The sequence below is a fragment of the Oncorhynchus tshawytscha genome, linkage group LG06, assembly GCF_018296145.1.
Source record: "Oncorhynchus tshawytscha isolate Ot180627B linkage group LG06, Otsh_v2.0, whole genome shotgun sequence".
Lineage (NCBI taxonomy): Eukaryota > Metazoa > Chordata > Actinopteri > Salmoniformes > Salmonidae > Oncorhynchus > Oncorhynchus tshawytscha.
Genome location: NC_056434.1, coordinates 41,586,196 through 41,658,284, shown reverse-complemented (window position 1 = coordinate 41,658,284; position 72,089 = coordinate 41,586,196). Strand labels below are relative to the sequence as shown.

Sequence of the window (72,089 nt, the reverse complement as noted above, 5' to 3'; positions counted from 1 at the left end):
ACCTCTGGCGGTCTCTATGGGGGTGTCACAGGGTTCAATTCTCGGGCCGACTCTTTTCTCTGTATACATTAATGTCGCTCTTGCTGATGGTGATTCTCTGATCCACCTCTACGCAGACGACACCATTCTGTATACTTCTGGCCCTTCTTGGACACTGTGTTAACTAACCTCAAGACGAGTTTCAATGCCATACAACTCTCCTTCCATGGCCTCCAACTGCCCTTAAATGCAAGTAAAACTAAATACATGCTTTTCAACTGATCGCTGCCCAGACCTGCCCGCCCGTCCAGTATCACTACTCTGGATGGTTCTGACTTAGAATATGTGGACAACTGCAAATACCTAGGTGTCCGGATAGACTGTAAACTCTTCTTCCAGACTCACATTAAGCATCTCCAATCCAAAATTAAATCTACAATTGGCTTCCTATTTCACAACAAATCATCCTTCACTCATGCTGCCAAATATACCCTCGTAAAACTGACTATTCTGCCGATCCTTGACTTCGGCGATGTCATTTACAAAATAGCCTCCAACACTCTACTCAGCAAATTGGATGCAGTCTATCACAGTGCCATCCGTTTTGTCACCAAAGCCCCATATACTACCCACCACTGCAACCTGAATGCTCTCGTTGGCTGGCCCTCGCTTCATATTCGTCGCCAAACCCACTGGCTCCAGGTCATCTATAAGTCTCTGCTAGGTAAAGTCCTGCCTTATCTCAGCTCTCTGGTCACCATAGCAGCACCCACCCGTAGCACGCACTCCAGCAGGTATATTTTCACTGGTCACCCTCAAAGCCAATTCCCCCTTTGGCCACCTTTCCTTCAAGTTCTACGCTGCCAATGACTGGAACAAACTGCAAAAATCACTGAAGCTGAAGACCTGTATCTCCCTCACTAACTTTAAGCACCAGCTGTCAGAACAGCTCACAGATCACTGCACCTGTACATAGCCCATCTGTAAATAGCCCATCGAACTACCTCATCTCCATACTATTATTTAATTTTGCTCCTTTGCACCCCAGTATCTCTACTTGCACACTCATCTTCTGCACATCTATCACTCCAGTGTTTAATTGCTATATTGTAATTATTTCACCACTATGGCCTATTTATTGCCTTACCTCCCTTATCTTACCTCATTTGCACATACTGTATATAGACTTTCTATTGTATTATTAACTGTATGTTTGTTTATTCCATGTGTAACTCTGTTGTTTGTGTCACACCGCTTTGCTTTATCTTGGCCAGGTCGCAGTTGTAAATGAGAACTTGTTCTCAACTAGCCTACCTGGTTAAATAACGGTGAAATAAATAAAAAAAAATGTAAAAACCTGTGGATGTATTTCAATGCATACCTTGAAACTCAGTGCCTCTTTGCTTGACATCATGGGAAAATCTAAAGAAATAGCCAAGACCTCAGAAAAACAAATTGTAGACCTCCACAAGTCCGGTTCATCCTTGGGAGCAATTTCCAAACACCTGAAGGTACCACGTTCATCTGTACAAACAATAGTACGCAAGTATAAACACCATGGGACCACACAGCCGTCATGCCGCTCAGGAAGGAGACGCATTCTGTCTCCTAGAGATGAACGTACTTTGGTGTGAAAAGTGCAAATCAATCCCAGAACAACAGCAAAGGACCTTGTGAAGATGCTGGAGGAAACAGGTACAAAAGTATCTATATCCACAGTAAAACGAGTCCTATATCGACATAGCCTGAAAGGCCACTCAGCAAGGAAGAAGCCACTGCTCCAAAACCACCATAAAAAAAGCCAGACTAAGGTTTGCAACTGCACATGGGGACAAAGATCGTACTTTTTGGAGAAATGTCCTCTGGTCTGATGAAACAAAAATAGAACTGTTTGGCCATAATGACCATCGTTATGTTTGGAGGAAAAGGGGGACGCTTGCAAGCTGAAGAACACCATCCCAACCTCATGTTGTGGGGGTGCTTTTCTGCAGGAGGGACTTGTACACTTCACAAAATAGATGGCATCATGAGGCTGGAAAATTATGTGGATATATTGAAGCAATATCTCAAGACATCAGTCAGGAAGTTAAAGCTTGGTCGCAAATGGGTCTTCCAAATGAACAATGACCCCAAGCATACTGCCAAAGTTGTGGAAAAATGGCTTAAGGACAACAAAGTCAAGGTATTGGAGTGGCCATCACAAAGCCCTGACCTCAATCCTATAGAAATTTTGCAGGCAGAACTGAAAAAGCATGTGTGAGCAAGGAGGCCTACAAACCTGACTCAGTTACACCAGCTCTGTCAGGAGGAATGGGCCAAAATTATTGTGGGAGTTAAGGTGTATGTAAAGGTGTATGTAAACTTCCGACTTCAACCGTATGTGGATGAGCAATGGACGAGCGGCATTGGCAAGGTGCGATAGAGGGTACAAAATACAGTATATACATATGATATGAGTAATGTGAGATATGTAAACATTATTAAAGTGACATTGTTTAAAATGACTAGTGATCCATTTATTAAAGTGGCCAGTGATTGGGTCTCATTGTAGGCAGCAGCCACTCTGAGTTAGTGATTGCGGTTTAGCAGTCTGATGGCCTTGAGATAGCTGTTTTTCAGTATCTCGGTCCCAGCTTTGATGTACCTGTACTGACCTCGTCTCCTGGATGGTAGCGGGGTGAACAGGCAGTGGCTCAGGTGGTTGTTGTCCTAGATCATTTTTGTTGGCCTTCCTGTGACATCAGGTGCTGTAGGTGTCATGGAGGCCAGGTAGTTTGCGCCCGGTGATGCGTTTTGCAGACCGCACCACCCTCTGGAGAGCCTTGCGGTTGAGGGAAGTGCAGTTGCCATACCAGGCTGTGATACAGCCCGACAGGGTGCTCTCGATTTGTGCATCTGTAAAAGTTTGTCAGGGATTTTGGTGACAAGCAAAATTTCTTCAGCCTCCTGAGGTTGAAGAGGCGCTGTTGCGCCTTCTTCACCACACTGTGTGGGTGTACCATTTTCAGTTTGCCTGTGATGTGTATGCCGAGGAACTTAAATTTCCACCTTCTCCACTGCTGTCCCTTCGATGTGGATAGGGAGGTGCTCCCTCTGTTGTTTCCTGAAGTCCACGATCATCTCCTTTGTTTTGTTGATGATGAGTGAGAGGTTGTTTTCCTGACACCACACTCCAAGTGCCCTCACCTCCTTCCTGTAGGCTGTCTCATCATTGTTTGTAATCAAGCCCCCTACTGTTGTGTCGTCTGCAAACTTGATGATTAAGTTGGAGGCATGTATGGCCGTGCAGTCGTGGGTGAAAAGGGAGTACAGGAGGGGGCTGAGCACGCACCCTTGTGGGGCCCCAGTGTTGAGGGTCAGCGAAGTGGAGATGTTGTTTCCTACCTTCACCAGCTGGGGGCGGCCCGTCAGAAAGCCCAGGACCCCATTGCACAGGGCAGGGTTGAGACCTAGGGCCTCCAGCTTGATGATGAGCTTGGAGGGTACTATGGTGTTGAATGCTGAGCTGTAGTCAATGAACAGCATTCTTACAGGGGTATTCCTCTTGTCCAGATGGGATAGGGCAGTGTAATGGCGATTGCATCGTCTGTGGACCTGTTGGGGCAGTATGCAAACTGAAGTGGGTCTAGGGTGGCCAATAAGGTGGAGGTAATATGATTCCTTGACTAGTCTCTCAAAGCACTTCATGATGACAGAAGTGAGTGCTACAGGGCGGTAGTCATTTAGTTCAGTTATCTTTGCCTTCTTGGGTACAGGAACAATGGTGGCCATCTTGAAGCATGTGGGGAGAGAAGATTGGGATAGGGAGTGATTGAATATATCCGTAAACACACCAGCCAGCTGGTCTGCGTATGCTCTGAGGACACGGCTTGGGATGCCGTCTGGGCCAGCAGCCTTGCGAGGGTTAACATGTTTAAATGTTTTACTCACGTCGGCCACGGAGAAGGAGAGGGGGGCACAGTCCTTGTTAGCGGGCCGAGACGGTGGCACTGTATTATCCTCAAAGCGAGCAAAGAAGGTGCTTGGTTTGTCTGGAAGCATGACGTTGGTGTCCGTGACGTGACTTGTTTTCTTTTTGTAGTCCGTGATTTCCTGTAGACCCTGCCACATACGTCTTGTGTTTGAGCCATTGAATTGCGACTCCACTTTGTACCTGTACCGGCATTTCGCTTGTTTAATTGCCTGGCGGAGAGAATAACTACACTGTTTATATTCAGCCATATTCCCAGACCTTTTTCCATGGTTAAATGTGGTAGTTCACACTACTATATGAGAGGACAAGTTGTGTAAGTATTCTCATTTAGATGGAAGACAAACAACTCATGATTAATATAAAACTCACTCACCCACAGCGATGCCAAGGGGGCCTCCAACCAGTCCTCCTGCAAAGGCTAGTCCTCCTGCTGCCACCGCCCCTTTGGAAGATCCCTTCACTGTGGTCTTTATCTGTTGGTTTGCAGATAACTCGCAACACAGCCGCACAACATCGTTAATTCGTTGCGACATTCTGGGGAACAAAGGTTAAGGGTTTAGACCCACGTTTACAATAATTCAACAATGACACTGACAGCTACATAGTGAATGGGCTGAGGGGAAAAACATAATAGGCTATTGCTATTTAAAGCCACAATCTGCCAGTTCAACAGTCTAACCCACCAACTTTTGGGGTAAATTGAGGGATGGGGCTGGGGAAATGTAAACGCTCTAAAATTCATAGACAGCGCTATGGATGCAAGGATTGACAGTCTGAGATTGTCATGATAGTTTAAAACATATAAGTTATAAATTGTTTACAAACACTCAAATGACAACAAACATTGACTAATACAGCCATAGATCTTGGGCTATGACAAGACAGCTGTACTAAGGTCATAAAACATTTGAATTGCATTTTATAAGAATCAAATGGGTATATGATTACCTTAAACACCCTATGCATGACCTTTGAACAGCAGGAAATATGTGGCTAAAATAAATAGATATGTATTGTCATCAATGTCATGTTATTTCAGTATATAGTCTATAATCGAAATGTAAGTATTGTTCTTGTTTTGGTGAAGACATTTTTTATTTATTAACCGACAATACATTTAATGCTTATTCTATTTGCTAGAATGCATTTGCTACAATTCAAGGTACAATGTATCACTTCGGGACGTTAAAGATGATCACGTGACGATGATAAGTCAATTTACTCTCGGACGTTGCATGTGTTTTACATTGTTTCGCTAAACGAAGTTGCAGCGATAAGATACAAATATTGTAATATAAACTAATAGTCAACATACCTTGATGATGAACTAAATTCCTTGTATATTGTCTGCTTGCTATATTTATATGAAGGTTCAATGCCAGTCAAAACTAGAGGTTTTTTCAAGCGTCATTCTTGATTTCCCGAGCATTGAGGGAGTTCCATTAGAATGAACCGGGGAAAACCGGTCTATGGCCCGTCACATCATCAGGGAAAAGCGGTGAGGAAGGAGCACCTTTTCTCATCGAGCATCTTCTGGCGATAATGTCAACAAAACATGATGAATCGTTCAGAAACACAAAGCCTGTATTTTTTTATATAAAATATATTTTACAATTTCTTTACAAATAGTTTTCCTTGGGAAGTGTGGGTAAAGTGATATATGCGTTTTTATAAAGATATAACACTTTTGCATGTGAAAACACTGAATCCTAACTCATTAATCCACGTGCTTAATATACTTCACTTTTGTTTTCAGAGGACTTCACCGTGTGATTTGACCGTTTCACCCGGCTCACCACCAGGAGGCAGCCCAGTTTCAAAACGAATGCGATCAGCACTAACCCGGCGTACCCGGGGCATTAATCGAATTCCTTCCTTGTCACAGGAAATGAATCGACTGGTTTTATTTCCTGGAAAGCCACAACGTCAGAGAGCGATGTGCCAATAAGAAGAGGTCTGAAAATGACCTTATCGTGTTGGCTTGATAGTATTTAATTTTATGTGTTTTTTTCAATAATAGGCTATTCAAACATTCCCATTTTGGGAGTCAAACTACATCAAATTAGCATACATCTCTAATCAATTAGATTGATAAACATTGCTGGTAGAAGTTGTCTTTGAAACACAGATCTAGGATCACCCTACTTGTCCCAAATTACAAAGACATGGCCACAGTACTGTCTTTGATATGACTGGGAGTGGAGACGATGCAAAAATGTACCTCAGACTGATCAGGTGTTGTCACTAGTTACCACAGCCACAACGTAAAATTGTCTATATATTAGAAATTCATGAATACATATATATTTTTGTCTTAATTTAAGGTTGGGTATAAGGTTAGCAGTGTGGTTAAGGTTAGGTTTAAAATCAAATTTTAAGAAGAGAAATTGTAGAAATAGTCGGGGTTTAGCCATAATTCTTACTTTGTGGCTGTGGTAACTAGTGACGACCAAGATCAGGTCAACTTCGTTCGACTTCCGGAGCCGCTACAGAGCGCAGTGGACCACGTGGTCAACAGGCAGCGTGTTTACACATGTGACTTCTTTGACACATCTCCCGTGTTCAGAGTTCTGAGCCTGTGTGCCGCCCTCTTGCTAAGATTGTGCCATTTGAATTTACTGTATATAATTCTGCAAAGACAGACTATTAATCTTCCCAACTACACTGCTGTCCTCTATCATGAGAGCATCCGGTCAATTAATTATACCATGTGCATCTTGGAGCAACATTATAAATAGATTATTAGATTTTGCATTATGCCAAAGAATGTAAAAGACCATCATCACAGTAATTTTGCAACCTCAGTCATCATACTAATTGGATTGATGGGATAATATTATTGAGTGAGAATTGTTTCTTTATTCTGTAAATATGTCTCAGCTCTGTAACTAGTGAATTTACAACTGTAACTAGAGATATAATTTGCAATATAAGGTAAACACTCAATGTTTAAAATTAAGTTATTAAAGCATTTGATGGGGAATAAATATAAATATGTTTAATTTAATACCCTTGCAAGAGAGGGAAATCCTGTTCATATGTAGCCTATTGGATACAGTCTTACATAATGTGATCCTGTCCATGCATTGTTGTGAAAGTGAGCATTTTACCCAGAGTACACCGGGAAACAGACAGGGGAACATGGCGCAGGGTCGATGAGGAGGACGCTGAACATCGAGGATTATATTACGTGGATATTTTTGAGATCATGCTGAAATCCTAAAATGAGAGTGTGAAATGGTCTCACTTCCGAAGTCTTGGATATCTATCACTGCCCCTTTGATGAATAAGAGGAAAACGCGTCTCAGGAATACCTGCAATTGTATTCATAAACATTTCTTTAGGACTTACAACCCCTGAGCATTGTTTTGGATTCACAAACGTCACATTTCATTTGATTATTACATGGGAAGATGGCTGAGACAAATAAAAGGAACATAGAGGTCCTACAAGGAGTTGACAGACTTCGGGTGGAGCATAAGAAGGTAAAATAAACGAGCTAGATGGATTGTGCGTGCTCTGTCTGACAATGCACGCGGTCGAGTTATAATTATCAAATTGTTTTACATGTTCATTAAATGAGACCGCCTAGCGTGCATTCTCTGTCAGAATGTTGCAAGCTAGCTATTTAGTTGCATATTCATTTATGCGCTTGTGGCATCTTCGACAGGTAATTCATCGTGGAAACTTTCTAGCTAGTTCAACCTTTTTCTAGAAGCTTCCTTGAGCCAGCGGTCACATGTTGCTTCTTGTTTATTTCAGCTTAGATCCTGGCCAAACCATGTTTTTTAACTACAACCATCGAATATGCAAAGTCAAGTTTGCCAATTGCTCTGTTGAATTATATTTTTCAGCAAGCATAATGCATAAATAAACAAATGTACTTGCCCAATGCGTGAAGGATAGTTTAATGAACTCACCATACACTTATGCACACAAGCATTACCTTGTGTGGCCTAACGTTAGCTAATTTACTACTGGCCTTTCAACACTGACCTAGATTCAACATCCATAGCTAGCTAGAGCTAGTATAATCGTATCTAAATGTTCGAAGAATATCAATACACAGTGTTGGGCATTGATTGGATGTTTATTAACATGCATTCATGGCAATGCAATGCAGGACAAAAGTAAAGCTAGTCAGTTGGCAAAGTAATGTTCGTGTTGTGTTACAGTAGAATTTGACTCATGAAGGAGGGTGCAACTTTACTGTAGGCCTACTTTCAAATAGGAACAGGCCTAAGTGTTGACCAGGCATGCTTAGCTAAATTTCTGTCGTATTGAGTAAAGAATTGTATCTGCCGCATACATGGTACAACGTCATAATTCATACCCCTATCAAAAGTGTAGTATTATAGGCTACTTCCTAGTATGACATCCACTGTAAAGTGTACAGATGCCTCTTCCTGTCCCCAAGTAGGTGCTTCTGTGTAAGTATATCCTGTGAGTTCCAGAAAAGCTTTTGTCAATTAATCTTTGACAGCTATTAAATCAAAACACCCTAAACTTCCTGAGAATTTGTTCCCCAACATTGAGTAAGTGTAAAGAACTGTAAAATGGAGGGGGTTATTCAGAGTTTTTTTTTAAAATTGAGAATAAAAATGCTAAGTTTGACCTATAGAATTGTCACTCTGTCAACAACAGGTGGTGAAAGGCTGCGAAGTTCAGATCCAGCACTGGTGAGTTTTGTGTAGCAATTCCGCGTAGTGACTGGCGTAGGAGTCAAACAGAATCTCATAAATGATGATGCTACTGTGCTCCTAGATTACTAGTTACACCTAGTCCCTCACCACGTCCTTAATAGTACATAGATAGGCTAAACATTAGTTCTGGGATAGCCGATAGACCAGGAAGGGCATGTGGATCATTGTGTGCCGTTACTTTACTCAAATTAAAATCTTTGGACTTTCAGGGAGAAGGTAAAAGGTGACTATGAAGCCCTTGAGAATCAACTCAAAACTCTTCCAGATGAGGTGTCCTATGACATCATGGTACGTTCTCTCTTATTAAATGCAACGGGGAGAGTTTCCATAGCAGGGGCTTATTTAAAGTTTATTATATGAGATGTGTCAGAGTGAATTCCTAGGCCATGCATCCTTATTATAAATTGTCTTGTCTTGATCTGGAAAGAAACACGCATCAATTAATACAGCTCTTATGATGTGTGTATATATGTTGTGTGCAGGGAAGGCCTTATCTTTGACTACCAGTTTATGCTCTCCTTTTCTTTCAGCTATTTAATTTCACTTTCAGTTTGTGAAAAATATGCAGAACCATGTTTGAATTGCCGTAATATAAAAATGATTTTAGTCGAGGTGAAACTTGAACTTAACTTAAATAATGCAGTATTTATTTTAAAAACCTTTTTCCTCCCCTCTCTGCTGTAACAGGTGCCATTTGGCCCTTTGGCATTCATGCCTGGGAAGCTGGTCCATACCAATGAGATCACTGTGCTACTGGGAGACAACTGGTTTGCCAAGTGCTCTGCCAAGCAGGCCCAGAAGCTCTTGGAGCACAGGAAGAAACGTGAGTTTATTTTGGAAGCCATGTAGAATTTTCTCAGATACCATGATTCCTTGGAAAACTTTTGACACTCACTTCTCTAGTATTTTTATAATATTAGTTAACTTGTCAATTGTGTATGTATGGTAGTGGTTATGCTTATTGTGAAAGATTGAGGTCATATTATGAATGTCTTAACACTCCAACCATTTGCCCAGCAGAGGGGGCTGTTGTTATAGACTTGCTGTCAGAAACAAAGAGGCGATCACTCAGTGTTGTCAAGGAAAGTTGAATGGCTACTCATTTTGTGAATACTTGGATTATTATATTTGTTGTAGTCTTGCTGGTGGGCAATTAACTATTGAAAATGTAGAATTGTGACCAGAATGTTATACATTGATAAAGCCATTGTTTGGTTACTCAAGGCTTTTTGACCATGTTCTGCTATCATTTTGTCACAACAGTCCAGCCTTAAAAATCCTCCTGTCTATTCCACTGCTGGCCATTCTTTCTCTTACCCTTGTAAGTGAAAGCAGTTTCCCCTTGCTTTCTTTGGTATTCACCCTACGCCCGAAAAGCTATTTAATATTGTGTCAAATCGTCCTAAATAACAATGTGTGATAGTGATGGGAGCTTTATTAGACTGATGTCTACCGAAGCGTGAATGCGCCATAACCCTGCCCACCCCTCCCTGACCCTGCCCAGGCTGATTTTACACAGCTAAGTGCCATAATGCAAACATGGCTGGCTGAGACCTGTCAAACAGCCCCGCTGAGTTGTCAGGCTGTCCGTGTTTGACCTTTCCCCAACGTTTCGGAGACGTACGGCTTGAGGGCTCGGCGTCGCCATGACGACGGGGCCCTTTGCTGCCATTAGCAAACGGGGGTTTAATTGTTGTGAAGATTTAATGATCCGAAGTAGCACCGAGGGCATGAGATATTATGAACTGTTTGTGTCATCATTTTCCCTTTGTCAGTGTGTTCAGGATTTAACCCCTTACTGGTCCGAATACTGTGGTTTTTGTTTCTCTTTTCTACTGACTACGTTCACAAGCTGCATGTCTTGACCCTTTACACACACATTTGTCCAATTCCACACTAATCACACAATTTGTTTTTCAAATTATATCAAATCAAATTTTTGTCTTTTTTTTTTTTTTTTTTTTTTAGATGTAAGGAGTGCGCTGGATGACTTGCACAAGACGAAGAAGAACTTTGAAGCCAGAGTTGGGTTCACAGAGGATCTTGAAAAACTCTCAGGCGTAAGTGCCATCTAAAGCATATTCAAATGTTCTAAATCAACATGGCAGAGCTCTCTCTGTCCTCTGCCGTGCCCTGATTGTGTTATTGCTGATTATATCTGGAAATGTGCATGTACACCCTGGCCCATCTACTGTTGCTAGCCCCAATTCTGATTTGTGTTCCGATATTTGCTTCACTGACTTCTGCTCTTGTAAAAAGCCTGGGTTTTCTGCACATTAACACTAGAAGCTTATTACCTAAAAGTGTGTGTTCACAGCTCCAGACTAGACTTGTTGGTCATTACTTAGACATGGTTAAGAAACAGTGTTTTGAACACTGATGTTAACCTTTCTGGTTATAAACTTTTTTGGCAAGACAGATCTTCCAAAGGTGGTGGAGTGGCAGTCTTTACCAAGGAACACCTTCAGTGTTTGGTTGTCACCACCAATTCTGTCCCCAAACAATTTGATTTTCTGGTTTTACGCATTAAACTTTCAAATAACTCTTTGTTGACTGTTGCTGGGTGTTATCGGCCACCATCAGCACCGGCCTCTACCCTAAATGCCCAAGCTCTCACCTGGCACCTTACACTAAGTCTGAATTTGTCCTGCTAGGTGACCTAAACTGGGACATTCTTAAACCACATGACCAAGTCTTAAAGCAATGGGACTCTCTAAATCTTTCCCAGATTATTACCAATCCCAGAAGGTATGACTCCAAACCCTCAGAAAAGGCTACTCTCCTTGATGTTATCCTTACAAATAATCCTGATACGTATCGGTCTGGTGTTTCCTGTAATGACCCTAGTGATCACTGTTTTACAGCCTGTGTTCGCAATGGCTGCTCAGTGAAACGGGCCTGTCCTGATTTGTCATAGACGCTTGCTAAAAAAACTTTAATGAGCAAGCCTTCCTTCATGACTTGGCCTCTGTAAATTGGTATAGAATCAGCTTGATCACCTCTGTCGAAGACTCTTGGACCGTTCTTTGATATTTTCAGTGGTATTGTTAACAGGTACATGAAGAAAATGAGAATTAAAAACAAGTTCAGCCCCTGGTTCGACCTTGATCTGGCAGAGTTACTCCACCTCAATAATTCCATTTGGCAAATCGCTCGGCACACGCATACTCAGGCTGACTGGCTCTCGTTCAGGCAAATTAGAAATAGTGCACTGAGGCTATCCAGAAGGCCAAAGTTAGTTACTTTAAGGAGCAGTTCTCTCTCTGTGGGTCTAACCCCAAGAAGTTCTGGAAAAAGGTTAAAGACCTGGAGAATAAATCCTCCTCCTCACATCTGCCCATTTTTTATTTATTAATTTCACCTTTATTTAACCAGGTAAGCTAGTTGAAAATAAGTTCTCATTTGCAACTGCGACCTGGCCAAGATAAAGCATAGCAGTTCGACACATACAACAACACAGAGTTACACATGGAATGATCAAAACATACAGTCAATAATACAGTAGGAAAAAAGAAAACAAAGTATATATACAGTGAGTGCAAATAAGGGAGTTAAGGCAATAAATAGGCCATGGTGGCGAAGTAATTACAATATGGCAATTAAACACTGGAATGGTAGATGTGCAAGTAGAGATACTGTGGTACAAAAGGAGCAAAATAAATACAGTATGGGAATGAGGTAGATAGATGGGCTGTATACAGATGGGCTATGAACAGGTGCAGTGATCTGTGAGCTGCTATGACAGCTGGTTCTTAAAGCTAGTGAGGGAGATGGGAATCTCCAGCTTCAGTAATTTTTGCAGTTCGTTCCAGTCAGTGGCAGCAGAGAACTGGAAGGAAAGGCGACCAAAGGAGGAATTGGCTTTGGGGGTGACCAGTGAGATATACCTGCTGGAGCGTGTGCTACGAGTGGGTTTTGCTATGGTGACCAGCGAGCTGAGATAGGGCATGTCCCTTAATGTTCATGATGTGGTTGTTACTGGTAAGGAGCACATGGCTGAGCTCTTTAATCACCACTTCATTAAGGCAGGATTCCTATTTGACACAGTCATGCCTCCTTTTCCATCCAACATTTCCTCATCTCCCACCCATTCTAATGCGACTATCCCCGATGCTCCTCCCTCTTTTTCTCTTGCCCCGCTACAAAGTTTCTCCCTGCAGGTGGTCACTGGCTGCGGTCCAAACACTTAAAAGACACACCCTCGTCCACTTATGGCCTTGGGGGAATCCCTGTCGCCATCTTGGAGGGTGGTCCAAATGATTAGCCAAGCAAGGGAAGTTTGCAACGTAAGGCCCTCAGCCCTCGTTTTTAGTCGGCTTTGTGAATGTATAATTATGTTCACTCCGGGGCCTGAAACTCCCCATAACATAGTTTGCGCTGATTGTACATCCGCTAAGTCTGTGAAAACTTAAAAACAACATTAATGGAGAAGTCAACATACAAGTGTAAGTTAAAACGAATGCAAATAAGTTAAACATTTTGCTACCAAGAGAATTCTCTTCGATTATAATCACAGCCGTATATATTCCCCCCCAAGCAGACACATCGATGGCTCTGAACGAACTTTATTTAACTCTCTGCAAACTGGAAACGATTTATCCGGAGGCTGCATTCATTGTAGCTGGGGATTTTAACAAGGCTAATCTGAAAACAAGACTCCCTAAATTTTATCAGCATATCGATTGCGCAACCAGGGGTGGAAAGACCCTGGATCATTGTTACTCTAACTTCCGCGACGCATATAAGGCCCTGCCCCGCCCCCTTTCGGAAAAGCTGACCACGACTCCATTTTGTTGATCCCTGCCTACAGACAGAAACTAAAACAAGAAGCTCCCACGCTGAGGTCTGTCCAACGCTGGTCCGACCAAGCTGACTCCACACTCCAAGACTGCTTCCATCACGTGGACTGGGAGATGTTTCGTATTGCGTCAGACAACAACATTGACGAATACGCTGATACGGTGTGCGAGTTCATTAGAACGTGCGTTGAAGATGTCGTTCCCATAGCAACGATTAAAACATTCCCTAACCAGAAACCGTGGATTGATGGCAGCATTCGTGTGAAACTGAAGGCACGAACCACTGCTTTTAATCAGGGCAAGGTGTCTGGTAACATGACTGAATACAAACAGTGCAGCTATTCCCTCCGCAAGGCTATCAAACAAGCTAAGCGCCAGTACAGAGACAAAGTAGAATCTCAATTCAACGGCTCAGACACAAGAGGCATGTGGCAGGGTCTACAGTCAATCACGGACTACAGGAAGAAACCCAGCCCAGTCACGGACCAGGATGTCTTGCTCCCAGGCAGACTAAATAACTTTTTTGCCCGCTTTGAGGACAATACAGTGCCACTGACACGGCCTGCAACGGAAACATGCGGTCTCTCCTTCACTGCAGCCGAAGTGAGTAAGACATTTAAACGTGTTAACCCTCGCAAGGCTGCAGGCCCAGACGGCATCCCCAGCCGCGCCCTCAGAGCATGCACAGACCAGCTGGCCGGTGTGTTTACGGACATATTCAATCAATCCCTATACCAGTCTGCTGTTCCCACATGCTTCAAGAGGGCCACCATTGTTCCTGTTCCCAAGAAAGCTAAGGTAACTGAGCTAAACGACTACCGCCCCGTAGCACTCACATCCGTCATCATGAAGTGCTTTGAGAGACTAGTCAAGGACCATATCACCTCCACCCTACCTGACACCCTTGACCCACTCCAATTTGCTTACCGCCCAAATAGGTCCACAGACGATGCAATCTCAACCGCACTGCCCTAACCCATCTGGACAAGAGGAATACCTATGTGAGAATGCTGTTCATCGACTACAGCTCGGCATTCAACACCATAGTACCCTCCAAGCTCGTCATCAAGCTCGAGACCCTGGGTCTCGACTCCGCCCTGTGCAGCTGGGTACTGGACTTCCTGACGGGCCGCCCCCAGGTGGTGAGGGTAGGCAACAACATCTCCTCCCCGCTGATCCTCAACACTGGGGCCCCACAAGGGTGCGTTCTGAGCCCTCTCCTGTACTCCCTGTTCACCCACGACTGCGTGGCCATGCACGCCTCCAACTCAATCATCAGGTTTGCGGACGACACAACAGTGGTAGGCTTGATTACCAACAACGACGAGGCGGCCTACAGGGAGGAGGTGAGGGCCCTCGGAGTGTGGTGTCAGGAAAATAACCTCACACTCAACGTCAACAAAACTAAGGAGATGATTGTGGACTTCAGGAAACAGCAGAGGGAACACCCCCCCATCCACATCGATGGAACAGTAGTGGAGAGGGTAGCAAGTTTTAAGTTCCTCGGCATACACATCACAGACAAACTGAATTGGTCCACTCACACAGACAGCATCGTGAGGAAGGCGCAGCAGCGCCTCTTCAACCTCAGGAGGCTGAAGAAATTCGGCTTGTCACAAAAAGCACTCACAAACTTCTACAGATGCACAATCGAGAGCATCCTGTCAGGCTGTATCACCGCCTGGTACGGCAACTGCACCGCCCTCAACCGTAAGGCTCTCCAGAGGGTAGTGAGGTCTGCACAACGCATCACCGGGGGCAAACTACCTGCCCTCCAGGACACCTACACCACCCGATGCTACAGGAAGGCCATAAAGATCATCAAGGACATCAACCACCCGAGCCACTGCCTGTTCACCCCGCTGTCATCCAGAAGGCGAGGTCAGTACAGGTGCATCAAAGCTGGGACCGAGAGACTGAAAAACAGCTTCTATCTCAAGGCCATCAGACTGTTAAACAGCCACCACTAACATTGAGTGGCTACTGCCAACACACTGTCAATGACACTGACTCTACTCCAGCCACTTTAATCATGGGAATTGATGGGAAATGATGTAAATATATCACTAGCCACTTTAAACAATGCTACCTTATATAATGTTACTTACCCTACATTGTTCATCTCATATGCATACGTTGATACTGTACTCTATATCATCTACTGCATCCTTATGTAATACATGTATCACTAGCCACTTTAACTATGCCACTTGGTTTACATACTTATCTCATATGTATATACTGTACTCGATATCATCTACTGTATCTTGCCTATGCTGCTCTGTACCATCACTCATTCATATATCCTTATGTACATATTCTTTATCCCCTTACACTGTGTATAAGACAGTAGTTTTTTTGGAATTGTTAGTTAGATTACTTGCTCGTTATTACTGCATTGTCGGAACTAGAAGCACAAGCATTTCGCTACACTCGCATTAACATCTGCTAACCATGTTTATGTGACAAATAAAATTTGATTTGATTTGATTTATTTGACTAATGCACATGATGGCACAAACGCGTCTCGTAAATATGTTTTTGTTTGGTTATCTTTTGGAAATTGTAGAAATAAAAATGTTTCCTTCTTCAGAAGTTACAGCTAGGCGGGTTAATGACAGTTAGCTAATTAATTTGTTATCATACAGTAGGCGAACACTACTATTCAAAAGTTTGGGGTCACTTAGCCTGTCTAGGCCAAGCGTTCCGCTAGCGGAACCCCACCTCAACATTCCGCTGAAAAGGCAGCGCGCGAAATTCAAAAATATTTTTTATAAATATGTAACTTTCACACATGAACAAGTCCAATACAGCAAATAAAAGATTAACAAGATGTTTATCTACCCATGTTGTCTGATTTCAAAACTGATTTACAGCGAAAGCACCACATGATTGTTAGGTGAAGTCACAAAAACACACAGCCATTTTCCAGCTAAAGAGAGGAGTCACAAAAAGCAGAAATATAGATAAAATTAATCACTAACCTTTGATCTTCATCAGATGACACTCATAGGACATAATGTTACACAATACATGTGTTTTGTTTGAGAATGTGCATATTTATATCCAAAAAGCTCAGTTTACATTGGCGCATTACGTGCAGTAATATTTTGATTCCAAAACATCCAGTGATTTTCCCAGAAATACTCATAATAAACATTGATAAAAGATGCAAGTGTTATTCACAGAATTACAGAGAGACTGATCCTCTATGCAACCACTGTGCCAGATTTCCAAAAGACTTTACGGAAAATCATAATCTGAGAACGGAGCTCAGTACCTGCTTATAAACAGTTAGACAATTCCCGCCATCTTGGAGTCAATATTAGTTAGAAAAAATCCCAGTTCAACAATAAATGACTGATTTGTTCCATAAAGCCCATCATTTAGCCACCTGTTGTTAGCGTGTTCAGCCCAGTAATCCATCTTCATGGAGGCGCGACCATTTCCTCCATGACAAAAACTCAAAAAGTTCCTTTACAGGTCGTAGAAACAAGTCAGAACATGTCTGCACTCAATCTTTAGGATGTTTTTAACATATATCATCAATAAGGTTCCAACCGGAGAATTTCATTGTCTGAATAAAATCCCTGGAACGAGAGGATACTCTCTCGGGAGCGCGCTTCATGAGACTGAGGCGCTCTAACAGAACACTCACTAAAAGGGGTCTCATGAGCCCCTCCTTTATAGTATAATCTTAAAACTAGGATCTAAAGATGGTGACATTTAGTGGAAGCCCTGGGAAGTGCAGGCACATCCATAACTATCAGGGATTTAAATAGGCTCTGTTTTGAAATTCGACTTCTCACTTCCTGTTTGGATTTCTTCTTCTCTTCTCTCTCTTCGCTTGCCAAATGAGTTCTGTTATACTCAGACATCATTCAAACAGTTTTAGAATCTGGGACAGAGTAGGAGGCAGTTCAGTTTGGACACGCAATTCATCAAAAAGTGACATGCTGCCCCCTAACCTAACAGGCTAAAAATATCCTTGTTTTTTGAAAGAAAACCCAAAAATATATTTGTCCATTTAAAATAACATCAAATTGATCAGAAATACAGTGTAGACATTGTTAATGTTGTAAATGACTATTGTAGCTGGAAATGGCAGATAATTTTTAAAAATAATAATCAAATATCTACATAGACATACAGAGGCCCATTATCTTGGCCAGGTTGCAATTGTAAATGAGAACTTGTTCTCAACTTGCCTACCTGGTTAAATAAAGGTGAAATAAAATGATCAGCAACCATCACTCCTGTGTGCCAATGGCACGGTGTGTTAGCTAATCCAAGCTTATCATTTTAAAAGGCTAACTGATCATTAGAAAACCCTTTTTTGTAATTATGTTAGCACAGCTGGAAACTGTTGTTCTGATTAAAGAAGCAATACAACTGGCCTACTTTAGACTAGTTGAGTATCTGGAGCATCAGCATTTGTGGGTTCTATTACATGCTCAAAATGGCCAGAAACAAAGAACTTTCTTCTGAAACTCATCAGTCTATACTTGTTCTGAGAAATGAAGGCTATTCCATGCGAGAAAGTGTTAAGAAACTGAAGATCTTGTAAAATGCTGTGTACTACTCCCTTCACAGAACAGGGCAAATGGGCTCTAACCAGAATAGAAAGAGGAGTGGGAGGCTCCGGTGCACAAGAGGACAAGTACATTAGAGTTTCTAGTTTGAGAAACTGGCAGCTTCATTAAATAATACCCGCAAAACACCAGTCTCAACATCAACAGTGAAGAGGTGACCCCGGGATGCTGGCCTTATAGGCAGAGTTCCTCTGTCCAGTGTCTGTGTTCTTTTGACCATCTTAATCTTTTTTTTATTGGCCAGTCTAAGATATGTATTTTTCTTTGCAACTCTGCCTAGAAGGCCAGCATCCCGGAGTTGCTTCACTGTTGAAAAAAGGCTATTTTGTAAATGACATCGCCGAAGTCAAGGATCGGCAGGATAGTCTGTTTTACGAGGGTATGTTTGGCAGCATAAGTGAAGGAGGCTTTGTTGCGAAATAGGAAGCCGATTCTAGATTTTTTTTTAATGATTGGAGATGCTTAATATGAGTGGAAGGAGAGTTTACAGTCTAGCCAGACACTTAGGTATTTATAGTGAGCCACATATTCTAAGTCAGAACTGTCCAGAGTAGTGATGCTAGGCGGACGGGCGGGTGCGGGCAGCGATCGGTTGAAGAGTATGCATTTAGTTTTACTTGCATTTAAGAGCAGTTGGAGGCCACGGAAGGAGTGTTGTATGGCATTGAAGCTCGTTTGGAGGGTTGTTAACAGTGTCCAAAGAAGGGCCAGATATATACAGAATGGTGTCATCTGTGTAAAGGTGGATCAAAGAATCACCCGCAGCAAGAGCGAAATCATTGATATATACAGAGAAAAGAGTCGGCCTGAGAATTGAACCCTGTGGCACCCCCATAGAGACTGCCAGAGGTCCGGACAACAGGCCCTCCGATTTGACACACTGAACCCTGTCTGAGAAGTAGTTGGTGAACCAGGCGAGGCAGTCATTTGAGAAACCAAGGCTGTTGAGTCTGCCGATAAGAACGAGGTGTTTGAGTCGAAGCTGCACAGTACTGTTTTTCATCAATGGTGGTTATGATATCGTTTAGGACCTTGAGCGTGGCTGAGGTGCACCTGTGACCAGCTGGGAAACAGGACTGCATAGCGGAGAAGGTACGCTGGGATTCGAGATGGTCTGTGATCTGTTTGTTCACTTGTCTTTCGAAGGCTTTAGAAAGGCAGGGTAGGATAGATATAGGTCTGTAGCAGTTTGGGACTAGAGTGTCTCCGCCTTTGAAGAGTGGGATGACCGTGGCCGCTTTCCAATCTTTAGGAATCTCAGACGATATGAAATAGATCGGGGTTGTGACAATGGAGGCGGATATTTTTAGGCAGAGAGGGTCCAGATTGTCTAGCCCAGCTGATTTGTAGGGATCCAGATTTTTGCAGCTCTTTCAGAACATCAGCTGTCTGGATTTGGGTGAAGGGGGGGCTTGGGCCAGTTGCTGCGGGTGGTGCAGAGCTGTTGACTGGGGTTGGGGTAGCCAGGTAGAAAGCGTAGCCAGCTATAGAGAAATACTTATTGAAATTCTAGATTATCGTGGAATTATCGGTGGTGACAGTGTTTCCTAGCCTCAGTGCAGTGGGCAGCTGGGAGGAGGTACTCTTATTCTCCATGGACTATACAGTGTCCCAAAACATTTTGGAATTAGTGCTGCAGGATGCAAATTTCTGTTTGAAAAAGCTAGCCTTTGCTTTCCTAACTGACTGTGTATATTGGTTCCTGACTTCCCTGAAAAGTTGCATATCGTTTGCACTATTCAAAGCTAGTGCAGTGTGCCACAGGATGTTTTTGTGCTGGTCAAGGGCAGTCAGGTCTGGAGTAATAAAAAAAAAATGAAAGGGGCGTGCTTATTTAAGATCGTGAGGAAGGCACTATTGAAGAACAACCAGGCATCCTCTACTGACAGGATGAGGTCAATATCCTTCCAGGATACCCGGGCCAGGTCAATTAGAAAGGCCTGCTCGCAGAAGTGTTTTAGGGAGCGTTTGACAGTGATGAGGGTTGGTCGTTTGACCCATAACGGATGCAGTGACCCAAAACTTTTGAACAGTAGTGTATATTAATAATTATTTATTTAATATAAGTAGACATGCAATCATAATTGACTGTGCATTTAAAGCACCCACAAATTACCGGTGGCTGAAAAGGCAATCATCGCGGGATGAACAAGTGACGAATTTCCGGTCAAGGGTGGTCTATTTAAAAAAATAAAAAATTCTGCCTCCCTCGACCAGCAAGTGTATACTCGTCATACATCATCGGAAGTGTCCACTTAATTTGAGGGCTGAGGGGATAGGGTGTGTCTTCTAAGTGTTTGGACCGCAGCCACTGAGTCCGAGGTGCTAAAGGGGATCCTTAAACTTCAACCCCAAAAAACATCTGGGTCTGATGTTTAGATCCTTTTTTCTTTAAGGTTGCTGCCCTTATCATCGCCAAGCCTATCTGACATTTTTAACCTGTCTCTGCTCTCTGGGGAGGTTCCCATTGCTTGCTTTTTTTATACCTTTCATTTAACTAGGCAAGTCAGTTAAGAACACATTCTTATTTTCAATGACTGCCTAGGAACTGTGGGTTAACTGCCTTGTTCAGGGGCAGAACGACAGATTTTCACCTTGTCAGCTCAGGGGTTCCAATCTTCCAACCGCACAGTTAACTAGTCCAACGCTCTAACCATTGCACTCCACGAGTAGCCTGCCTGTTACGCGAATGTAGTAGAAGCCAAGGTAAATTGCTAGCTAGCATTAAACTTATCTTATAAAAAACAATCAATCATAATGACTAGTTCTAACTACTGATCCAGTTTAGCAGGCAATATTAACCAGGTGAAATTGTGTCATTTCTCTTGTGTTCATTGCATGCAGAGTCAGGGTATATGCAACAGTTGGGCTGCCTGGCTCATTGCGAACTAATTTGCCAGAATTTTACGTAATTATGACATACATTGAAGGTTGTGCAATGTAACAAGAATATTTAGACTTAGGGATGCCACCCATTAGATCAAATACCGAACGGTTCCGTATTTCACTATTCAATCATATTAATGACCAAAGGCTCGTATTTCTGTGTGTTATGTTATAATTAAGTCTGATTTGATAGAGCAGTATGACTGAGCAGCAGCAGGCCCGTAATCATTCATTCAAACAGCACTTTTGTGCGTTTTGCCAGCAGCTTTTCGGAAGCACAGCGCTGTTTATGACTTCAAGCCTATCAGCCTAATGGCTGGTGTTACCAATGTGCAATGGCTAGCTAGTTAGCTGGGTGTGTGCTAATACTGTTTCAAATGTCACTCACTTTTAGATTTGGAGTAGTTATTCCCCTTGCGCTGCAAGGGCCGTGGCTTTTGTGGAGCGATGGGTAACGATGCTTCGAGTGTGGCTGTTGTCTATGTGTTCCTGGTTCGAGCCCAGGTAGGGGCAAGGAGGGGGACGGAAGCTATACTGTTACACTGGCAATACTATAGTGCCTATAAGAACATCCAATAGTCAAAGGTATATGAAATATGAATGGTATAGAGAGAAATAGTCCTATAAATACTATATTAACTACAACCTTAAACCTCTTACCTTGGAATATTGAAGTCTCATGTTAAAAGGAACCACCAACTTTCATATGTTCTCATGTTCTGAGCAAGGAACTTAAATGTTAGCTTTTTTACATGGCACACATTTTACATGGCACATATTACTTTCTTCTCCCAACACTTTGTTTTTGCATTATTTAAACCAAATTGAACCTGTTTCATTATTTATTTGAGGCTTATTGATGTTTTATATTAAGGTTAATTCAGTATTGTTGTAATTGTCATTATTACATATAAAAAAATCGGCCGATTAATCGGCATCGGCTTTTTTTGGTCCTCCAATAATTGGTATCGGTATCGGCGTTGAAAAATCATAATCGGTCGACCTCTAGTTGCTACCATGCTGTGTTGTTGTCTTAGGTCTCTCTTTATGTAGTGTTGTGATGTCTCTCTTGTCGTGATGTGTGTGTTGTCCTATATTTTTATTTTTAATCCCAGCCCCCGGCCTTTTGCCTTCTGGTTGGCCGTCATTGTCAATAGGAATTTGTTCTAAACTGACTTGCCCAGTTAAATAAAGGTTAAATATAAAAAAGTGTAATTACAGTGAAAACAAAGAGCTTTGAGGATCCTCTTCAGCCAGCGTATCTGATAGACAACTCCTCTGTGCAGATAAAGCAATTTGTATGAGCAGATATTGTTAACACGCTGGCTTTTACCCTTCTGTTTCCTCAGGCTAAAGGGGACTATGTGGACATCAGAGAAGAGGTTGAAAGTATTGAAGAATTTGTAAGCAAAGGAAAGCAGCGTGTGGCCCTTAAGCCCCACACTAAGCCCAAAATGGAGGCTGTTGTGAAGATGGAGGAGGAGGAGGAGGGCGGTGGAGATGGAGGGAGTAGGAGAGGAGTGCTGTCCGAGGAGGAGCTGTGGGCCAGACTGGATGAGCTGGAAGCAAAAGAGAAGCTTGAGGAGGAGCATGACCGGTAGAGTTGCACACGCACACACACTCACGCACACAAAACACATGGACTTTCACATTAAGTGATTCAGGGCACTCTTCCCACCTTCACACCTGTGTTTCATTGCAAAAGTGAAGATTAGATTTCTCATGATGCCTTGTTTTGATTTGTTTTCAGACACTTTGGAAGTGCAGACACCAACGGCAATGACGACACAACATCCTCCTCTGAGGAAGAGAAGGAGGGAGATGGTGGCGGCCATCATCGCGTCAACGGACATGACGAGAGGAGTGAAGGCAAGATGACTGTGCCTCACAACAGTGGCCAATTTAACGGTACAACCAGGGACAGGGAGAAGGAGGAGGAGGAAGACAAGGGAGAGGAGGAGGAAGGCAACGGTTTGCCTACCATCTATTTCTCTCATACGGTGGAACCCAAGAAGGTCAGTGTTTTATAAATCGTATTAAACTCAATGCAGTCAACAGTCAACAATGTCGTCAATTATGTTATTTGAGTCATGTAAATCAATGTACTACATTTTTCTCTCTGTCTGTCACTTCATTTCCAGGTGAGGATAAACACAGGGAAGAACACCATGTTGAAGTTCAGTGAGCTGAAGGAACAGAAGCAGCAAGCCAAGAGGAAAAAGAAGATCGGCACCAGCAATGGTCACTCTCACCACGGGCTCCACAACATCACCACGCCCACAGACATCTACAGGTAAACCCACACTACACATCACTTATCTAGTTCTTGGTTGGCATACCTATTAGCAACATTTTGGGTCCAATGTATTGGCATATATTAAATGTTATTTACTCTGAATGTTTCCAGGTACTTTGTTCTGATTCGGTATGGTGTCTGTCAATTAACAAGTTCTGCGATCTGATTGGGTATAATGCCTGACTAGGCCTATGTTTGTGGACTTTTGTCAGGTTGTTTGTGGATGTGAAGAATGGCGAGCCCATCCCCAGGAAGTCCATCCTAAAGTCCCGGAGCAGAGAGAACAGCGGATGTAGCGACACCAGCGAGAGCAGCGCTGCCGACTTCGAAGAGCGCAGGACGTTCGGACGCACCCTGAGCCACGACGAGAACACATGCAGCGACACCAGCGACGGCATCACCGAGGAGGACAGCCCCACCGGGAACCCTCTACACCCCACCAGACGCTTCGAGGTAAAACTCAGCTGGGTCATGTTCATTAGACAGTAAACGGAAGACAACTGACAGAGGGACTACCTGAACATCTTATGCAATAAAAAACATTCATTTTCCGTTGCAGGCCCTAATGAATACGACCGTGGTCCTCTGCTGATTTGTTTTTCGAATCATGATCTTTGAATGTTGAATAGGGATACACCTTGAACAAGTTGTTTGTCTGTGCACTGCCCAGCTCTACAGCCTCTCATTAACCACCTCCTGATAAAAATGTTTTGTTGATCATCCAGGCCTTTTCATGCACAGTGGTGGAGAAGGAGCCCATTCCCTTGTCGATCCCCCACCTAACCATCGTCCCTCCAGCTCTGCCCACAATCCCAGAGCGGAAGCTGGAGGAGGTGGCCCCCGACGCCCCCCGTGAGGCCCCTAAGCGGGTGTCCAAGTTCAAAGCTGCCCGGCTGCAGCAGAAGTGACCCTGCAAAGCCAGTCTCCAGGATTCACACGACTGGCCCCTTTTTAACATAGATGTTCTACGCCAGCACTTTGAGTTGGACAGACTGTGAACCCTCCCTAATATCTGCCATGTCTCTTCTTCTTTTGTCATCACTCTTCAAGCCTTTATTCTTCTCTTTCATAATGCTTTTCCTGTTAGTACACAGGGTATCTATTACAGTAGGACTGTTCTATAAGAGGCAGTACTCTGTAAGAGTAGCATAGCATTGTTTAGGACGCTTGCGCTTAACCATTTACCTGCCTTGTAAGGAACATCAAGCTTTTGTTGCTAAGTAAGCACTTCATTGCAATATGTATTTAAGTCAAGAGGTTGTTTATTTAGAGCCCTCATCCTCCAACATTATGGCACTACACTAGTCCACACTGCCTAGGTGCTCATTTTATGGTGGTTGCTCTCGTGTCAGTGTCTTGACAAGGCCAGTGGTTTACCACTCTATTTGTTTGATCCATCATTTTGCCTGCTATGCTAAAAACGACATGCTCTGTGTCATTTATTTTTTTCCTTTTTTTATTTTCTACGATTATTCTACACAGGGTCATATGCTGACTGCCCTTTATTGTCCCCAATCCCCTTGTACCTGCCTAATGCCCACCTCTGTGACCAGCTTTATGTCAGAATAAACATTGTTGTAAACTGGAAGGAAAATAAAAGATTTTGTGGAAAAAGTCATGTGTTACTCCCCTTTGGGTAGATTTTCTCAAACCTTTTCTCCTTTTTTCACTAAAGGATGAGTCAGACCAACACAAACGTTGACTGTGCACAGTAGATCACCTGCTGAGTGTCAAAGAGGGTGGTGATTCTACATGTAGAATTGTGGGGAAATTAACAAGATGACGGCTGATGTTCTTTGGTCAGAGGTGATAGGATGGCTGCCCACTGTTGATGTTCGTGTTGGTCTTTATTGTCCATAACAGGTATGCCACATATACAGTACATTACCAAAAGTATGTGGGCACCGGCTCGTCAAACATCTCATTCCAAAATCATGGGCATTAATAAGGAGTTGGTACCCCCTTTGCTGCTATAACAGCCTCCAGTCTTCTGGGATTTTTCTGCAGTGACTTGCTGGGCAATGATGTTGGGCGGTTAGGCCTTGTAGTTGGTGATCCAATTCATCCTAAAGATGTCCGATGGGGCTGAGGTCAGGGCTCTGTGCAGGCCAATCAAGTTCTTCCACACCGATCTCGACAAACCATTTCTGTGTGGACCTTGCTTTGTGCACAGGGGCATTGTCATGCTGAAACAGTAAAGGGCCTTCCCCAAACTGTTGCCACAAAGTTGGAAGCACAGAATCATACTGTTAAGATTTCCATTCACTGGAAATAAGGGGTCTAGCCCGAACCATGAAAAACCAGACTATTATTCCTCCTCCACCAAACTTTACAGTTGGCACTATGCATTCGAGCGGGTAGCGTTCTCCTTGCATTCACCAAACCTAGATTAGTCCGTTCGACTGCTAGATGGTGAAGTGTGATTCATCACGACAGAGAATGTTTCCACTGCTCCAGTGTCCAATGGTCGCAAGCTTTATACCACTCCAGCCGATGCTTGGCATTGCGCATGGGGATGGAAACCCTTGACATTTCCACTTCACAAACAGCATTTACAGTTGACTGGGGCAGCTCTAGCAGGGCAGCAATTTTACTTGTTGGAAAGGTGGCATCCTATGACGGTGCCACGTTGAAAGTCACTGAGCTCTTCAGTAAGGCCAGTCTCTTTCCAATGTTTGACTATGGAGTTTGCATGGCTGTGTGCTAGATTTTTACACACTTGTCGGAAACGGGTGTGGCTGAAATAGCCAAATGCACTAATTTGAAGGCTGATCCACATACTTTTGTATATTTAGTGTATCTTGAAAATGTAAAAACACAAGGACCAACAGATCATCTCTCCTATGTACATTTCTTTTATGGCCATTTGTAAAAAAGACAGAAAATAAATTGTGCAGTCTGGTATGCTTAATATAAGGAATGTGAAATAATTTATACTTTTGATACTTAAGTATATTTTAGCAATGACATTTACTTTTGATACTTGAGTATATTTAAATCCGAATGCTTGCTTTACTTCAACTAAAGTAGTATTTTACTGGGTGAATTTTACTTGAGTCATTTTCTAATAAGGTACTGTATCTGTACTTTTACTCAAGTATGACAATTGGGTACTTTTCCCACCACTGAACAAGTCAGCGACAATGGGTAGTTTTCGAGCATGAGCTGCTTGTTTCAGGTCCTGCCATAACATCTCAATCGGGCTGAAGTCTGGACTTTGACTAGGCCATTCCAAAACTTGTTGCTTTTCAGCCATTCTGTCTTGATTGTGTGTTTTGGATCATTGTCTTGCTGCATGACCCAGTTGTGCTTTGACTTCAGCTCACGGATGGATGGCCTGAAATTTTCCATTAGAATTATCTGATACAGAGCAGAATTCATGGTTCCTTCAATGATGACAAGTCGTTTAGGTCCTGAGGCAGCAAAGCATCCCCCAACCATCACACTACCACCACCATACTTCACTGTTGTTTTGAGGTTCATACTGTGGAATGCAGTGTTTGGTTTTCGCAGACATAACGGGGCCCATGTTGTCCAAAAAGTTAGTTTTGACTCATCTGACCATAGAATATTCTTCCAGGAATCTTGACGATCATCCAGGTGCTTTTTGGCAAACTCTAGTCGACTATTTGGACGACATGGGTCCGGTTATGTCTGTCGCAAACACTGCATTCCACAGTAAGAACGTCATACCGGCGGTCAAGAATGTTGCTGGTAGTGTGATGGTGAAATTACTTTTTCACACAGGGGCAATTGGTGTTGCATAATTTTTTAAAATTCAATAAGTATCAACATTTCATGTTATTTGTTCACTCCGGTTTTCTTTATCAAATATTAGGTTTTGGTTGAAGATCTGATAACATTCAGTGTACATTTTTTTCTGCAGAAATGGATAAAATCAGAAGGTATATACTTTTCACGGCAGTGTATCACTTGCTGCTTGCTAAGTGGTGAGAGTGCAGGGTTTGATAAGCAGCTTTTAAACTGAACTGGTCCTGAGGTGATCCTCTCACCACCAGGATTAGGGCTGCAATATGAAAACCCAATCCAGGTAGCATGAGACAAATTAGTTAGACACAGATCATTGAACTTAAAAACCTCATCTTTGAAGGTAGATGTTGGACCATGTACTTAACAGTTCAAATAGATCTAAGGAAGATGTTCATCTGAAACACAACAGTGAGGTTATTTAGGTTATTTAGGATCTCCTTGCAGAGACAAGCAGGTATTGTTGACCAGACAGTTGCTCAGAAAAGAGGCTCATGCTCCCAGCTACAAATGGGGCATTAAACTGTTCCTTGCTGTACACCTGGACCGGTTTCATGGGCCCAGATAAAGCCTACTCCTGTATTTCAAACCATGTTCCATAGAGAATCACTGCTTGGTCTATGAAACATCCCCTGAAGTGTTACATTAATATGTGTCTATATAATGTAAGTACATGTTCTTGCATCTATTTCATATTTCAGAAATCTGGGGTCATTATAGTTATTTTGAATGAAAGTCAGACCTCTGTAAATGGTGTCAAAGTGCACCAGCGGCTAACATCAGCACAGTACTTTGAGGCTACACATTTCATCTAAGTAGAATGCATGAGGATGTGTGCACAATAGGGGCTTTTTTGTGTGTGTGGTTATTGTATAGATACATTCCATCTCTCTCTTAGAAAATAATCCACTTGGAAGGTCATTGGGATGGCAGGAGTGTGATGGATGTTAGAAGCACCCAATTAAGCTTTCTGAAAAGAAGCCTATGAGCGCTCTAAGCACTAACTGTAAAAACAGCTGAATCACAAGTCAGAGGTATCCTGCATTATTCATTATGTTTTACAAAGGGTCAGAGTGGCTAAAATCCTCATTATAAATATTTTGAGAAGACGATCGGAGGTCACAGGGCTACTTTTTCGATGTTGACACAGTCCATGGGTTTAAGGAGCAAGGCTCAATCAAACATTTTACACACACACACATACACACACACACACAGAGAGAGAGCTAGAGAGAGAGAGAGAGAGAGAGATCTGGAAAGATTAAGATGATAAGGAGGTGAGCCATGGCAAAGTCATACCAAACCCCATCCTGTGTCTGTCACAAACAAGTGGTTCCCGAAAATTAACTCTGCCAGGCAAATGTGACGTTTTTTACGGTGCCAAAATTCACAACAATTCATGTGCATGGTGGTTAGGCCTAATTTAAAATAACCCACTAAAATGTGACGTTTTTACAGAGCAAAAAATTACTGAATGTCATGTGCATCCTGATGACTAATTTAAGTGAAACGGGTAGTTGATAATCTTGGAGTGTAAATAACCTATGCATAATTTACGCAGTGCTTGTCAACTACCAGATGGGGGAGTCCACGCCATCTCGAAGTGGTCATATCCCCTCCTTCTCACGGACATTAAACTATAAGCTCATATGCTTCCATACTTCATTTCGAAAGCATGCATGTTTAATAGTTGAAGGATGTTGACGGAGGTCTGATTTTATTGTTACCCTTTAGCGCAGGATCACGGAAAAGTCAGATACACAGGCCATCACTTGTCACTGACTGAACTCAAGCTGTCACTTCGAGTCCAATACGCGCTGGAGTCTTTTACATGCGCTGATCTAAATGCTCAGGTAAGGATTTTTTTTAAACAATATTCAGTCAAACGTATTTATCATCTCCAGCAACTCTAACTTTCAGCTTATTCGAATGCCGTTTTCTCAGAATTACATGGTTTCTCAGAATAGATTTGTGTGCGTGAATGCATGAGCGCCTTATGGTGAGGTTGGCTGCCCCTGGTAATGCCAAAGTCAGTAGGCTATTAAGTGAAGGGAACTTGGGAAATATAGTCAAAAAGTAAGTATAGGTGGGGTAGTCATATAGTGTAGGATAGTGTATGTATTTCAATGCTTGAATTGACCCCAAATTCATTCATAAGTCATGTCGAATGGACAAAACAGGATTGTGTATGATGGTGGAATAGCAGGTCTTGTGTACTGTGCCTTCAGAAATGATTCACACCCCTGTTTCTTGCACATTTTGTTGAGTTACAGCCTGAATTTAAAATGTATTAAATTTAGATATTGTGTCACTGATCTACACACAACACCCCATAATATCAATTTGGATTTTGTTTGTAGATTTGTTTTTTATTAATAAAAAATTTAAAGATGAAATGTTTTGAGTGATTAAGTATTCAACCCCTTTTTTATGGCAAGACTCAGGAGTAAACATGTGCTTAACAAATTAGATAAGTTGCATGAACTCATTCTGTGTTCAATAATAGTGTGTAACATGGTTTTTGAATTACTACCACATCTCTGTACCCCACACATACAATTATCTGTAAGGTCCCTCAATTGAGTAGTGAATTTCAAGCACAGATTCAACCACAAAGACCAGGGAGGTTCTCTAATGCCTTGCAAAGAAGGGAAACGATCATGCATGGTGAAGTTATTAATTAGGCTTTGGATGGTTTATCAATACACCCAGTTACTGCAAAGATACAGGTGTCCTTCCTAACTCAAGTGCCGTAGAGGAAGGAAACTGCTCTATGATTTCCCCATGAGACTAATGGGGATTTTAAAACGGTTACAGAGTTTAATGGTTGTGATATGAGAAAACTGAGAATGGATCAACAACATTGTAGTTACTCCGCAATTATAACCTAAATGACAAAGTGAAAAGAAGGAAGCCTGTACAGAATACAAATATTCCAAAACATGCAACCTGTTTTCAACAAGTCACTTAAGTAATACTGCAAAAAAAGGGGCAAAAAAAAAACTTTTTGTCCTGAATACAAAGCGTTATGCTTGGGGAAATTCCAACACATCACTGGGTACCACTTTTCATATTTTCAAGCATGGTGGTGGCTGCATCATGTTATGGGTATGCTAGTCATCGGCAAGGACGAGGGAGTTTTTTAGGAAAAAAATTAATGGAATACAGCTAAGCACAGGTAAAATCTTCTTTCCAACAGACACTGAGAGACAAATTCACCCTTCAGCAAGACAATAACCTGAAACACAAGGCCAAATATACATGGGAATTGCTTACCAAGATGACATTGAATGTTCCTGAGTGGCCTAGTTACAGTTTTGACCGAAATCGTCTGGAAAATCTATGGCAAGACTTGAAAATGGCTTTTAGCAATGATCAACAAACAACTTGACAGAACTCAAGTAATTTTTAAAAGAATACTGGGTAAATATTGTACAATCGAGGTGTGCAAAGTTCTTAGAGACTTACGCCAAAAGACTCAAAGCTGTAATTGCTTCCTTAGGTGATTCTAACATGTATTGACTCATGGGGGTGAATACTTATCTAATTAATATATATTAGTGTTGTATTTTTCATACATTTAAAAAAAAAAAGGTTAGAAGGTTCTTCCACTTTGACATTACAGAGTATATTGTGTGGATAGTTGAAAAGAAATTACAACGAAATCCATTTTAATACTACTTTGTCAAGATGTGTGAACAATGTTCCCTCTAAACTCCTCCCCCGGGACTGTTGCACAGAAGAAATACTAGCCTGCGCAGAGAAGCACGAGAATGAACTTCACTAAACTTTCTAGTTTCCCTCTACTGTTGGAATTGCCAATATTAGCCACTTTCAATGAAACATACCTAAACAAAGTGAACTATGCAAGACTCAGTATACAAAACTAACTATGCAAGAGATTTTTTTGTAGGCAAATTGCATCGGAGTACGATCCTATTGCATTGACACGCATGATAGGCAGGCAGACAGACAGGCAGGCAGCCTGTACTCTACAGACCGGTGCAGCATAACCAATCAGAGCTGCAGTATCCCTATATGCAAAAATACCATTGCCATATATGGATCTGTGCCGTTCACTTTGAACTAGACTGTATATACAGCATGAGTGGTCGTGAGTAGATGTGCTTGTTTTGAGATCAAAGAGAGTACTGCATGTAGCCACCTGTGCACATTTGTTCATATCCTTTGCTAGTTAGTGAGTTATTAACCCAGTTATAGCTAATTTCTAGTCTGCAATGGGGGTGTGGTTGCTTCCCACAAGAGCATGTACATTTCTAGACATCTTTGAAAACCAAGTCAGGTAAATAACTTTTTTTCTGTCTTAAAGGGGCAGTGTTGTATTTTGAGATGGTCTTGATTAAGCGAAGTAGCCAATAGGCAGAGGGTAGCACAATTTGTCTGATTCTCTGTAGTAATGGTATGGGAATAATAATAATCTTTATTTTGTAGTAGTTTCTTGCATCAAACAACACATTTTCAGTCTCCTTGTCTGATGGACAAGTGGATAAACAGGTTAATGTCAAGCCCTGGATATTTTTTCCAAAAGTCTCACGGAATGTAGGCCTACATTGAACACCACACTGTAGCTGCTACTTAGTCTGAATGACAAAACAGCTATTTTCATGTTAAAATATTTTGGGATGCATTTTCTGCATCGTTTTTGATGGTAGGCACTCTGACAGGCCTACATCATTATCCAATAGCCACAGCAGCCTACTTGACCACTGTTATAACTAACTTAGAAGTTGCACTGAATTTTCACAAGGTTCAAGTTTGCGCTCAGCAGACCTGACATTTGCTCAGTGCCGACATTTTTTTTTAGGGCACATTGGCTGGGAATACTTTTTAAAGGACTGTATGTCAAAATATACTGTGTGTGGCTGATCGTTGATTCCTAATTAGACTCTCGGGTTAATTCTTCTTTTCTTTCTCTCTTTTCAATGAAAATGACAATGTGTTGTGGTGTAATGACAGTCCACTGTGATCTTCTCATCATAGATAATCTGTTGCAGTCTACACTCGTTTTAATGCAACACATATCAAGTCATCCACCGTGGTAATTGGGTTGAGGTCTGTTGGACGTACAGATGTTTTATTATTGTCAGACTTCTCCTTATGTATAATAATGTGTGTCATGGTGGTCAATGGTGATGCACAGAGGTTGAGTGGGTGCAGTGAATGCTTTGATAATAGAGAATCTCTAGTCTAATATCTATCACTGTCACCTAGATAGAGAGGTGCTGTTGAAATACCCCTTAGCCCTTACCTACACTCCCCCCTCTCATCTGCAAATGCTTGCCTTTGAAGCCATGATGCCCCATCTGTCATATGTGAGCTAAGAGTCCATAATGCTCTGTTCCTCTCCAATGCAGAGTTCTCCTCTCACAGGCTCCAAGGGGACAGGAGGAGGAGCAGGTGGGTTGCAGCCAGTACGATCAATCAGCATTAAATATTCAGCCTTGGAATTTACACATAATTTAACCGCAACCCTCTTTATTAGAAAAGCAAAAATGGAAGCTAGTTGATAAATGTGTTTGTTGTTGATGAGAGAATAAGCAAGCTGTGAAATGCAAGGCATGTCTTGATTTGAAAATGTCTCAGAATATTACCTGTTTATTATGATGAAATTGTAGCCTGGGTACCAGAGTTTGGCATGGCAATTCCATGAGAAGTTGGCAAGAAAGAAGAACAGACTGACACCATGGCTAATGGAGTTGTGCTTATGTTAGAATAGCCTTGCAAAATACAACACAGAAGTTTTTAATTTTTTTAATTTTTAAATTTGACAAAATATGAGTAAAGCAAGAAGGAAAAAATCAGAGTGAGGTTGACTGAAGTTGAAATCAACGTCAAGTCAGGTGCTAGTATCTTATCCTCTTTACTATATTACAAGTGATGTTAGAGTGCAGTACATGGCAAAGATATGCTTAGCATCTTTCTCCCTTGATGGAATCACTTGTTTAAACACCAAGCACATGATTTGAATATCTGTAATCCAAGCTCAGATGAACAGGCCAAATGAATTTGTTGGCACTCTCTTGCCACCACGTCAGATTTTCTCACAAAAGGTCAAAGCTGTTTGCCGTTCGGCTTAAAACACCTTGATAAAAGTGTGAAGCCAAAGTTTTTTGAGGTGTTCGTCTGGATGCTCTGGTCCTCGGCAGTACACTGGTCAATCTGGTATCCAGTCAGAGAAGGATAAACAAGTTCAAAAACCTTCTCAACCCTCCAAACTGTTACTTTTATCTTTGTGATTTTTCATTTTAATACCTGGCTTATGATTAACAACACTCCTTCAGCATATTGCCTGAAGAAATTGCCAAAGCTCCATGGCCTTAAGTCTGTGAACTATGAGGCAATGGAATGAAAAGCACAGCTCCCTCATACAAGAACACTAAACAGTGAATAATTAATAACCTTGCTCCCAATTCCAGGAAAACAATAGTGTTGTATAGGAAAAGGTGCACTCATTTAACAGAAAAAAAAATGATCCTGCCAGCTTGAACAAATTGTGGAATGTACAAGATTCCTTTGTTGTTGCGTTTGTTCTTCTCCTTTTCTCTTTACGAGCAGCCATAGCTTTACATTTCAGAAATGAAAGTGTTGATGTGTGTGTGTGCGTGCGTGCGTGTGTGCGTGTGCATACATGTGTGCGTGCCTGCGTGCACGTGTGTGTGTGTGCACTTCTTAGATTAATTAGAAATCCATTGAATAACCCACTTTTACCTGATGGCTGCAAGGAGGGACGTTGAGTGGAGAAGTGGTGCAAATATGCAGAAAGCTATTTGGACAGGCGTCCTCTTGGCTGTCAGCTTCGATTAAGAGGCGAGGTGTCATCTCTGTAACACAGCTGAGTGCAGATGGCAGTGAGGAAAAGATGGCTCACTGATTTAAACAATGATTAATGAACAGAGATGGAAAACAAATTGCATTGGACTATTGGAAGCAGGGAATTGTTTTTATGGAAATGTTAATTGTGTCTGCCAGGCCGTTACTGGGCGAGGGGGAGGAGTGGCTGGGTGAGGGCAACAACAGATCCACGGGGATCTGATATGAAGTCTACTACCCTCCCTGCACTGATTATCAGTGTTCCTCACTCAGTATGCACTGTCAATACCACAAAACTGGCTACAATACTTCCAACTAGATATTGTGAAAACCAAACAAGGTATTATATGATGAATCCCATGAAGAATAAGTTAGGGTCAATAATAATGGCAGTATAAATGACATCACTGTGACAAAACATCATCTTGACGTTGTTAATATAAGCTTTCCTTATGTACTGCTTATGAATGGTTTATTTATGGGTTATGAATGTGTTATGAAGTCTTTATGTAGCTAGGTATTCAACTGATGTGCTACTGAGTACTGTCTTTACAGTACTGCTCCACTCAGCATTAGCTCTAATAATAAGTGGTTATAAAGGATGACAGAAAGCGCTCTGTTCTATTTGTAATTATTGCAGGCGGTGCAGCTGCAGTACTTAGGGAGATGATGATAATTATTTTGCCAATTTTTTGTGTGGGTGATTATTTAAGAGCATCATCCACTCATCAGAGTAATCAGGGTAGAGTGATTAGTGAAAATCCAACAGCTGCCTCATTAAACTATTGGCTTTATTGGCGACACATAGTGACAGATCTAGCTGCCTCATAGGACCGGGAGAGAAAAACTTCACCTTATGAACTCAAAGGTGACAGGTAGTTTAGACTGGAGATTATGTGTGACCAAAGATGCACCAAAAAAAATCCTCTGCATAAAATGAGCCTCACTATTTTTCAATGTACTAAAGTTGACCGAAGACTAACGGTCATGGTCACAGTGATCTGAAGGCATAGAAAAGTTTATGAAATCTGGAAATGTGCTGGTTACATCTACTCTACTTAACCACAGTGCAATGTGTTTATACTCCACAGTGAATGTGGAGCTTCATAGCTAAATGTGCCGACCACAATCCCTAAAACAACACCAAATGATGTCCTTGGGAAATCAGTGATCGCAGATATTTACCTGCCCGTGTATTCAGATGTTATTGTGATCTTTCTAACGCAGAAATGATCACAATAAAGTGAAATGGAAACTTGTAGTATTGCGTACATGTAGTAATGTAATGCAGCAGGAGGGTACATGTAGTAATGTAATGCAGCAGGAGGGTACATGTAGTAATGTAATGCAGCAGGAGGGTACATGTAGTAATGTAATGCAGCAGGAGGGTACATGTAGTAATGTAATGCAGCAGGAGGGTACATGTAGTAATGTAATGCAGCAGGAGGGTACATGTAGTAATGTAATGCAGCAGGAGGGTACATGTAATGTAATGCAGCAGGAGGGTACATGTAGTAATGTAATGCAGCAGGAGGGTACATGTAGTAATGTAATGCAGCAGGAGGGTACATGTAGTAATGTAATGCAGCAGGAGGGTACATGTAGTAATGTAATGCAGCAGGAGGGTACATGTAGTAATGTAATGCAGCAGGAGGGTACATGTAGTAATGTAATGCAGCAGGAGGGTACATGTAGTAATGTTTGCTACAATAAAGGCTAATTCTCTGAGCCCAGATGTTCCCTGAGCACAAGCAGCACAACACAAGAGATCCTACTGGGTTGATGAGCTCAATCAGTGAAATGATGAAAAGATGATTTGGTCCCTGTAATTACAGTATGTAAACTACTTAGCCAGGATTGCAAAGGAAGTCATTTTTCTAATTAAGACTGCTACCCATTGTCTAATGGTTGATGTTTTTTTTCTTCTAGGAAAGAGAGAGAGAGCAAGGCAGAGAGAGACCATATGAGTGCTTATGATGGGTCTGTGTGCTGTACTGTTTGGAAAGAAAGAGCATCATCGAACAAACAGAGCAAGATGGCTGCCAAATGAAGGTTCTATTGAATTACCAGCACACTTAATGTGCCGTGGATTAGCTCCTTTGTTTGTCAGTTTTCTGTCGATGCCATAGCCTTAATGAGATAAGTGGCATTACCGTAGGCCTGCTGTGATTTTGTGATGACTCGGTTAATTACTTTTGCTCTAGTGCTTCTGAGTGTCGCTGCGTAAACTGGAAATGAAGAGTTTCATTCCAAAACGCTACATATCCATTTTTCAGAAATGTTGGTAAATGAGCTTTTATTGTTTAAAGAAATTAGGAAAGAGATTGGTGGGTTTTTTCACTATCTAAGCATGGCATGTGGTTCAATGACAGACATGTATTTGTTTAAAATATATCACTTGATGGTTTCATTTCAGAAAAACAAATAATCATGTTTATTTTTGAAAAATGCTATATATCTGCCTCACTCTCAGAGAAATAAACCACATTACCCAAAGTATGTGGACTCGTCGAACAACTCATTCTGAAATCATGGAGTCCACCCCTTTGCTGCTATAACAGCCTCCACTCTTATGGGAAGGCTTTCCACTTGATGTTGGAACTTTGCTGCGGGGACTTGCTTCCATTCCGCCATAAGAGCATTACTGAGGTCAGGCACTGATGTTGGGCGATTAGGCCTGGCTCGCAGTCGGCGTTCCAATTCATCCCAAAGGTGTTCAATGAGGCTGAGGTCAGTGCTCTGTACAGGCCAGTCCAGTTCTTCCACACAGATCTCGACAAACCATTGTCATGTTGAAACAGGAAAGGGCCTTCCCCAAACTGTTGCCTCAAAGTTGGAAGCACAGAATCATCTAGAATGTCATTGTATGCTGTAGCGTTAAGATGTCCCCCCACTAGAACGAAGGGAATTAGCCCAAACCATGAAAAACAGCCACAGACCATTATTCCTCCTCCACCAAACTTTACAGTTGCCACAATGCATTCGGGCAGGTAGAGTTCTCCTGGCATCCGCCAAACCCAGATTCGTCTGTCGGACTACCAGATAGTGAAGTGTGATTCCTCACTCCAGAGAACGCATTTCCACTGCTCCAGAGTCCAATGGCGGCAAGCTTTACACTACTACAGGCGACGCTTGGCATTGCGCATGGTGATCTTAGGTTTGGGTGCGGCTGCTTGGCCATGGAAACCCATTTCATGAAGCTCCCGATTAACAATTATTGTGCTGACGTTGCTTCCAGAGGCAGTTTGGAACTCGGTGGTGAGTGTTACAACCAAGGACAGACAATTTTTACGCACTCTGCGCTTCAGCACTCAGCGGTCCTGTTCTGTGAACCTGTGTGGCATACCACTTCATGGCTGAGCCATTGTTGCTCAGGAGGTTTCCACTTCACAATACTAGCACTTACATTTGGCGGCTCTAGCAGGGCAGAAATTTTACAAACTGACTTGTTGGAATGGTGGCATCTTATGATGGTGCCATGTTGAAAGTCACTGAGCTCTTCAGTTGCCATTATACTGCCAGTGTTTGTCTATGGAGATTGCATGGCTGTGTGCTCGATTTTATACACCTGTCAGCAACATGTGTGGCTGAATTTCTTTTTACCACTAATTTTAATATATGGTGTTTATATAGTGTGGGTAGTCCTGCTAGGTTTTACACCTACAAAAGTTGCATAATAACAAATGTCTTCATAAATAACTGTGCAAATGATATATGTATCAATATTTAATGTTTGGAAAAAAATATTCAATACAGTAATATGAGATCTGTACGTAAAACATTTACATTTGACATGTTAGTCATTGATCAGATGCTTTTATCCAGAGCGACTTACAGTTAGTGCATTCATCTTTAGATAGCTAGGTGAGACAACCACATATCACAGTCACATATATATAGGATAAGAACATACATAGCGTTTTGCAAAAAACTATTTTCATACACATTTAAAATCTATTCATTAAAAATCGGAGAACAATTATATTTTACACACATATAAGCAATCATTTCTGATGAAAAGGCACAAATGTGAAAAATAATTGGTGGATATAGTATTTAGGAAATATAATCTTCAAATATACATTTCCTTCTTGGGGAAAGGGGATATGCATTCAACTGAAATGTGTCTTCCACATTTAACCCAACCCGTCTGAATCAGAGAGGGGGGGGATGCCATAATCGACATCCATGTCTTCAGTGGGATTAACTGCCTTACTCAGGGGCAGAACAACAGATTTTTACATTGTCAGCTCGGGGATTCAATCCAGCAACCTTTTGGTTACTGGCCCAACGCTCTAACCACTAGGCTACCTGCCGCCCGGGTCTTATGGTGCTCTGTAGTATGTATCACAACAGATGACAAATCACTGCCAAGTAAGACATAATTATAGTAAATCAGAACGTTTAAAGTATAACATAAGGTACTGACTCAGGGCCGTGCATGGATCTTTCAGGGAGCAGGAACTCAGAAGGAAAAAAGGGCACCCAGCGTCATGTTGGTGAACATGAAGGATTTGGCCGTGTTCTGGAGCTATGCTATTCTGAGCTGTGTTAGAGATGGTTGGAGAGGGCTGTTCCCCTGCAGAGTCTAACCGTCTGAAGTGTCTAACCATCTGAAGAGGACGACCCCATGCAGATACACACTGATCCACTGCTCAGGTGAAAGACATCCCCTCCCTGTCTGTCTCAGTGTTAACACTTCCTGTAATTTGAGCCAGAGCTTTGTTTTTGTCCAGAATGAACAGTTGGTCTATGCAAACAAGGGCAACTGTTTACATGTTAGTGATTTGATATCACTGTGTGTTTGTCACTGTGTGTGTGTGTTTCCTGATGGTGCTGTTTACACATGCCTTATGTGTGCACACATTGAGTAAAAGCCATGTTAAACAGGCCTTTGTGAACGTACTGTATGTGCACCTCAAATTACACAGTGTGAAGACAGATCATCATGATCCTTGTCTCATTGTCTTGCATTGTTGTGAATGAAGGCATTTCCCTTTGCCTCCTTTGTTTGACATATCGTTTACTAGAATAGGCTGTCTAATTTGGATATTTCCCAAAAGACTGGTGAAGATACTGCATGCACAACAAGCGTATACCCAGTCTTCTCTATTACTCACGTGCTCTTTCTGTGCGCTGTAGTGGTGCAGTAATGAATGGGACTGGTTTGGCCATTTTGTCTCAGTCAGGGTTTTTAGGGGCCTACAGTGAAGCTCCTATAGGGTTTCATTAAGCCCCCTGTCAGAAGAGCTGTGAGTATCTTCTGTCTCGGGCTAGGCCATGGTGGTCAGCTGTAGGCCTATCCTCTGCTTTAGTAAAGGGTCTTTATCCACAGTTTGACAATCCACAGGCTGGGTGGGGTGGATAGGCACAATGGATAAGCAGGGTGCCTACACGTACTTAGATTTTTCAAATGTCGATTTTTATACATGAGCTACATTTTTTGTATCTCCATAGAAGTTTTAAATCAGACGTTTATGTGAAAAGTTTGACAACATGTCTTCTTTCATAATCATGATGACACAAGGCTAAGCCAAAGAGTCTGGGTTATTCAGTCCAAGTGGGCCAACTATTGTGACTGCTGTTTATGTTCCTCTTTGTTCATGTAAAAAAAGTGTAGGTCACAACATTACTTTGGTACTATGTTGTTATAGGACTTGGCTTAGGTTTCTGTTTGTTGTCAATTGAAAGCAATTGCAGGCTAGGCCAACATGGTATTCTTTTTCCACAGTTGAAAAGGTGCAACATTGCATCATAAACCATACCCTTACTTGAAATTAGAACATGCAATTGGTTTTACATTTGTCCAATGAGAATCTGTCCAATGCTTTAGAACAGTGGTCCCCAAACTTTTTATAGTCCCCTACACCTTCAAACATTCAACCTCCAGCTGTGTACCCCCTCTAGCAACAGGGTCAGCGCACTCTCAATTTTTTTTTTGCCATCATTGTAAGCCTGCCACACACACACACTATACGATAAATTTATTAAAAATAAGAATGAGTGTGAGTTTTTGTCACAACCAGGCCCGTGGGAAGTGACAAAGAGCTCTTATAGGACAGACCAGGGCACAAATAATAATATAATAATAATCAGTAATTTTGCTCTTTATTTAACCATCTTACATATAAAACCTTATTTGTTCATCAAAAATTGTGAATAACTCACCACATGTTAATGAGAAGGGTGTGCTTGAAAGGATGTACATAACTCTGCAATGTTGGTTTGTATTGGAGAGAGTCTCAGTCTTAAATAATTTTCCACACACAGTCTGTGTCTGTATTTAGGTTTCATGCTAGTGAGGGCCGAGAATCCACTCTCACATAGATACGTGGTTGCAAAGGGCGTCAGTGTCTTAACAGTGTGATTTGCCAAGGCAGGATACTCTGAGCACAGCCCAATCCAGAAATCTGGCAGTGGCTTTTGATTAAATTCAATTTTCACAGAACTGCTTGTTGCAATTTCGATGAGTCTCTCTTGTTCAGATATCAGTACGATGACTGGAGGCAGGGCATGAAAGGGATAACGAATCCATTTGTTTGTGTCATCCGGTTTGGGAAAGTACCCGCGTAATTGCGCACCCAACTCACTCAGGTGCTTCGCTATATCACATTTGACAATTGTCCGTCAGATTGAGTTAATTTGCACACAAAAAAAATCATACAATGATGGAAAGACCTGTGTGTTATCCTTTGTTAGTGCAGACAGAGAAGAGCTCCAACTTCTTAATCAATTTTGTTCCGCACATTGAATATAGTTGCGGAGAGTCCCTGTAATCCTAGATTCAGATCATTCAGGCGAGAAAAAACATCACCCAGATAGTCCAGTCGTGTGAGAAACTCGTCATCATGCAAGCGGTCAGACAACTGAAAATTATGGTCAGTAAAGAAAACTTTAAGCCCGTCTTTCAATAAATAAAACATGTCAATACTTTCCCCCTTGATAACCAGCTCACTTCTGTATGTTGTAAAATCGTTACATGGTCGCTGCCCATGTCATTGCATAGTGCAGAAAATACACGTAAGTTCAGGGGCCTTGCTTTAACAAAGTTAACCATTTTCACTGTAGTGACCAAAATGTCTTTCAAGCTGTCAGGCATTCCTTTGGCAGCAAGAGCCTCTCGGTGGATGCTGCAGTGTACCCAAGTGGCGTCGGGAGCAACTGCTTGCACGCGCGTTACCACTCCACTATGTCTCCCTCTCATGGCTTTTGCGCCATCATTACAGATCCCAAATGAGTAGCAGCTATGTTTGGCTACATACGGACGCTAGTGGAGAGTAACGGTTAATGTGATTGAATGTTAACTACTTCACTAGGTTACCTGTATTTGACATTGTGTTGTTATTTCGCTGAACACTAGATGGTTTAATTTGATTTTTGGCAGTAAAACGAGGCTACTCAGGCAGGAAAAAAAAAACTCACCCAAATGTATAGCGCCGTTGGAAAATATAAATGGACTGTTTGAAAATGTGAAAAACATTTTTTTAAATATATTTTTTAATGTGAATCACATTTTTATTAGGGGTACCCCTGACAGCATTGCGCGTACCCTGTGCGTACCCTGTACCCCAGTTTAGGAATACCTGCTCTAGAAGTGTCATTGGTCTATATTAGCAGTTAGTCAATGAGCATACCTAACAATGGATATAAAAAAATGCATAACATTAGCATATATACTGAACAAAAATATCAATGAGACATGCAACAATTTAAAAGATTTGACTGAGTTACAGTTAGGACTTAATCTATGGATTTCACATGACTGGGAATACAGATATGCATCTGTTGGTCACAGATACCTTAAAAAAACAAAGTAGAGGCGTGGATCAGAAAACCAGTCAGTATCTGGTGTGACCACCATTTGCATCATGCAGCACGTCACATCTCCTTCGCATAGAGCTGATCAGGCTGTTGATTGTTGGCTGTGGAATGCTGTGCCACTCCTCTTCAATGGCTGTGTGAAATTGCTGGATATTGACAGGAACTTGAACACGCCATCCCAAACACGCTCAATGGGTGACATGTCTGGGGAGTATGCAGGCCATGGAAGAACTGGGACATTTTCAGCTTCCAGGAATTGTGTACAGATCTTTGTGACATGGGCCCGTACATAATCATGCCTAAACATGAGGTGATAGCAGTGGACTAGTGGCACGACAATGGGCCTCAGGATCTCGTCACAGTATCTCTGGGCATTCAAATTGCCATAGATAAAATGTAATTGTGTTCATTGACCGTAGCTTATGCCTGCCCATACCATAACCCCACTGCCACCATGGGGCATTCTGTTCACAACGTTGACTTCAGCAAACCGCTCGCCCACACAACGCCATACACGTGGTCTGCGGTACTGTCAAATTCTCTAAAACGACATTGGAGGTGGCTTATGGTAGATAAATTAACATTCAATTCTCTGACAACAGCTCTGGTGGACATTCCTGCAGTCAGCATGCCAATTGCACGCAACCTCAAAACTTCAGTCATCTGTGGCATTATGTTGTGTTCCAAAACTGCACATTTTAGAGTGGCCTTTTATTGTCCACAGCACAAGGTGTACCTGTGTAATGATCATGTTGTTTAATCAGCTTCTTGATATGCCACACCTGTCAGGTGAATGGTTTATGTTGGCAAAGGAGAAATGCTCACTAACAGGGATTTTAAAATATGTGTGCACAAAATTTGAGGGAAATATGCTTTTTTTGTGCGTATGAAACCTTTCTGGGATCTTATATTTCAGCTCATGAAAAATGGGACCAAAACTTTACTTGTTGCGTTTATATTTTTGTTCAGTGTATATGCACAGCCACATCATTGGGAGCCCAATCACATCACACAATGCTTAATACCAATCACTCTCTCTCTCTCAATCTCCCCCTGAAAGAGTGTAATTCACTCTGACAGATAGCACCTGACAGGTCTGCCTATTCACTTCACCAGCAACCCTTTCTCCCTCCACCACCACATTATTCAGCCTGTCATATTAACTAGTACCTGATCATGGTTCTAAGCCTTGTGATTACACACCTAGATGATCAGGACAGCGCTTCTTCAAACATGAGGTGGATGTCTTTCAATGTTTCTCTCACACCTGTCAAATGTGCTTAGCTTCAGGATGATTAGGTTGTATTTTAGGGCCGGTATCAAGGATCAGGTCCTCCCTGTCCATATAATATTTTTCATCATTATCTAAAAAGCAAAACTGATACTATACTTTGTATTGTAGATTACTGATATATAGATTAGACATGGGACCAAAGTACTGTTTGCACTTTAGCTAGTAGGCTAGCTCATTATCTGTGTGTAACAATATAATGTAAATCAGGGATAGTCAGCTAGATTCAGCCACAGGCTGATTTTAGGTTGTAGCGGATGGTCAGTGGGCCGGAACATAATTATAATATTTTGTACACTGAACTTTGACCACAACTAAACCCAATAAGAGATTATATTTGAAAATAACAATAATTTCGTACCTTGATTACATTGATCACATATGTCTATTTCTTTATTCTTGGGAATGCTTAGGAACAGATTCCCGAGATATATATATTTTTTTTGCTGAATTTCTGTTGATCACCAGCAGAGGGCGACCATTTTGAATCCATTTTCACATTCACTCTGTTGGTAATGCTGACAAATTGGATCATACCTCTAAAAGTAGCAGAGATCCCACTCTGGAATTTTGATACATTATTTTCAAGAATGTATACTGTATAAAAAAATGCCAAATCAAAAATAGTATGTTTTCTATATTCATGTTTATATTTTAAAATGTTATTGAAATCATAATTACGACCCATATTACAGAGAAAGCAGTAAAGCTTCATATGACACCATTGTTTTCTTTGTAGAACCAACAGTGCATTCGGAATGTATTCAGACTTTTTCCACATTTTGTTATGTTACTGCCTTATTCTAAAAAGGATTACATTGTTTTTTCCCCTCATCAATCTACACACAATACCCCATAATGACAAAGCAAAAAACATTTTTTAGACATTTTTGCAAATGTATTACAAATATAAAAATGAAATATCACATTTACATAAGTATTCAGACCCTTCACTCAGTACTTTGTTGAGACACCTTTGGCAGCGATTACAGTCTCGAGTCTTCTTGGGTTTGCCAGTAGCATATCACCCTGCATACCACTGCTGGCTTTCTTCTGAAGCTAAGCAGGGTTGGTCCTGGTCAGTTCCTGGATGGGAGACCAGATGCTGCTGGAAGTGGTGTTAGAGGGCCAGTAGGAGGCACTCTTCCCTCTGGTCTAAAAAAAATATCCCAATGCCCCAGGGCAGTGATTGGGGACACTTCCCTGTGTAGGGTGCCGTCTTTCGGATGGGACGTTAAACGGGTGTCCTGACTCTCTGAGGTCATGGCACTTATCGTAAATTCCCAATCTGGCCCTCAAACCGTCACCTAATAATTGGCTCCTTCCTCTCCCCTCTAACTATTCCCCAGGTTGTTGCTGCAAATGAGAATGTGTTCTCAGTCAACTTACCTGGTAAAATAATGGATAAATAAATAATGACACTATAAGCTTGGCACACCTGTATTTGGGAAGTCTCTCCCATTCTCATCTGCAGATCCTCTCAAACTCTGTCAGGTTGGATGGGGAGTGTTGCTGTACAGCTATTTTCGGTCTCTCCAGAGATGTTCAATCTGGTTCAAGTCCGGGCTCTGGCTGGGTCACTCAAGGACATTCAGAGACTAGTCCCGAAGCCACTTCTGTGTTGTCTGGGATGTGTGCATAGGGTCGTTGGAAGGTGAGGGCTCTGGAGCAGGTTTTCATCAAGGATCTCTTTGCTCCGTTCATCTTTCCCTCAATCCTGACTAGTCTCCCAGTCCCTGCCGCTGAAAAACATCCCCACAGCATGATGCTACCACCACCATGCTTCACCGTAGGGATGGTGCCAGGTTTCCTCCAGACATGACGCTTGGCATTCAGGCCAAAGAGTTCATTCTTGGTTTCATCAGACTAGAGAAACTTTATCTCATGGTCCAAGAGTCCTTTAGGTGCCTTTTGGCAAGCTCCATGCAGGGTTGTCATGTGCCTTTTACGGAGGAGTGGCTTCCGTCTTGCAACTACCATAAAAGTCTGATTGGTGGAGTGCTGCAGAGATGGTTGTCCTTCTGGAAGGTTCTCCCATCTCCACAGAGGAACTCTGGAGCTCTGTCAGAGTGACCCTCAGTTTCTCGGTTACCTCCCTGACCAAGGCCCTTCTCCCCCGATTGCTTAGTTTAGCCTGGTGCCCAGCTCTAGGAAGAGTCTTAGTGGTTCCAAACGTCTTCCTTTTAAGAATAATGGAGGCCACTGTGTTGTTGGGGACCTTCAATGATGCAGAAATGTTTTGGTACCCTTCCCCAGACCTGTGCCTCGACATAATCCTGTTTCAGAGCTCTATGGACAATTCCTTCGACCTCATGGCTTGTTTTTCTCTCTGACATGCACTGTCAACTGTGGGACCTTATATATACAGGTGTGTGCCTTTCCAAATCATGTCCAATCAATTGAATTTACCACAGGTGGACTCCAATAAAGTTGTAGAAAGATCTCAAGGATGATCAATGGAAACAGGATGCACCTGAGCTCAATTTCGAGTCTCATTGCAAAGGGCCTGAATACTTATGTAAATAAGGTATTTCTGTTTTTTAAATATTTTTAATACATTTGCAAAAATTTCAAAAAGCCTGTTTCACTTTGTGGGTTAATATGAGTAGATTGATGAGCAAAACATTTATTTGATCAATTTTAGAATAAGGCTGTAACGTAACAAAATGTGGAAAAGGTCAAAGGGTCTGAATACTTTCCGGATGGACTGTACATTTGAAACACTATTGAGTCTTAAAGGAAGCCTGGGTAATGCCAAAATCTCATATGCCATTTATTTCTCAATGATTATTTTAGATACAAATCTCAAATATACTGTATGCCACGTGACTGTGGCCAAGACTCATCTATGGCCTTGTGTCAATTGAGAACGGTTTACTAAATCAGTGGTTCTCAATTCTCTCCTTAGGGATCCCCAGCTGTTCAGAGCTAGCACAACTGATTCAACTTGTCAATTAGCACAACAATAACTCCTAAGGAATTTTAACAGTAAAATACAGCTTACCAGAATAACCCTGTATTGTTCTTCAAAAGGATTGAAAAATAATTGATAAAAAGTTATTTAGATAACCATACTCCATAAAGGTTCTATAAATAACCAATAAAAAGGGTTCTATATAGCACCTAAAACAGTTGTATAGCATAGCAGAACAAGGTTTTGCAGCTACACTACCGGTCCAAAGTTTTAGAACACCTTATCATTCAAGGGTTTAAAAAAATATTTTTTTACTATTTTCTACATTATAGAATAATAGTGAAGACATCAAAACTATGAAATAACACATATGAAATCATGTAGTAACCAAAAAAGTGTTAAACAAATCAAAATATATTTCATATTTGAGATTCTTCAAATAGCCACCCTTTGCCTTGATGACAGCTTTGCACACTCTTGGCATTCTCTCAACCAGCTTCACCTGGAATGCTTTTCCAACAGTCTTGAAGGAGTTCCGACATATGCTGAGCAGTTGTTGGCTGCTTTTCCTTCACTCCACGGTCAGACTCATCCCAAAACATCTCAATTTGGTTGAGGTCTGGGGATTGTGGAGGCCAGGTCATCTGATGCAGCACTCTCCTTCTTGATCAAATAGCCCTTACACAGCCTGGAGGTGTTTTGGGTCATTGTCCTGTTGAAAAACAAGTGATAGTCCCACTAAGGCCAGACCAGATGGGATGACGTATCGCTGCAGAATGCTGTGGTAGCCATGCTGGTTAAGTGTGCCTTGAATTCTAAATAAATCACAGACAGTGTCACCAGCAAAGCACCCCCACACCATAACACCTCCTCCTCCATGCTTTACGGTGGGAAATACACATGTGGAGATCATCCGTTCACCCACACCGCACCTCACAGAGACACAGCTGTTGGAACCAAAAATCTCCAGTTTGGACTGCAGACAAAAGGACAGATTTCCACCGGTCTAATGTCCATTGCTCATGTTTCTTGGCCCAAGCAAGTCTCTTCTTATTATTTGTGTCCTTCAGTAGTGGTTTCTTTGCAGCAATTCGATCATGAAGGCCTGATTCACGCAGTCTCCTCTAAACAGTTGATGTTGAGATGTGTCTGTTACTTGAACTCTGTGAAGCATTTATCTGGGCTGCAATTTCTGAGGCTGGTAACTCAAATGAACTTATCCTCTGCAGCAGAGGTAACTCTGGGTTTTTCATTCCTGTGGCGGTCCTCATGAGAGCCAGTATCAGAAAAGGGTTCTTAATAGCACCAGACAGGTTTTATTCAGAACCTTTTGAGCATCAAATCAAATCAAATTTTTATTGGTCGCGTACAAATGGTTAGCAGATGTTATTGCGAGTGTAGCGAAATGCTTGTGCTTCTAGTTCCGACAGTGCAGCAATATCTAACAAGTAATCTAACAATTCCACAACAACTACCTAATACACACAAATCTAAGTAAAGGAATGGAATAAGAATATATACATATAGATATGTTGGTAAATGAATGCACTTAAAATGTATGCACTCACTACTGTAAGTCTCTCTGGATAAGAGCTTCTGCTAAATGACTCAAATGTCAAATGTAAAGGTTCTTTATAAAACCTTAAGAAAAGTTTTTTTTATAAACAATACAAAACATACACATACAAACAACAGCATACAAACACAAACATGAACAACATAACCCTGCCCAGCCCCAGACCCACCTGCTCATACCCCCATCTCCAGCATCACTCTCTGCCACATGGCCTCAAACTGCACCATTTTGTTTCTCTCCATAGCCCACACACTGTCAACATTTAGATAATAAAGCATTTGACCTTTCCATTGTGTTAACGACGGAGGATTGGTTGATTTCCAGTTTTTAAGTATACGTTTTTTCAAGATGATTGACAAGAAAAGTATTGTCCAACCCATCGGGTATCTCACTGCACCCTCATATGCCATGTCTTGAAATATGCTCATAGGCGGGTTAAAAGTACATTTACATTGTAATACTTCTGACAGCCAACATTCTAACTCCGCCCATAATGTTTGGACTTTACAGCATTCCCAGAAGGTATGGATTATTGAGTCATTGTTCATTTTACACTTAAGACATGACTCAGCCATTTTGCTGTAGGTTTTATGTTTAAAAAATCTATACATTAGTTCATAGTGGATTATACGTACATTCTATGCCTTTAGATTTTCATGTGGACCAACATATCTGTGAATTCTAAAAAGCTATCCAAGGATTGTTCCATAGCGTTGGTATGTAGGGAGTGATATTGATTCTTCCATATTGTTCTAATGTTTTTAATTATGAAGTTGTTAATGTTCTTTGCTCCATCCTTTGAAAACAGACAGGTGAAAAGATTGCACCTCTCCATTATATAGCATGCACCTCTACATTATGTACCCATTGTTCCTCTTTACTGCATTTAATTATACATCGCAAGTAAAAGCCTTGAGTGGCGAGTTAATACAATTTCAAGTCTGGAAGGTTAAAACCACCCTCAGACTTAGGAAGATGTAAAACGCTCCTTTTTATTCTATGAGTTTTATTAGCAGTATAAAGTTTGTTATGACCGAGTATACTTTTTTAAAGAATATGTTCGGTGGGGTAATTGGTATTACTGAGAATAACTATAAAAACTTTGGGAGCCATGCCATTCTGAAAAAGTTTATTCTACCTTTAAGATTTATGGGAAGATTGTTCCATTTAATTAGAACTGCTTTCATATTGTTAAGGAACAGGATAAAGTTATCTCTATATATTTGTTTGTCACTTATTAAGCATCCTATGTATTTAAAAAAATGTGTGGTCCACTTAAAGGATTGCTGTATAATTATTCTTTATATTTTTCCTATTGCCATTATTTCCTTTTTTCCCACATTAATTTTAGATTCTGAGATTTTATTGTATTCAGAAAATATTTGTTTTCAAGGGGGGCATTGAGCTTTCAATATTGGTCAGGTATATCAGGAGATCATCTGCAAATACGTTTAGTTTATATTCATGTTTACCAATACTAATACCTGTCTAATTCTTTCTGCAAGCAGTTCAATTGACAGTGCAAACAGGAGGGGGAAAGAGGACGTCACTGTCTTGTGCCTCTTTCTAAATCAATTTCATCAGATAATGTATTATTTGTGTATATCTTTGCTTTAGGACATTTATATAATATTTTTATTACATGTATTATTTCAGCTGGAAAGTTGAAAACTTCCAAAGTTGTGAATAGAAAATGCCATTTAAGATGATCAACCTATATCTTGTTTTTTTGCGTATTGTATACAACTAAAACATGTTCTTGTATTTGTTTGTAAGTGTCTATTTTTAATAAACCCTGTTTGATTGATATGTATCAAGAGTGATAAGACTTTTGCCATTCTATTGCTTATGAGCTTTGTCATTATTTTATTGTCACAATGTATTAAACTTATGGGTCTGTAATCAGCAGGGGACTCTCCAGATTTTCCTGATTTTAATATAACTGAAATAACTGTTTGATACATGGAACTAGGAAGCACTGAATTGAGTGAGGTGTTTTGTCATTTGTGTAAGTAGGGGAGCTACTTTGTCCCAAAATGTTAAATATTATTCTATGGGAAAGCCGTTCATTCCTGGTGCTTCTCTCCGTACGAATGTTTTAACAGTGTCTAATATTTATTTTTGGGTCATCTCTGTTTTTATTGAATATTTTGTCTGCTGATAATTGATTCAAGGTTGTTGAGTCTAAGAAGGCTGATCAGTCTGTCTGTTGTTTAATTCAGATTTATATCGATTGTAATTATATATTATTATTAAATTATATAATACCAAAAAGGTGTCTGCTATGGTTACAAGCCAAAGAACTCTTATATAGAACTTTTTGTTTTTAGTATTTATGTAACCTTTGCCATCGTAGCACGTTTTGAACTTGCCTCTTTGTTTGTTAGTACATAGGGATGGAGAGGAAATGGGTCGGTGGAGAAGAGGAGAAGAGGTTATGTTTCATTGTTTTTTGGCTTTTGGTTGTACAACAATTTGAAATATTTGTGAAATGTCTGGTAGGATTTGTAGGATGTGATTTGATACGTTGTTTGGTGCTGTGTTGTTTATGCTTGCTAAGTATTGTAGCTACCTACGGTCAGTTTAAAATGAGACCAAGAGAAAGATTTCCATCTCACATCATAGTATTGGTATACTGTAAATGGAGAGGAAGACTTTGTTGTTAGGCGTAATCAGCTTTTTAGCATCCTACAACAATAAGATGAGACCACAAATATACTAAAGACAGGAATAAGAAACACACAGTATTTTTATCTATTTCAGGTGTGTCATCTCCTAGCTGAAATGATCAAAGCATGTTAACAACATACATAATTAATTTGTCAGATATGTTTAAAGGACCGATGCAGCCATTTTTGTATCAATATTACAACTTTTCATGGTAACAATGAAGTACCTTACTGTAATAGTTTTCCAAAAAACTAAAATAGTTTTAAGATTTTTTTTTTCTCAAGCAATAATTTTTCTAGGACTGTCTGGGAGTGGTCTGACTGGGGAGGGGAACACTGAAAACTAGCTGTTATTGACAGAGTTTTTGAACTCTCTTTGTTATTGGTCTATTATCCAATTTATCGACTGGTGATGTCAGCAGGCAAGCCAAAACTCCCGCCCATGCAAACCTTCTGATTACAAAGAACTGTGTAGATTGTACTTTCAACCAGCAAGTATGAGGAAATAACACTGACCAACCTTTTTCACACTTTTAGAGTGTTAGTTTTCAGATGTTTTACAATATGAAACAAAACACAGAAAAAATGTGTTTTTTAATGCACTGGGCCTTTAACTAGAACATTTCCACCAAATCTTCACTGGAATACTTTATAATTTTCACTTTGAATGTTCTGTAAATGTAGTATGTAATATGAGGGCTCTATTGTACTTATTGCTCACGTTCATGCCTTATGTGTCTTTTCTATTATTTTCTCTTTTTAGGTGGAAGTTTCTATTATGTGCCTAGGTGTGTCCAACTCCCATCTCTGAGGAAAAGGTATCAAAGGTCGCTATACCATCAACCACAAGCAGAAGCTTCTGAAGGACTCTGGGACATCCAATCTCTGACCTCCATACTGTAACAGTCCACAGATCCCTGAGTAGATAAAGCCGCCACACCATTGGACGAGGACAGTCACACTAAAGAAGCCAGATGGCACTGCTAGCCAATCAGCTGATGGATTCTGCCAGGGTTGTGAGTGGAATAAATGGAAGGGTGGACATCTTCCCACAGTTCCTGAGGGTACAGAACCAGGGTCACATGACCCAGGTCAATAGCACCCAGGAAGACACGCGCAAGAACAGGAAGTACCCGTGCCAACTGTGTGGTAAGCGCTTCCGCTTTAACAGCATTCTGTCGCTGCACATGCGCACGCACACAGGCGAGAAGCCCTTTAAATGCCCTTACTGTGACCATCGGGCAGCACAGAAGGGCAACCTCAAGATCCACCTGCGCACTCACAAGCAGGGCAACCTTGGGAAAGGCCGTGGCCGGATCAGAGAAGAGAACAGACTGCTCCATGAGCTGGAGGAGAGGGCCATCCTGAGGGACAGGCACATTAGGGATGGTCTAGGTGGTCTGCCCCAGCCACCACGACCCCACATAGCCCAGCCCCAGCAACCCAAGCCTGCCTCTACCACCACCCAGCTCCCCTTGACCTTCACAGGTTCTGGCCCTGTAGAGACTCTACCACTGCGATCCACTTCCCCCAAGATGACCACCACAGGCCAGGAGGATCACACCCAGGCCCAGCCTTCTGCAGGCTTCCGTTGCTCCTTCTGCAAGGGCAAGTTCAGGAAGCAGCAGGAGCTAGAGCGCCACATCCGGATCCTCCACAAGCCCTACAAGTGCACCCTGTGTGAGTTCGCCACCTCCCATGAGGAGGAGCTCATCAGCCATGTGGAGACGACCCACATCGCCTCCGAGTCGGCCCAGACTCAGAGGCCCGCGCTGGGCAGCGCTCGGGGCGTGAAGCACCCTGGTGGGGAGTTCCCCTGCGAGGTGTGCGGTCAGACCTTCAGTCAGGCCTGGTTCCTCAAGGGACACATGCGTAAGCACAAGGACTCGTTCGAGCACTGCTGCCAGATCTGCAGCCGGCGATTCAAAGAACCCTGGTTCCTCAAGAACCACATGAAGGTCCACCTCAACAAGCTGGTTGCTAAGAACAAGCAGCTCCCTGCTGACCAGGGGGTATCTGTCAGCATGACTAGTGTAGCCCAGGATGCCCACTACATCCACCTCTACTCCCAGTATATCTCAAGCCTCAACAGCAGGTTCCTCTCCGCTGAGAGAGCGGGCCATTCAGAGTTCCAGCAGATCTTCGCCACAACTGGCATTGGGATGAAGGTGAAAGAGATGCTGGGTAGGATGCTGGCACCAGGACATGATTCAATGACTGAGGGGGAGAATAATCGCTCTTTGTTGGGCTTAAATAATCTGGTGCCTCCTCTGACTGCCAGCAGCAGGGAGTATCAACTACAGGCTTCTGCCAACAAGGGAGACAACCTCAATAGCTACCCAGGCTGGCAGGTCATGGCACCAGGACCGGCTGTAGATGAGGGAGACCTATACACAGCTAAAGAACAGCAGCGGGCCTTTATGGCCAAGCGGAGGGTGTCATTAGATGAGCGACAAGCATCTGTGAGCGAACCAGAGAACCAGGCTATTAGTAGGCCTAGCAGCCCAGGACTGAGCCATGTCTTGCAGGGGAGCCTCATAGGACCATGCTTCTCTCAGACTGGCAGTACCCAGGATGACAGCAGCCTCCCCTCCTCCCCAGTCTCAGGTACAAAACCGTCTTTCCTTACTTAGTGGTTGCAAATGGTTTAAGACATTGTTGTTTCTGGTTTTCTAAATGATTTGTTATAGGTCTATTTATGCATTCTGTATTATATGGTCAATATTTTACAGTAACTGACATATCCTCAGTTCCAGGGTCAAGGTCAAATAGATGACCAGCATATGGTGACTTCAATGGGCACACTTATATGGAAAGGATGTTTGAGAACTTCCATAAATCGGCCATATGTTCCAAATGTATACCATTTGCTATCCCTCCCATCATGCATAGACTAGAATGGAACACAACTGCACTGTTCCATCAGGAGATAAAACTATGCCTTTGGCTAAACTTCACTAATCTATTCAGGTGAACTTGTCTTGAAGCACAGGGTCAGTACAGCAGCATATCCATACAAAAAAATATAATCAGTAATAATAAGGACTTTCTTTGCTTATTAACTTTAATGTTGTCATGTTGAATGCTAGAGATAATTAGCCTCTGCTATTTTATATCAGTCCAATTCCAACCCCTTGCCTTTCCTACGGGGCACAATATGTTAATGCATGCCATCTGGTGTTTTTAATGATTTGATATATACCACCTGGTGATTTTTATGATTTGATATACCACATGGTATTTTTATTGATAGTCTTCTGTTCCACCTGGTGATTTTGATGATTTGACTCCCTGGGTGCATGCTTTTCTTGTCATGGCATCCTGTTAACACATTGTCTGCATTCTAGCTGCAGCTCTAGTATTTTCACATAAAAATATAAGCTTCCTCATCTCCTCCTTAGCTTAGAATTCTGGATCTTTTACAGACCTGGGTTCAAATGCTATTTGAAATTCTTTCAAATACTTTAGCTGTTTTCGATTGAGCTCGCGTGTTGCAATGGAACCAATAGAAACGTCCCCAAAGTGCAAACGACCACCAGGCACCTGAGCACTCCAGGTAGACTAAAGCAAACACGCAAACTATTGGAAATGTTTCAAATAGTCTTTGAACCCAGGTTTGATCTTCTAGCAGGGTTGGTGAGAGTCAGTGTCTCTGACACGGTTTTGGGGGATTTGATCCACTGTTTCCCCAAATGAAGGCCGCGAAACAGAGATAAATGGATCAGGTCTAATCTTGTTAAATGTTTTGTTGACATATTGTCTACTTATACTTGTATGCACATGTAAATACCAGCATTTTAAGGGTAATCCTGCCACAGCCCTTTACAAAACAGCTACAATCTATGGTATTTTCAGCTTCTCCTGCTTCCCCAGTCCCCAGCCAATACTACAGTCCTATGTTTGTAAAAGCTAGCTGAGAATGAATCGGAGGAAGTCTGGGCTGCCACGTTCGGTATCAGAGTGTAATTTGAGTCGATATTAAGCATGGAAACTAATTCATTTTAAAGGTCAGGCGTCAGTGCTTCTTTAAATGATGGATCCCGGCTCGCCTCTCCTCATCTTGTTCCCCTAGTTCCTGTGTAATGGAGGACTCACTCAGGGGCTTAAGGACTGCATTGTTTTGCTCTGACAATATATCCCCGAGACCTCTGCAGCTGCTCCCCATGCTCACAATGACAGACTAATTAACACAATCACACACTGCTGGCCCCGGCTCAACACGCAGGTCTGCTGCGGGACAGATAGGTAAATCCTACACATATGGAGAACATACAGGCACTAAGTGCAAGTCTTGATGAGGGGCTTTAGGAATGGGATAAGTTTGCTGCGCCTGCTAACTGATCGAGTGTGTCTCGATGGGCTGGAGTATTACAGTGGCTGGAGGAGTTCTAATTCAGGAGATGTTGAGGAATTATCATTGTTGCCAGATGTTTCAGCTTGAGACACATTGATTAGGCCTGAATAAGTGGCCGTTTTATTCCTAACCAAAATGGCTGTAGTCATGAAGTTATACTGATGTTTCCAATATGGATAGCGGATACAGTTGTCAGAGTTAACGACTGCTTTACTAGATACAGTAGATGCAGATAAAGTTGTCCAAATACACTAGTGATACAAGTGTCAACATGTTAGATTATGTCTGTTTACTTATATGGATAATAGCTAGTGTTGAGAATGGTGTTCTTAAAATCTAATCAAGACAGATGAAATACTCTAATTCTAATCTTAGATTGTGAATAATGACTCGTTTAAAAAAAGATAAACTAATGGGAGTGCTTTAGAGGCCCCTGACCTACATCAGAGCGTCTGGATTTGAATTGGGAACATAAACATGCCTGAAATCCTCTGACAGTTATTCATTAGTCCTATTCAAACTCTTAACCCCAAGGTCAATGTGCATGTAATGATTTCGTCCTCACTTAGTCTTTGTTCCTTTCCCCGGCCTTCACGCTACTTCTACTGTATACATGTTAACTCGTTACGAGTGGTTACAGAGAGACAAGGAAGGATCATGTTTAGGGGGATAGAAATCAGTGCAACTGTATTTAAACTTCTAGTTCCATCTGATGATGCTTAAAGGGATAGTTCAGAAAAAACATCTACAATTGTAATTTCGCTGAACAATCCCTTTAAGTGTGTACCATAGCTGTTTTTTAAAAAATGCACAAACTGGGCCTATACAAGTAGATTTGAACACTACTGATTTCTGATTTGTAAACCGGATTACCTTTTGGCTTGACTTCCCATTCTCACTTCTGTCCCTTAATCCTCTTTTTAATTATTATTGCAGATAAGAGGTATGAGGCTCAAATGAAGCTCAAAATGCTTGTTTTCCTAGACGCTGATAAAAAGATTTACCGTGGGAGTTGTGAACACCTGCCTTGAAATATTGTTCCACGTCTCCTGAATGCCATTTGGCTTAATTGACTTGGAAACGTCCCAAATGCGTCATTGACAATGTGGTCTAATTAATATTAATAATATATGCTATTATAAACATCAAAGAACATCTGGTGCACTTATTTTCTCCCCAGCAGTCTTGTGTCTCTTCCTCTCAGATGGTTTCATCTTAAAGCAAACCACCAAAGTTTATTCATTTAGGTGTTTTAGTTTATACTGCATGTATACTTTTATAATAGAACAATAATGCGTGTGCACACACTCATGTGTGTGTGTGTGTGTGTGTGTGTGTGTGTGTGTGTGTGTGTGTGTGTGTGTGTGTGTGTGTGTGTGTGTGTGTGTGTGTGTGTGTGTGTGTGTGTGTGTGTGTTTGTGTGTGTGTGTGCGTGTGTGTGTGTGTGTGCGCGCGTGCGTGCGTGCGTGTGTGTGTGTGTGTGTGTTTGTGTGTGTGTGCGTGCGTGCGTGTGTGTGTGCGTGTGTGTGTTTGTGTGTGTGTTTGTGTGCGTGCGTGCGTGCGTGCGTGCGTGCGTGCGTGTGTGTGTGTGCGTGCGTGCGTGCATGCGTGTGTGCGCGTGCGTGCGCGCGTGTGTGTGTGTGTGTGTGTGTGTGTGTGTCTGTATACATGGGGGGTGAATACATTGAATAAAGAATGCATTTCCATATGAAATGAATCACTTTCCCCACCAGCTGGATGCTTTGCCACAGCACATTATTTGAGTTCTTATTTTGCATTTCTAATCGCAGGCTGTATAACTCATATGCACCACTTCATTGTATGATCCTCTGTGTTAGGTGAGAGAGGCAGAGCCCTGTAATGATACAGTAATTGGAGTTTGGTTGATCAATCGAAGCGCTAAAATTACTCTCGCACATAATGTGGGCCTCAGCAGTGTAAGTAAATCTAAAACTGATTAAGTTAGCATGAACAACACAATTACAAAGATGGCACCCGTCCAAAGACAAGAGAAAAGGGGAGAGTCGGGTGTTGAGTCTTTGTTTGGTTTTGCTGCTCTGGGGGGTATTAGCGAGCAAATGTGTTTATGAAAGAGACAGTGGCCAAAGATAAGGTCACATATGTCTGTGTTCTGCGTTTTAGGCCTGCTGGTAATTTCATGGTAATGTTTTTATTTATTTTTATCCTCAACAAGCCAGTTTGGTGAAAATACACTACTGGTGTGAAAATGTACATATTTTCATCATGCAAATGTTTTAATATTTGCATGAAAATCTGTCACCAATTGGATAGAAACCTAGCTAGTGTGTCTGTCTGTCTGATAGACTGCCGTTAAGCAGTAGGAGTTTTTTTTGTTACTGGACCCACTGGGCAAAAACTGGTTGAATCAACGTTATTTCCACTTTATTTCAGCCAAAATTTTCAATGTGAGGACATTGAATCAACTTAGAAAACTGATTGGATTTGCAAAAAGCCATCAAGGTAAGGGAATTTTTACCTAAATCGAATAACGTGGTAAAATGTTTTGTTATTCACATTAGTTGACAACTCAATCTAATGTAAATCAAAACTATACGTTGAACTGACGTCTGTGGGGAGACAATGGGTGTGGTGTTTCTGAGGAGGCTCCTTGCCTGCTCACTGTCCTGGCTGGACACACACACACACACACACACACACACACACACACACACACACACACACACACACACACACACACACACACACACATACACACACACACACACACACACACACACACACACACACACACACACACACACACACACACACACACACACACACACACACACACACACACACACACACACACACACACATAGTGTGTAGTTGACTGTGTGTAGTTCAAGGTCATTTATATGTGACTAGCAGTGCTTTCTACCTCATTATTAGTGTGGAGCTTTATGATCTGATCCATTCAATTCATTTATATTCCTCTCTCCTCTAGCTATATTATGTCATTTAAAATTCTAATATTTAAAGAAAGGCTCTTTAAAAATAAAATAATGTATCATTAAATGATGGATGGTGTTAGTATTAAAGTTGGAGACAGCATAACAAACAACTCTAGATCATTAGAGATTGACCTCAGGGAGAAATTCCTCAGGGTCAGGTCTGATCCGGGGTTGTTATAAAATGTATATTTCAGCCAAGGGGAAGGAATCATTGTTGTAAGTCAGATATTAGTCCATTAAAGAAGAACAATAAGGCATCAATATGCATAGAATTAAATGAACAGCGCTGGGCTTTATCTCGCCATCCCAGACGCCACATCCCTAAAAGACACAGTATAATATATGACCTGACCTTCAAATGCCAGGAGAGTGTTAGACAATAAACTGCCAATATTTGTGGCTTAATGGCGGCGGATGACTTTTACAGTAATTGGAATGGCACGGAAACAGCTGGGCTGCTTAAAGACAGAGGAATTGAAGCCGTGTGTCTCAAATGGCATACTACGCTCTATATACAGCACGACTTTTGACCAGAGCCCTGGCCAAAAGTAGTGCACTATATAGGGGATGTGGTGCCATTTGGGACACAGCCAAGGATCTCTCAGACAAGCACTAACTCAAAATTGTGGAAGTTTATGTAACCCTATAGGAAAGGCTGTTATTACACAGCTCAACCTAACATGACACATGGTGGGAAATGTTCATCTATACAGAGTCCATATTAGGACAGGTACCCAAATGACTTTAACACAAGCTTCATGGACATGTGACTTTGTCCTAATATGAACATCGTACAGGTGAGACGTCAATCCAAGTTGCTCACCAAGTTCATGGGGAAAAGCCAATAATAGACTTTTCCTCACTCTGCAAAAATGAACTCAACCAAACAATGTTCACAGAAAGAAACAAAAATGAACTCAACTGAAATGATCTCTCGTTGCAGAGAAAGAATGTTCTTTTTGACTTGGAATCCCAGTTGGTTGCTTTCGATAGAATGGGGCCCTCTGTCTGCAACATGTGCGCCTCTTTCATTTAGAAGATAGCTACTACAGTATGTCATTATAAAGAATCTTATTTGCTGCTAACATCTTTGAGTATATTCAATGCGTATGGTGCTCTGCACTCCATACTGTGCGATGATGCATCGCTTGGGCTGAAAGCTGATTACAAGCCTGATTTACTGCAGAGCACAACTTAAATCATTCAACTCAGTATTGTGTGGCGCTGCACACATGGTTCATGTTCAGAAATGGCGACTATATTTACACACACATTTCACAAGTTCAAAGAGATGATCCAATCGCTCAGGTTCTTTAGGTTGTTTTTCACTCTGCCAATGATTTAGTTGTACAAGTCAGACAATTGTCTCTAATATAGCACATACTGACAACTATCCAGAGAAACATGAATGTAAAAGTTTGGTAATCGAGACTGTCTGATTCAGTCTGTGCCGTTGTTCTGTCTTGTAGCTCTAACAGGTGAGGAGAAGCCCTACAGCTGTCCCCCCAGTGACTACACCAGCCCACAGTCAGTTTCTCTCAGTTACCGTCTGGAGGGCTACCACCTCCACCACCACCCCCAGTGGAACCACGACACCAGGGACAACATAGACCCCTCGTCCCCACAGAGCCCCAGCCCCAAGGACCAGAGCCCTACTTCTGGCCTCTACAGTGGGCTGGAGGATCCTGATGAGAACAGGAGAAACCCAGCAACTCTGCACATGGACAGGCTAGCACCCAATCTGCCTAACCCTTCAAACCTGCACAAGGCCTATGGAGGACCTCCAGCTATGGAGGACAGCAGTGTGAAGCCACAGGGTCTTCATCAATCCATACAGACCTTCATCAATGGCCTGACATCTAGTGTTCTGAGAGGGGACAGAAAGAGGAGGGCAGGGGGAGGTATGGTCAACACTCGGGGGGGAGGACAGGGGAGCTCTGAGGGGGAGGACCGTGTTGGAGTCAAGGGGAGTGACCGGGACAGTGAGGGGGAGACAGGTACTGGTGGCTCTGCAGTCACACCCAGGACCAGGAAGTCCCAGTATGAGCCTCTGGATCTGTCTCTCAGGCCAGACTGGGTGCTTTCGCCTCAGGCTGGCTCAGCCCACATGGACAGATCTCAAGGGGGATTGACTGGGTTATTCCAGCAGCACAGCAGTGTGTGTAATGGTCCCCTCTCCTCCAATAGCAATAGGCTCCAGGCACACAATGGGCAACACACGGCTGAACAGTCAGAGATTGGATCTGGCACTGGTGACCTGGAGATGCCCACAAGGCAGGACGACCAACACAACTATGACTTCTCAGCTCACAATGAGGATTGTGCACTCGAGAGCCATGTGTTTAACAAAGTTGAGGAAGAAGAGGAATTCAACAAGCTAAGGATAATGAAGAGTAGCAGCAGCGAAGCACGGCTGAGTGAGAAGATGACAGAGATGATGGTTGGCCGTCCCCATGGGTCCAGTGAGGCCCCTCAGTGTCCCCAGGAGAAGCAGGGCCAGTGGGGCAGGTCGGTCATCCAGCCTCTCCTCTCTCCTCTGGAGCTGCTGAAGCCAGTGCCGACTCCTCACCACCACCTCCACAGAAACCTCCTGTCAGTCCTCCAGTCTTCCAGTGACCAGAACCACATGCTCCTCAACGGCCATGCAGCCAGCTTGAATGGTGGCAGTGGAGGGCCCATGGAGAGAGCAGAGACTTCAGGTGAGTGCCTCTCTCTCTATCCCATGAATGATGTCATCTGTACCTCTTCCTCCTAATCTTACTCTTTCCCCGTAGTAACTTCATATTACATGAGCGTTCAATGCCATCTAGTGGTCAAGTAGTGATCCTGCCTCCTTATAACATCATATGCCTTTCCTATACGATCCTTTCCTATATGTTGGGATCTTTAGAACACTGTTTCATTAGGTAGATAGGCTTACCTCAGCAGACAATGTGTCAGAGGAAACGGTTGCACTGTAGTTAGTTTAAACACTTTTGATTGTGATTCTCAGAAGGACTTAAACAAGGGTATTGGAGTCATAGGTGTGTGGCACTGATTACATCCCCACTTAGAGGAAGATACAATTTCAACATCTGATCAGTAACAAATCACCCAGGCAACGGGACCCATTTGATGGAGTGGCTTAAATCTTGTGTGATACGCCTGCAGAGAGCAAGATTTAATCACCTGGCTCTCTAGAGAGATCTTTCAGACAGCTGGGATCCTTTGATATTAGATGCATGTAATATGCGTGCAACTCGAAACTCTGTCATTCTGATCCATCTGATGCAGAAACACAATATGAAACACAATATGCTCTTATAAAAGACATTAAAGTGCCTGTCAACTCTGTTTTGGGCACAACATCTGTTCTGTTCTTGTGTGACGTACTGCTTTCAAAAGTGTACAGTATCCCAGCTAACAATTCTAGGGTAGAGAGAATGTTTTTGTAATGTTACCCGTAATGTTCCTCTAATGTTTGAATTTCCAGTATTCTGTTAGTCAGGAGAACATTCTATCTATGTTAGCATGTTTTGGTGTCATAGTTAGGAGAACATTCCCTTAATTAAGTTAGAATGCCCGAGAAGCCGGTGTTTGGAGGATATATTGGCACGGGTGTTGTTAGGCCCGATACGAAGTTGAGGGCTGGCAAACCATGCCGATATATCCTCCAAACAGTGGCTTCGAGGGCATTATCACTTTATACAACGGGTCACCAACATATTCATATAATGATTGACATATTTTCATTAAAAATATTATTTTGATGAATTTATTCATACTATTTCATCCTTCCACAAGATATAGTCCCGAAACAAATCTAGAGTTGCTACCCAAGCCAAGCTGGCTGGTTGTTTGTTCTATCGGTTCTGTTGCCAGAGACGCCACCCAGTCATTCAGTCTTTTTGTTCTGTATCTATGGACACGACCCAGTCGTTCGTTCTAAATGTTCAATTTATAGTGGAGATCAAGTTTATAACTTCCCTGCCTGGGCTGATGAGACAGTGGATGGAACAGATGGAACAGAGTAAATAGGCATTTTAACATCATAGACTTAGCCGGTGGTAACTTGTGGAATAGACACCGGCTGGAATGCAATTTTAACCAATCAGCATTCAGAATTAGACCCACCCGTTGTAGAATGTCAAACAGAACATACCCAGCTTGTGGTTACCATGTTCTCAGAATATACAATACAAATGTTCTAGATACGTTTCATGGGATGTTGCAAAAACATGCGTGTCCAGTTTTCGGAGGGTTAGGAGAATATCCCAATAACGACCCACCAAACATACACAGTACATGGTTATTGTTATTAGATAGATATAGATATTGTTATAGACACGTTTCATGGGAACGTTGCAAGAACATTTCTGTGTATCAGTTGTCATGACGTCGCCTGATGGAACCAAAGAAACGTTCTCCCCACCAAAAAATTGTATCACTGCACATCACGCCTTGCTACCGTTGCCGGGGCCAATCGAGGCCCTGCTTGGTGAACCACTGATCCATTCGTAGCTCTTTGTCTGATGCAAGGTTAGAGATACTGACAAATACAGTGTTTTCAACTGACACACTTTGACATACATGATAAAATTGTGCATGTTCATTTCTAAAGTAATTATTATTCAACAGTCTTCACCTCGGATTAAAACTAACAACCTCTTCGTTCACGGTACGCCGGTCTTCCTGTTATGCCACCATGTCCATGTCATGAATGGGTTAATCTGACTAGTCTCATAATTTATTTCATTGACTTATTTCAGCAATTTAAGAGCTTTCAGTATAGTTGTCTAATGTTGGTGGGGCATATGAACCTGTTTTAATGATACTTCTGAATCACTATGATCAATAAAAGTTTTTCTTTAGTGTACTTTTAACAGAGCTGAGATTTACTTCAAAGTGCATTCATCCTATTGCTTACACCTATCAAGTTGTTTCGGATCTACCCAATTGCCTAGGAGGGAGGGGTAGAGTTTCTTCTGGACAGTACAGGGCCTAACTATACTGGCCCAATAAGCACACCTAGAGATATCTTATATTGGGACAGTGGTTAGGACATTTGTCATTGGTGCTGGTGGCCTGTGTTCGAGACTGGCTATGGGAATCACCCTACTATTTAGCAACAGTTACAACACACCTCTCTGATCTAAATGAGTTTGTCATTGAAAAATGCGAATGTGTAGGATTTCCCCTTGAGCACGAATTATGACCACATTTTTAATACCTCTTGAATTAATAGTATGTATTAATTCTATATAGTTGAGCATCTCAAAGAGAACTCTAGGATCTTTAAAAAAATATACACCACATATACAATTTTGCTAAGAATATGAGAGTAGGGTGATTCCCATACCGAGTCTCGAACACAGGCCACCAGCACCAATGACCATGCGTCAGGAGCTAGGTGTCCATCTAATTGGCAACAGATTTTCATACGAATATTCTAAAATCTTCATAAAACAATATGCGTATTTTCTAACTAGAGATGTGTTTCCATCAACCTGTCTTATTGTTGGATAAACGGCTGTGCGTGATGACGTAGAGCACATACAAATCACTTTTGCGGTAAAATTCCAACGTACAGAATAAAAAATACATGTTAAATGGGTTTCCATTGCACGTTCAATTCTATTTGATTTTGTCACAAAAACTGTTGCATTACATTGCAAATGTGCCCAATCTTGTCTTGGCACATGAGCTCTTACCAACAGCTCGCAGATACAGTGCGGGTAGGCTACCTACATGATGAGATTATTATGGATATTATTATTATTACATTATTTGTATTTGTCAAACGGCAGCCAAGCATTGATCATCATGTCACCTGAATAAGACTCTTGATATTTATTGATACGAAGCATCAAACTCAACACCGTGCACTTTCACCACCCTGTGAAGTTCATCACAATTGATTTCATATGTAGACAAATACACTGCATGCTTTTCCGAGTCGTAGTGGGAGGAACACACAACATATCATCGTGAGACTCCCAAGTTTACTTTCGATATGATGGTTATTATATCTATATTTGCGCATAAAGACATTTCCACCGCCATTTCTTGAACAATGAATTATACTGACACAAAAAGATCCCACCATGTCGAAACTGCGCTTAACCTATCTGTAACTCTTCTCGTTGGTGGAAGGGAGAAGAGGACCAAAATGCAGCGTGGTAAGTGTTCGTCATATTTTAATTGAAAAACTGAACACTACACAAAATAATAACGAAGCGAAAACGATACAGTTCTGCCAGTTGAACAGACACTAAACAGAAATTAAACACCCACAATCAAAATAGGGAAAACAGGCTACCTAAGTATGATTCTCAATCAGAGACAACGAACGACACCTGCCTCTGATTGAGGACCATACTAGGCCAAACACATAGAAATATAACAACCTAGAAAAAAGAACATAGACTACCCACCACAACTCACGCCCTGACCAACCTAACATAAAGACATAAAAAAATTAACTAACGGTCAGAACGTGACACTATCATGCAAACGAAAATCCTGGCTCAAGCCATGCTAGAATTTCATGCACCCATATACTGCACATATGTTTGACAGGGAGAGATGTATGGAGCTAGATACATACATGCCACAATGTACACATCGTTAGGATCATTAGAAAAGCAATGGCAATTCGTGAAACATAAACGTGAAATTTCATTTGTGAACATACAAACACCATGCTACGATTACAGACAAACATTTTAGACTTGAACAAATCTTGTGTTGCAATTCTGAAGTACAATAATACCTTTCAGAGTTTTGGCAGTTAAAAAAGTACACCAAACGGCCTGTGAGGAGTGCTATGCAAACAAGCATAACACAGTATAAAAAACAGAAGTCAGGAAACCTGAAAGAGGTAACCTGCATGTTTTCAAGTTCAATTCTCGATTACTCCTCAACTGAGTTTACTTAACATTTAGATAGCTAATGTAATGGATTTGTTTGCCAGCACAAGTCTAGATAGCACTAGCTGTATTATGCATACAACAGTGCAGTTTCAGTCCGCTAGGTGTATCTGTACAGCATGGATATATCTCTGGGTGACGTGGACATCCCCATGCATACACCTTCTCAAAATATGACTAATTCAATATCGCACCATCCTATTCTCTGGGCTCTGTCTGCAATCATAACCAGTAGTATCTACCAGGAATAATGAAACAGAATAACAACAGATGTTGGGTGAATCTATGAATTATGCATGACCACTGGAGTCTTTGCCACGCAAAAATATTTTGGTATATAATATTTTTATATTTATTTCATCACTCAAAATCTTGCCAAAGCATATTCTGTAGGAGGGGTTAATAGGATTTTATTTGATTTATAATTTGACATGATTTATATGAATCGGGTCATGAACATATGGACATTGAAATGAACAAGAGATAGGTTAAACAGAGGCTAAGTCTGGCGTAAACGTATTCCCACACTTCACAATAACTCTGTTGCAGTGGTCTTAGTCTCCGTATAGGCTCTTCCCACCACCGCGACACTGCTGGCCAGTTGAAGAGCTTGTGATCTCTATGCAGCACTACAGCACAATGTGTCTTCGTAAAAGCACCCCTCAGCCTCAAAGGATGCCCTTCTGGAGGCCTGCAGCCATAGAATCATTATACCCTAATCTAGGCCTATTTGCCTACTAGCCAAGTAAAGTGCAGAGCATGCGTAATGTGTGCCACTCATCATTCCAACATATTAGAACATTTAATTCATCCTTCATTCAGTATGTCATCCATTCAGTCATTTGTCTGAGTTGCAATAGGAACTAAATCAAAGAGAATAGAACAGTCTTATCCATTTGTTTGTTGAAATCCATGTGTGTAATTAAAATGATCTAAATTCTCTAAAGTTCTTTAGCCTATCACTTCAAGTAAATGTTTAATTTAGGCATATCCAAATACAAAATAGGCCATCAACTTGGAGGCATTGCCATTCAGGCTATTATTTGGGGTACTGTTGTCTTGCAGAATCATTTTAGAACTCCATTTGGGTTTTATAACTTTTTATTACAGGGCTCCGCTTAACAAGAGACCTTAGCTCACAGGCCTCTAATTATAGCCTCCTAATAGATTTTTAACAAAATACTTGAAAAAGCACATGCAGTGGCTGATCGGGACAACAGATCTGGCAATAAGAATAGGCCATGGATAGTTTTGACCATTTGGGGCCCCTTGGTTATTTCGCTCAGGACAGGTTATAGTTAAGACTTAATAAATATTTTGTTTTGTCTCATTTATTGATATGGTTATAGCCTCTGTGTGATGGGGTTGTGCAATGCAAATGGCTATAACAAGCCTACACACAGAGTGGAATTCACAATACAACAGTCAAAATGCCTAATATAAGGCCTACAGTCCATGCTCCCAAATACTAGAAAAAGTGTGATTCATTAGGTTACATGATCACCACAGTAGCCACACACGGCTATAAAAATAAATGATGCAATTATTTGGCTATTAAATAACACACAACAGCATGGCATATTTAGATAACGGAATAGGCCTAGCCTAAAACATAAATACTTTCTATTTTGCAGCTCAGTCGGTTATTCTAGACAAGGCACATCTGTGCCTTTTTCATTCTCAGACAAATAATTTCCTGAAGGCCTAAGCCTATACTACGCCATCTACTGGTATTTTATTTTTTATTTTTTATTTCACCTTTATTTAATCAGGTAGGCCAGTTGAGAACAAGTTCTCATTTACAACTGTGACCTGGCCGAGATAAAGCAAAGCAGTGCGACACAAACAACACAGAGTTACACATGGGATAAACAAACCTACAGTCAATAACACAATAGAAAAATCTATATACAGTGTGTGCAAATGTAGTAAGATTAGGGAGTTAAAGCAATAAATAGGCCATAGTGGTAAAATAATTACAGTTTAGCAGTTAAACACTGGAGTGATATATGTGCAGAATATGAATGTGCAAGTAGAGATACTGGGGTGCAAAGGAGCAAAAAAACAAAACAATATGGGGATGAGGTTGGGTGGGATATTTATGGATGGGCTGCGTACAGGTACAATGATCGGTAAGCTGCTCTGACAGCTGATGCTTAAAGTTAGTGAGGGAGATAGAAGACTCCAGCTTCAGTGATTTTTGCAATTCATCCAGTCATTGGCAGCAGAGAACTGGAAGGAAAGGCGGCCAAATGAGGAGTTGGCTTGGGGATGACCAGTGAAATATATGTACCAGCTGGAGCACGTTCTACGGGTTGCTGCTATGGTGACCAGTGAGCTGAGATAAGGCAGGGCTTTACCTAGCAAAGCCTTATTGATGACCTGGAGCCAGTGGGTTTGGCATCCAATATGAAGCATACAGGTCTCAGTGGTGGGTAGTATATGGGGCTTTGGTGACAAAACGGATGGCACTGTGATAGACTACATCCAATTTGCTGAGTAGAGTGTTGGAGGCTATTCTGTAAATTAAATCACTAAAGTCAAGGATTGGTAGGATAGTCAGTTTTACGAGGGTATGTTTGGCAGAATGAGTGAAGGAGGCTTTGGAAGTTTACATCCTCCATAGCCAAATACATTTAAACTCAGTTTTTCACAATTCCTGACATTTAATCCTAGTAAAAATTCCCTATTTTAGGTCAGTTAGGATCACCACATTATTTTAAGAATGTGAAATGTCAGAATAATAGTAGAGAGAATGATTTATTTCAGATTTTATTTATTTCATCACATTCCCAGTGGGTCAGAAGTTTAGATACACTCAATTAGTATTTGGTAGCGTTGCCTTTAAATTGTTTAACTTGGGTCAAACGGTTTGGGTAGCCTTCCACAAGCTTCCCACAATAAGTTGGGTGAATTTTGGCCCATTCTTCCTGACAGAGCTGGTGTAACTGAGTCAGGTTTGTAGGCCTCCTTGCTCGCATATGCTTTTTCAGTTCTGTCAACAAATTTTCTATGGGATTGAGGTCAGGGCTTTGTGAGGCCCACTCCAATACCTTGACTTTGTTGTCCTTAAGCCATTTTGGCACAACTTTGGAAGTATGCTTGGGGTCATTGTCCATTTGGAAGACCCATTTGCGACCAAGCATTAACTTCCTGACTGATGTCTTGAGATGTTGTTTCAATATATCCACATAATTTTCCATCCTCCTGATGCCTTCTATTTTGTGAAAAGCAAAGCACCCACACAACATGATGCTGCCACACCTGTGCTTCATGGTTGGGATGGTGTTCTTCGACTTGCAAGCCTCCCCCTTTTTCCTCTAAACATAACTATGGTCATTTTGGCCAAACAGTTCTATTTTTGTTTCATCAGACCAGAGGACATTTCTCCAAAAAGTACGCTTTTTGTCCCCATGTGCAGTTGCACACCATAGTCTGGCTTTTTTTATGGCAGTTTTGGAGGAGTGGCTTCTTTCTTGCTGAGCGGCCTTTCAGGTTATGTCGATATAGGACTTGTTTTACTGTGGATATAGATACTTTTGTACCTGTTTCCTCCAGCATCTTCACAAGGTCCTTTGCTGTTGTTCTGGGATTGATTTGCACTTTACGCACCAAAGTACGTTCATCTCTAGGAGACAGAACGTGTCTCCTTCCTAAGCGGTATGACGGCTGCGTGGTCCCATGGTGTTTATACTTGCGTACTATTGTTTGTACAGATGAATGTGGTACCTTCAGGCATTTAGAAATTGGTCCCAAGGATGAACCAGACTTGTGGAGGTCTACAATTTTTGGCTGATTTCTTTTGATTTTCCCATGATGTCATGCAAAGAGGCACAGAGTCTGTAGGTAGACCTTGAAATACATCCACAGGTACACCTCCAATTGACTCAAATGATGTCAATTAGCCTATCAGAAGCTTCAAAAGCCATTAAATCCTTTTCTAGAATTTGACTAACAAAATGTCCCAAGTTGATCAAATTATTTATTTGTTTTAAAAATAGCGATATTTTGGAGATGATTTAATTTTCAAATAAACTAAAGTGAGCGGTTGTAATCTGAATAAAGGGAAAAAGGCCATTCTTGAACATGGGGTGAGACATTCTTACTATTCTGCTGGAGAACCAGTTCTGATTTAAGTATAACTTTTGTATGACGAAGGCTTTAGTGAGAGGTCTAATGCTTTAATATTTAATCATTTCTGCCCTCCAAATTAATTTTATAAATAGGCTGGGATATGACTAAAGAGTTAATCAGGGGGACTTTTCCACAAATAGACCATGGTAGCAAAATCGTATGTATTTTGCTAACTTTCTATAAAAAATGTATTGTGGTGGCCTCCTGAGTGGTGCAGTGGTCTAAGGCACTGCATCACAGAGTTGTGGCGTCAACTACAGCCTAGGGTTCGATCCAAGGCTGTGTCATTACTGTCTGTGACCGGGAGTCCCATAGGGCGGGGCACAATTGGCCCAGCGTTGTCTGGGTTAGGGGAGGGTTAGGCTGGAGGTGCTTTACTTGGCTCATCGCGCTCTAGCAACTCCTTGTGGTGGGCTGGGAGACTGCATGCTGACTTCAGTCATCAGTTGACCAGTGTTTCCTCCGACACATTGGTGCAGCTGGCTTTCGGGTAAAGAGACTCCACCTTCGCCTCTCCTGAGCCCAATGGGGAGTTGCAACGATGAGCACAAGATCGTAATCACGAAAAAGGGGGTAAAAAAAAGGATTGTTGTGAGATCATTTCTTTCTTTCGGGATAGGTATACCGAGTATGTTCACATCACCGCCAGACCATTTTTTGGGTAAACTACGCGTTAATGTTAAAGTTGTATATTTTAGTGGTCCAATACCAATCCTCTCCTCCAGAGAGGTTACAAAAAGTATCTAGATACTCCATATAGCCCTTGATTTATAACCCCTTGATATTATTGTTGGACCTGATTTTAATAGCTAACATTTCAATGGCCATAATAAGTAGACAACCTTGTTTTACTCGTCTTGACAGTTGAATACTTTCTGAGAAGTAGCCATTATTGACTATTTTACACCTAGGATTACTATACATAACTTTAATCCATTTTAGAAGAGATTCTCCAAAATTGAAATATTCCAGGCGTTTATATATAAATTCCAGTCGTACTTTATTGAAATGATTATTTATTTCAAAAACAACCTTCTATGGCGGGATACAAACATACAACCTTTGGCACCAGAGGCAGATGCTTACGAAACCTACGGAACCTACTTGAACGCAACAGTGCTCACTGTTGCCCCTAGTGGCTGGTTTCCACATTATCTCCTGACGTCCTCAGACATGGATAGACATCGAATACTGACTTGTATCACAGGCGACCTGGCTGCTCTAACTACAAACAACAAGCAGGTGGTCAGTCAGACATTGTTCTCATCACGCCAAATGCTTGCCTGCCCTGTTTGCAGTATTAACTAGGTGGCATTGTCAAGTAACTGCCTCTTATCCCTATGTCCCCATACTGTGGTCTAGGTCTATTCACTCTGTGACATATTGCAGGGCACCGTGGACATGGAGTGATTTGCGATGTGTGTGCGATGACAGTTCAGGTCGGACACAGTGTGCCAACAGTGGTAATTGGCCAGATGGTGACCCCTGGATGAATCTGTCTGCATGCTCATTAGTTTCATATAGAGTCCTCCCTCATGGCTAATGCCCTGTCACTACATCTCCCAACCATGGCCACTAGATGGCGATATAATCATATAGCTGTGGGTGCATGTTGACTTGGCTCAAGGCATCGTGCCATGTTAGGAAATATTTTCACGTTAGTTCACTGTCCGTTGTTATTTAATGTGTCATTAGATAATGCAGTATATACGGAATGTTATTGACAAAGGAGTTTCATCCTATATGAGAGAATAGATGAGAGGACAGCGACTCTTGCATAACACATCCTCCACATATGGGAGACATCAGATTGGGCCTCCCAACACGTGAGGCTTGGTGAATATGAGTAGATTGATACAGAGTGGATTATCTAAGAATGAAAGAAAGAAAAAGAAAGAAAGAAAAGAGCTGATTTGAAAGGGGACAGAGTCATTACCTCATTGTCTGCTGGGTATGAACCCTCTACTGAAAGGATGACAGAGAGACAGAGAAACACAGAGTGAGCAAGAGAGCGAGAGAGGGAGCATAGATGGAGATAGATGGCGAGACAGAGAGGTGAAAGAAGAAGGCTAGTGTGGCTGTCTCTGTGAGCAGATGTCGTTTGAGGGCAGAGAGAGGGCAGGCAGAGCGGGCTGCCTTTGTGACTGGGTCTCCCCATAGAGATAATGAAGGGTGGAGCGCTGGGAAGGATGTGCAGTCATCACTCACTGTCTGTGTGCCATCAGAGCTCCGCGCTGTGTCATCCGTCACCATTCAGCTTCTCTGGCCCCCACAGCCCCACCACTGTCATCATGGTCATTATCTCTGCCTGCAACACACACACACGCTCACACATAGACTTTTCCCTCTCCCACCCCTTCTCCCATCCTTTCTTGTTTCCTGGTAAATGCGTGTGTGAGCTGGTCTGGTCTCAGGCTAGTGTGTAGCCTATGAATGGATGATCATGTGCTGGGGAGATGGATGGCCCTGGGCTCAGTCCTGTCTCCTCTAATTGTAAAATATTAGTTACATTAGACTGTGGCCTGTGATTAATGGAACTTATTTGGAGGTTGCCCTGTCCTGGACCTCCCCTCTCCTCCAGTGGGAGGGAAATACCAGGAAGAAAGAATGTACGAGACAGGAAGAGGAGAGAGAAAGAGGGGAGAGATAGGGAAAGCACTATACGTGTACGGATAAGACTGGCTTTATATCGTATTATTTGCTGATGTTGCTTAATGTGGAAAAAAATGACTTGCATTTTGTAATGGTTCTAAGAAAAAAGTACATTTGGTAGTAATTTGATTTCCTTGAAACATATGGTTAACCAAATGTACTGCCCTGACCTGTTCCAAACACATTTAATTCTGCATTAAACTATGTATTACATCCCTAAACTGCCAAGTCAGGTTTTTTTTCTTTTTTTCTTCTTACAACACAATGGCAAAGCTTTTAAATGAGTAAAGTAATTATATCTTAGCTCCTTGTGTCAATTAGACAGGTCAGTGATATTCAGTCAGGCAGGTCAGTGATATTCAGTCAGGCAGGTCAGTGATATTCAGACAGAAGGTCAGTGATATTCAGACAGACATGTCAGTGATATTCAGTCAGGCAGGTCAGTGATATTCAGACAGACATGTCAGTGATATTTAGATAGACGTGTCAGTGATAATCAGATAGACAGGTCAGTGATATGCAGACAGACAGGTCAGTGAACAGGTCAGTGATATGCAGACAGACAGGTCAGTGATATTTAGATAGACAGGTCAGTGATATGTAGACAGACAGGTCAGTGATATTCAGATAGACATGTCAGTGATATTCAGACAGACAGGTCAGTGATATTCAGACAGACAGGTCAGTGATATTCAGACAGACAGGTCAGTGAACAGGTCAGTGATATGCAGACAGACAGGTCAGTGATATTCAGATAGACAGGTCAGTGATATTCAGACAGACAGTTCAGTGATATTCAGACAGACAGGTCAGTGATATTCAGATAGACATGTCAGTGATATTCAGACAGACAGGTCAGTGATATTCAGACAGACAGGTCAGTGATATTCAGACAGACAGGTCAGTGAACAGGTCAGTGATATGCAGACAGACAGGTCAGTGATATTCAGATAGACAGGTCAGTGATA

At 41.8% G+C, this 72,089-nt stretch overlaps 2 protein-coding genes and 1 pseudogene across 3 annotated transcripts in view; 2 read left to right on the top strand and 1 right to left on the bottom strand.

The window, feature by feature from the left end:
• The window catches only part of zgc:112052 (protein C19orf12 homolog), a 10,243-nt gene extending 4,810 nt beyond the window's left edge, over positions 1-5,433 (bottom strand). Inside the window, exons 1-3 of one of the 2 annotated variants that reach the window (XM_024423863.2) lie at positions 5,268-5,433; positions 4,901-4,945; positions 4,326-4,486 (exon numbers count right to left, since the gene is read on the bottom strand). In XM_024423863.2, the coding sequence (XP_024279631.1) occupies positions 4,326-4,485 (160 nt within the window). In that variant the 5' untranslated portion in view covers position 4,486; positions 4,901-4,945; positions 5,268-5,433. The remainder of the gene's footprint in view (positions 1-4,325; positions 4,487-4,900; positions 4,946-5,267) is intronic. The other variant, XM_024423862.2, reaches the window with a different exon arrangement.
• Positions 5,434-7,055: 1,622 nt separating this feature from the next.
• On the top strand, positions 7,056-24,846 carry LOC112252552 (unconventional prefoldin RPB5 interactor 1). Its single transcript, XM_024423861.2, has 10 exons — positions 7,056-7,437; positions 8,597-8,631; positions 8,865-8,943; positions 9,343-9,478; positions 10,624-10,715; positions 22,282-22,529; positions 22,683-22,947; positions 23,074-23,225; positions 23,441-23,681; positions 23,954-24,846. Exons 1-10 carry the CDS (start codon positions 7,366-7,368, stop codon positions 24,134-24,136), a joined length of 1,503 nt encoding a protein of 500 aa, XP_024279629.1. The 5' UTR covers positions 7,056-7,365; the 3' UTR covers positions 24,137-24,846.
• Positions 24,847-32,347: 7,501 nt separating this feature from the next.
• LOC112253482 lies at positions 32,348-60,910 on the top strand (annotated as a pseudogene).
• The last annotated feature ends 11,179 nt before the right edge of the window (positions 60,911-72,089 follow it).

Coding starts and splice junctions, on each gene's coding strand:
- LOC112252552 (XM_024423861.2), top strand. CDS start 7,366: ATGGCTGAGACAAATAAAAGGAACATAGAGGTCCTACAAGGAGTTGAC. Junction 7,438..8,596: donor TTCGGGTGGAGCATAAGAAG/GTAAAATAAACG, acceptor TGTCAACAACAG/GTGGTGAAAGGCTGCGAAGT. Junction 23,226..23,440: donor ACGCCCACAGACATCTACAG/GTAAACCCACAC, acceptor GACTTTTGTCAG/GTTGTTTGTGGATGTGAAGA.